At 35.0% G+C, this 72,089-nt stretch overlaps 3 protein-coding genes across 8 annotated transcripts; 1 reads left to right on the top strand and 2 right to left on the bottom strand.

Moving 5' to 3' along the window:
- Positions 1–3,569: 3,569 nt before the first annotated feature.
- LOC120091882 (alpha-dioxygenase PIOX-like) lies at positions 3,570–8,346 on the top strand. The gene is made up of 10 exons (XM_039050037.2): positions 3,570–3,735; positions 3,871–4,134; positions 4,231–4,380; positions 5,395–5,528; positions 5,816–6,029; positions 6,611–6,756; positions 6,836–7,063; positions 7,151–7,353; positions 7,487–7,730; positions 7,970–8,346. Exons 1-10 carry the CDS (start codon positions 3,637–3,639, stop codon positions 8,193–8,195), a joined length of 1,908 nt encoding a protein of 635 aa, XP_038905965.1. The 5' UTR covers positions 3,570–3,636; the 3' UTR covers positions 8,196–8,346.
- A 35,013-nt stretch (positions 8,347–43,359) lies between these two features.
- Positions 43,360–48,245, bottom strand: TBL22 (TRICHOME BIREFRINGENCE-LIKE 22). Its single transcript, XM_039047806.2, has 3 exons — positions 47,878–48,245; positions 47,475–47,761; positions 43,360–44,301 (listed from the first exon to the last, which is right to left on the bottom strand). The coding sequence occupies exons 1-3, from the start codon at positions 48,110–48,112 to the stop codon at positions 43,534–43,536; spliced, it is 1,290 nt and encodes a 429-aa protein (XP_038903734.2). The 5' UTR covers positions 48,113–48,245; the 3' UTR covers positions 43,360–43,533.
- Positions 48,246–49,574: 1,329 nt separating this feature from the next.
- Positions 49,575–59,799, bottom strand: LOC120090344 (uncharacterized). 6 transcript variants are annotated; one of them, XM_090307327.1, is made up of 6 exons: positions 59,128–59,726; positions 56,850–56,945; positions 56,495–56,681; positions 55,444–55,815; positions 50,932–55,324; positions 49,575–50,084 (listed from the first exon to the last, which is right to left on the bottom strand). In XM_090307327.1, the coding sequence occupies exon 5, from the start codon at positions 55,274–55,276 to the stop codon at positions 50,975–50,977; it is 4,302 nt and encodes a 1,433-aa protein (XP_090163453.1). In that variant the 5' UTR covers positions 55,277–55,324; positions 55,444–55,815; positions 56,495–56,681; positions 56,850–56,945; positions 59,128–59,726; the 3' UTR covers positions 49,575–50,084; positions 50,932–50,974. The 6 variants fall into 6 exon arrangements, with proteins under 6 accessions (XP_090163453.1, XP_038903867.2, XP_038903863.2 ...); XM_039047939.2 differs by lacking the exon at positions 59,128–59,726 and adding an exon at positions 57,023–57,067 and having other exon boundaries at positions 56,413–56,681; XM_039047935.2 differs by lacking the exons at positions 56,495–56,681; positions 56,850–56,945 and having other exon boundaries at positions 59,128–59,281; positions 59,422–59,726.
- Positions 59,800–72,089: the final 12,290 nt, after the last annotated feature.

The raw sequence follows: 72,089 nt of genomic DNA, 5'->3' as shown, positions 1-72,089 counted from the left end.
AATTTTAAATATGCAAGGGATCTATTAGACACACAAAATTGGAACCTTAGAGGTACTAAACATTTTTAAAGTTTAAGGACTTGTTATATTAAAAACATGAAAAGCTTAGGCCGATTTTGATACCCATTTGGTTATTAGTTTTTAGTTTTTTAAATTTAAACCTATAAACATTCCTTTCACATCTAAACTTCATGGTTTGTGAAATATTTTTTACCATTGTTTTAAAAAATTAAACCAATTTTTAAAACTAAAAAAAAAAGTAGTACTTTTTGGAAACTTGTAATCATTTTTGGAATTTGACTAAGAACTCATATTTTGTACTTAAGAATTGAAAATTTGGAATGTAGTTCCTCACATACTATACGTATGTCACATAAGACGTACTAGCAAAATTAAAGACAACAGTAAAGTAGCAGATAGTAAATCAAGCAAGAACACAGAAATCGGTAACCCAATCCGGTGACCAACCACTTGCGTCTGAGGGGTAGTGTCCTCAAGAAAGATAATCCACTAATATATAAAAGTTAAGAAATTACAACATTGTACTTATATGAAAATAATGAAGATTATATTGACGCATGTAGAGCGCAACTCAACTAATCACTCAGACTACCCCTAAATGTAAGACTCCATCTAACTCGAACTTAGGCTCCTCCTATGTATGTGAATATTAGTTGGTCCCCCAAGTGTGTGAGATTCATTCTCACTTGAAGATATCTTCCTTTCTTCTTGTGAACCCCCTTTACATGATAATTTAGGTTCCCCCTAAGTCTTCAGAACTCTCTTCTCACTGAATAATGGTTCAGGCTCCCCCTGAGTATAAAGAAATCCTTCTCGATCAACTTTGTCTTAGGCTCCTGCTAAAACTGAACAAACTTTCATGATATTCAAAAGTTCACTGTAAGAACAATGTGAAAAACACACCACTACAAGAAAAGAATAAATTCCTCTTCTTCAATTCAGTAGAATGCAGAAAGTATTCTGTTAAACACACCTATCAATCTCACAAAATAATACATTCGATAAGCCTATCATGGAAACTTCTTGAGCTAAATTAGCCTAGTGAAAAGATGAAAAATATCCCGACATATAATCAGCAAATCATCAAGAAGAAAAACATCTCGTAGAGAAAATATTCTGCAGAATAATTTAAATAAGGAAATAAATATTCTATATCATGAAGAAAAACCTCTGCAGACACTTTTTAAATATCATAGATTAAACAGGTCTTAAAGATTTATTAGACACTTTTTAAATTTCATAGATTAAACAGACATAAAACTTGAAAGTTTAAGAACTAAACCTAACCTTCTAATTTATATATTATTTTTATGTAAATAAATAAATTAATTAATTAAAAAAAAAAAAAAAAAAAAAAAAAGAAGGACAACCACCCTTCAAACACGTCCAAATAATGGATTAGTCGATGGTCATATGTAAATATATTTTGAGAACTTTAGTTGGGTTTGAAAGGAACATTCACATGTGAACCTACGTTACTGAGTGTTCCCACTATAGGTAGTCTTAAATGTTGTGATATCATGGTAGGTTATGGGTTTTTTTAAAGTTAAATTATAGATTTATTCCCAGATTTCTCTCAACTTTAAAATATATTTAACATGACATCCCATTTATTTTGGTGTTTAATATAAACCTCTAACATAGTCAACTTTAATTTTCTTAAATTAAGTAGTCAACTTTTTTTAAGTAGTCTTCTTTTTTTAAACAAAAAAATTAAGAAATATAGAACGAATATTGAATTTGTGTCTAACAATTCCCTAATTAAGCTTTCAATTTTTTGTTTGATATATTTGTAATTTTTCTTTTTTTTCTTTTTTTTTTTAAATGTCAAATAGCTCAAATACCTTTTCCCGTTTAGACAAATACAACAACCAAACTAATGTCTAACCTCCTTGTCCAGGATGTTGAGGAGAATACTATATAGATAAACATCTTTCCATAATTCCATATCAAAGAATATCCTTGTAAGGATGTCAAAACTGCTATACTAGAGGGACATAAAAGCAAACCCTTAAAAGAAGAAGAATAAGAAGAAAAAAAATTAACTCTAAGGTCCTATTTATGACTTGGGGAAATTTTTGCCTAAATAAAATTGAATATGTAATATCAAAATAATAGTACATTTATATATCTATAAAATCTATATATAGATTTTAATATAATTGAATCTCATTCAATTTATAAATTCTCCAAATATTTTTTTTATTGGAATCTCATTCAAATTAAATATATATATTATTTTATTTAATGTATCTTAATATATTAATAATTATATTTGATATTTAATGTATCAAATAGAAATAAAAAAATCCAAAAATATTTATACTTTATAGCAAAAAATTTCAAAAGTGTTTTGTACTTTTGGAACATTTTATTATAAAGTGTAAATATTTTTTAATATTTAAAAAGACCCTATTTAATGTATCAAATATAAATAAAAAAATTCAAAAAATATTTACACTTTATATAAAAAAATTTCAAATGTGTTTTGTACTTTTTGAAATTTTTACTATAAAATGTAAATATCTTTAAATATTTTTTTTTATATTTAAAAAAAACCCTACAGTAAATATGTTTTTCCTCATTTAATATATCAAATATTATTAAATATTAATTTGAACATTTTAGATTTTTTTTTCAATAAAGTTGATTTCTAATTGTGGACTTTATGGACCTACTAGATTATAACCTCGAATGATCCATAATTAATTAATTAAATTCTTTAATTAATCAATTTTCATTCATTAACTAAAGCTCACTTCACTATAGACTTATAGTTGAACTCTTATGCACCGTAAGACAAATTGTGTCCATGGATATAATCATTACAAATAAATTGATCCTTCACGAGTTGTTCGTAATTACAGTTGGGTAAAATGTTCGTTTAACAGTTATAATTACTTCTTGCACCTTAATTAGTACCACTGATCTTCTAATGAACATGTTTACAATCCAATCATAAACTAAGTCGGGTCAAAGAACAAGTGGAGCCCCATAGTTCAAGTCTCGAATCAGCACTTAGGAGGAGAACTACTCATCTATTTATTATATGTGAGAAAAAGTGAATTTCATCTTGTGAAATTACATTCTCAACTTCCTATTTAGTCAATTCCCCAAAATGGTAAGTTTCGTGAATCGATTACTTAAGTCATTCTAACCCATGCAAATCAAACAACGAGCCTTCACAGGCAGAAATTCATAATTCACTCAGAATTTAGATTAAGTTGCATATGATCATTATGTGAAATATTAATTTTTTAAGTAATAGATTTAGAAAAAGAGACTAAATATTTGGTGGTTAAGTCTTATACAAACCTTTTATATAAGATACTCTCACTCGTATATCTCCGCATGAACATGTTAAGAAGAATTTGAAAGAAAACAATAATGATATAAATTCCTAATTGTTTTTCTTCTTCCAAGTTGATTTAAAAACCAATTCAAGGTAGCATGCCTACCGCGTTTTAATAATTAAAATCCCGAATGACATTATTTTGCATTAAAAAAATGATTTTAAATCTCTCTCCCTTATCTCATCATAGCTATATATATTGGCATAGAGAGATTGGGATTTCATGTTCTAACAATTCAAGAGAAATAGAGAGAAAAAAAAAAATGTTGTCTCTGTTTAGAGGAGCGGCTAAAAAGTTCGTCCATAAGGATTTTCATGAACTTGTTCAAAGGATGACTGCTTTGGATATCTTTCGGTTCTTGGTAACGATTTTCGTCTATAATTTTCTGTCATGTATTTAAAGTTTTGTTTTGGTTAACAACCATCTCTTTGTTGTATAAAATATTTAAACCGTGCTAACTTGCAAAATCACATTTTTTTATAAAAAAAAATTGCAGATTATACATTCTATTGATAAATTGGGAGTTTGGCATAAACTTCCAGTGATTTTGGGGCTACTTTATCTAGCAGCTCGTCGACATCTTCATCAACGATACAACTTGTTCAATGTCGGAAAATCTCCAGTTGGAGTTCGGAGCAATCCAAAGGAATTCCCGTACCGAACTCCTGATGGAAAGTACACTGATCCCTTCGATGATGGCGCCGGTGCCCAAGGAACCTTCTTTGGCAGAAACGTCCATCCTGTTGACCAATCCAAAACGGTACCATATCTTATACATCATATGTTTGCTTACTTTATTTAAAAAAATAATTAAGTCTTGAGACTTTAAAGGATCAGTTTGATAACATTTTTGTAGTTGCTGACACCTGATCCTATGGTGGTTGCTACAAAGCTTTTGACAAGAAGAAAACTTAAAGACAATGAAAAGCAATTCAATGTGATTGCTGCTTCTTGGATTCAATTCATGGTTCATGACTGGATGGATCATATGGAGGATACAGAACAGGTCTACTAATCTTATATTCTTCTTATTTATTTATTTAATGATATAAATCTAAAGTTGACCAACACGAAATTAAACATTATTTTAACTTGTAAACCTATTTTATTTTGCCTTTTTTTATGTTTAAATGTTTTGGTTGCATCACATAAATTATTTATACAAAACTAGATAATTATCCCTTTAGATCTACAATATTAAATAGATATTTTTATTTTTATTTTTTTAAAAATTGTGTATGTATTTCCTCTCCATAGAACTTTGGGCTTTCAAATTTGGAGAGAGTAATTCAAGATATAAATTAATTTCATTTTTAAAAGTTATGCCATCTATGAAAACAATTAATATTTTGAAATATTAAAGAAGTAATTTCACCTTGAAAGTTTGTTACACAAGTGTATGTGTAACCAATGAAGTTAAGAAGTCAAACTTAGAATTGGCAATGAAGTTTTCCTTATATCTCTCAACTAGGTTACTGATCTATTAACATCCGTAAATCACATAAGCATATAGTACATAAATTCAAGTTCAAAAAATTCACCTTTTGTACAACACACACACCAATTGATCTTACCAAACCATGCATCAAAACAAGTTAATTTCAACATACAACTTAACTAGTTATAGACATTGTACTCTCAACTTAAAATTTAGTTTCGAATATCCTACTCTCGTACTGTTACTTGTTGAATCAAAATAACCAAGATCAATTCCTAAATCTAGATTTTTATAACAAATGAAATTTCTTTCTATATTTCAAATAGATATAATTCATTACGAAACCCAAATGTTTTAGTGTCATATATTTTCATAAAATATCGTGATTCGAATATCTTGTTAAACAAGAAAATATAGCGAGTTAAACGTGTAAGAACTTAGTTAATTTAGATACAACTCAATTGATTAAGTATGTATGTCTTCAATCATGAAGTCAAATATTTAAATCTTTCTGCACTTTAAAGTATAATAAAAAAAATATTTGAATAAAGTAAACATAATTATTTACTGTTAAAAGTACAGGTTGAATTGGTGGCTCCATCTAAAGTTGCAGACGGTTGTCCATTGAAATCCTTCAAATTCTTCAAAACAAAAGAGGCTTCCACCGACCTTTTTGAGAACAGAACTGGATCTATTAATACTCGAACACCTTGGTGGTAAGATTTTTTTTTTTTTACTCCACAAAATCTAAATACGAGTTAGTTCTTGAACTTTGAAACTTATATTTAGATAGTCTCTAAATTTTTTAAAATATATATTAGGCATTTAAATTGTTAATTTGTTTGTCTAATAGATCCAACTGTCTTAAGAGTTCAATATGTGTATTTTTTTAGTTTTATGTGATATTATTCATTTAACAATGGATCGAATTTGTAATTAAACCAAAAAAAAAAATCTATCTTTCAGCTCTTCGGATATTCATAAATCTATGGAATTTGTTTAGGGATGGAAGTGTTTTGTATGGAAGTAATGAAGAAATGTTGAAGAAGGTAAGAACTTATAAAGATGGGAAGCTAAAGATTGACGATGACGGCCTTCTTGCTCACGATAAAGATGGCATTGCCATCTCCGGCGATGTTAGAAATAGTTGGGCTGGTGTCTCTTCTTTGCAGGCTCTCTTTATTAAGGAACATAATGCCGTTTGTGACGTCTTAAAGGTTTGTATCTCTGACCTCTTATCAAGTGCATACTTCATACGGTTTCATATTTCTTTATTTTTTTTAAGAAAAATACAAAATATACACCGTTGTGTTTGTTTGATAATTACTTTTTTCTTATTCTTTATTCATTGCTTTTATTAAAATTAATATATTATTTTTTTATGGTTTTTTCCAAATTCAATTTCGGTAAAAATGAAAGTTTTGTATTGAAGATAAAATTGAAAATTGAGAAATGCAAATGGGAAAAGGTAGACTACACATTGGAAAAGCTTAATATTGGAAAAGGGAAAAAAAAAAAAAAACTGATATATCGGTGATATTTCCACCATAAATTGGTAGAATTTCCACCATTTTCTTGAGCTAGGAATGATATTTCCATCGATCAATATATCTTTAAATTTCAAGAAAAAAAACGATCGTACCTCCTTCCCGCATATCTCTATCAAATACTTGACTATATGAATATTTTGACGTTATATCGCGATATTTTCATTCTTGGATTCCTTTTTATGTATATAGTTTAGGAAAGAGAGAGACTTATCACTATTAAAATGAAATAATGTTAAAATTAAATGCAGAAGGAATATGAAGATATGGAGGATGAAGATTTATATCGACGTGCAAGACTTGTGACTTCTGCTGTGATTGCTAAAGTTCATACTATTGATTGGACTGTTGAGCTTCTCAAGACTGACACTTTGCTGGCTGGAATGAGAGGCAATTGGTATTTTACTCTTTTCTTTTTATTCTTTCAAAAGTTTCAAAAATCACACTATTTATGGTAGTTTCTTTAATTTTATAAGGTACGGATTATTGGGAAAGAAATTCAAAGACAAATTTGGACATGTTGGAGGATCCATTTTGGGAGGTTTAGTGGGTTTGAAAAAACCAAATAATCATGGTGTTACCTATTCCTTGACTGAAGAATTCACCAGCGTCTATCGTATGCATCAACTCCTACCCGATTCTTTCTACCTCAGAGATGTAGATGTTGATCCCGATGAGAACAAATCTCCACCATTGATTAAGAAGTAACTCGCCTTTCTCTCTCACTCTTTATAGTAATTATTGTGGTTTATTTCAACCAATTTAATGGATTTTCATTTTTGTTTAAATAGCGTGCCAATGAGTAACATGATAGGGCTTAAAGGAGAAGAGACCTCAAAGAAGATGGGCTTCACAGCCCTATTAGTTTCAATGGGCCACCAATCCAGTGGAGCCCTAGATCTGTGGAATTATCCAGTGTGGCTCAGGGATCTCATAGCCCATGACACGGACAACAAGGATAGGCCAGATCACGTTGACCTTGCAGCTCTTGAAGGTGTTGACCCAATCACAGCCCTTCAATTTCTCTTGTGATTTAATCTGAACCGTTGGTTTACATCAATTCATGATGGAGCTGATTTTGTGATGATAAATCCTTTTTTTTTTTTTTTTTTTTTTCCATTTCCCAGTTTACAGGGATAGAGAGAGGAAAGTTGCTAGGTATAATGACTTCCGCAGGGGATTATTTCTCATTCCAATCTCCAAGTGGGAAGATCTGACGGACAATCCAACGGCGATTACAGCGCTTCGTGACGTGTACGGTGATGATGTGGAGCAGCTTGATATTCTGGTGGGGTTGATGGCAGAGAAGAAAATCAAGGGCTTTGCTATTAGTGAGACTGCTTTTATCATTTTCTTGCTCATGGCTTCAAGGTAAACTAAACCAAACTTTGATCTTTTTAATTATTTATTTATTTTTTTAGAATTAAGTTTCTTTATGTACAAATTATCTACTTTTTTAAGTGTGTTTTTAAAATCGAAACCAAAACTATAAGAAAATAAGTTTGATGTTTTAATAAAACCATTTTGATTTTACTTTTGTAGTAATTAAAATAACATAATAGATGTCAAACTTGACCTAACCCAAGGAAATAAAAACCCTAATAATGCAGGAGGCTAGAGGCAGATAGCTTCTTCACGTGCTATTTCAATGAAGAAGTATACACAAAGAAGGGATTGGAATGGGTAAACACAACAGAGAGTTTGAAAGATGTTATAGAAAGGCATCATCCAGAGATTTCCAAGAAATGGATCAACTCATCAAGTGCTTTCTCTGTTTGGGATGCTCCTCCTAACAAGCCCAACCCTATTCCACTTTACCTTCGTATTCCTCATTGACTCTTTTTTCTCTTTTCACCCTTATGCATGGTCGTTTTACTGTCATGTTGATTTTCTTTTCTTTTTCTTCCACGTCTTAGTGTGAAATTTAGATTTTGATGATTCTCATATTTTCCGAATAAAAAAGGCGTATGCTTGTTCTTGTTTCTCATCATACAACTTGTTTTTACGTATAGACGACTTAGTGCATGTTACCACAATACACAACTTAACTAACCATAATTTGTTTATACATAAGACTAGCTTCTTTAATTAGATAGTTGATCTAACATAGTTTACTCAAGGAAATTAAGGTTTTTAAATGATACATTTATTAAAGTTTTTATTGTATTAAGAGTAAATCTTTTGATATAAATGACTCACATTTTATTAATAAGACCAATCAGCCGTCTATATACACGTGTGAGGAGGCAATGGTTGAAAATTAAACATGTTTTAATTAGATAAGTTATAGATGAAATCATTTATGAGAGTTGGCAAAATTAAAGGATGAGAGTTAATTAAGTATCTTAAAGTAAGAGTTAATTTAGTAGAGTTTCACATGAATTAAGCATACGACTTTAATTGTTCCATGTATGTTTAATTAGGGGTGTGAGTTATGTATATAAATTTTCCCAGGACAACCTATAAATAGGATTGACATTTACATTGTTGATGCAACCAAGTGTGTAGAGAACACACAAAGAGAGTTCAATTAGAAGTGCGAACCAAGTTTGAAGAGTCTTTCAATTAAAAGCGTTTTTGTTTCCTCTCAAATAATTAAAGAATGAGAATTAATTAAGTATGTTAATGGAAGAACACACATGCTTCCAACAATGTGGTATCAGAGCTTGAGTTTGAAAAATAAGATTTTTTTTTTTTTTTTTTTTTTGCAAATGAAAAATAACAATTTGGTTCCCTTCCAAGTGCCTCAATTTATGAAAGAAAATTATAGCAATTAGTTTATTCGTATGAAAACTCTACTTGGTTCACAAGATGTATGGGACATTGTCAATAATGGTTCTGAAGAATCAAAAAATTATGCGGGTTTAAATCAAGTTCAACGAGAAGCTTTGCAAAATACAAGAAAGAAAAGCCAAAAGGCTTTCACCATCATTCATCAAGCCACCAATAATCCAAATTTTGAGAAGAATTTTGGAGCAACCACTGCACATCAAGCATGGAAAATTTTGGAGAATACATACAAATTAGTAGATCGAGTCAAGAATGTTCGCCTCCAAAAATTGGGAGATGATTATGAATCATTAAATATGAAGGAGTCTGAATCGGTTCATATTATACTTCAAGATTGATAGCAGTAGTAAATGAAATGAAAAGATATGTTGAGACATTAAATGATGAGCAGGTAATAGAAAAGATACTTCGCTCATTAGATGAAAAATTCAATTTTATCATTGTAGCTATTGAAGAATCAAAAGACTTGAGTACAATGTCTGTTGATCAACTCATGGGTTCCTTACAAGCCCATAAAGAGAAGCTTCTCAAGAAGAACAAACAGATAACTAAACAACTTTTTCAGTCAAAGTTACAGTTGAGATATAAAGAAGATAGCCAAGAAAAAGGCAATCAAGGTCGTGGATGTGGTAACAATCGTGGATATGGTGATTTCAGAGGTCGAGGTCGAGTAAATTACGGTCAAAGAAAATTTGATTAGACTAATTCAATCTCTAATTCATCAAGAGGTCTTTGAAGACAAATGTGTGTGTGTCAACATGTCTTACGGTCTCCTTCATTGGTTTGCATCGTAAGACCTTCTTGCATGACCTCATGGCGCCTTGGGAGCGTCCCCCTTCGAATGGCTTGTGCATTAGATCAATATTAGGGTGAACTTCAGAAATGGTTTCTGGATAGGATCACTTTAGTTTTTGCCACAAAGGGTAGTTCTTCTATATGAAGCAGCTGCTCATCCGGAAACACAGCACTCACTTCAGATTCGTTGTGGTCAACCTCGGGATTTTCCAGTTTGGACAAGTGATCCGCAACTTGATTCTCTGTCCCCTTCCAATCAATTATCTCGATATCAAATTCTTGAAGGAGGAGAACCCATCTGATCAACCTCGGCTTTGCGTCCTTCTTTGTCATCAAATATTTGATTGTCGAGTGATCAGTGTGAATGAGTACCTTAGTTCCCAATAGATATGCCCGGAATTTTTCCAACACAAAAATCACAGCCAGGAGTTCTTTTTCAGTGGTGGTGTAATTGCTTTGAGAAGGGTTCAGGGTTTTACTCGCATATGCGATGGGGTACAAAATAGTTTTCTTCTTTTGCACTAATGCGGCTCCCATCGCATACCCGCTTGCGTCGCACATGATTTCGAATGGCAGTGTCCAATCTGATGCAATTAAGACGGGCGCGGTAATCAGCACGTCTTTTAAAATTTGGAATGCGTTGAAGCAATTGTTGTCAAATTCAAATTTTTTGTCCACCACTAACAACGCACTCAGTGGTCGTGCTATCTTAGAAAAATCTTTAACGAATCGTCTATAGAATCCAGCATGCCCCAAGAAGCTTCGCAAAACCTTCATGTTGGTTGGGGGTGGAAGCTTTTTAATTGCGTCAATCTTTGCTTTGTCCACCTCCAACCCTTCCCGAAAGACTTTGTGTCCCAACACTATACTCTCTTTCACCATGAAGTGACATTTTTCCCAATTGAGCAACAAATTTGTCTCTTCACATCTCTTCAGAATTTTCTCCAAATTAGCTAGGCAGACTTCATACGTGTTCCCATAAACGGAGAATTCATCCATAAATATTTCTATTGAGTCCTTGAGAAAATCTGAAAAGATCGCCATCATGCACCTTTGGAATGTGCTTGGCGCATTCCAGAGGCCAAACAGCATGCGACGAAAAGCACATGTCCCATATGGGCAAATGAATGTGGTCTTGTCTTGGTCTTCAGAAGCTATCATGATTTGATTGTACCCGGCATATCCATTCAAGAAGTAATAAAAATCATTCCCTGCTAGTCTGTCTAGCATTTGATCAATGAATGGCAAAGGGAAGTGATCTTTCTTTGTGGCCGCATTCAATTTGCGGTAGTCCATGCAGATGCGCCATCCAGTGATGGTCCTTTGTGGTATTAATTCATTGTTCTCATTTGGTACTACCATCATTCCTCCCTTCTTCGGCACACATTGCACGGGGCTGACCCACGTCCTATCTGCAATGGGATAGATAATGCCCACATACAACCACTTGATAATCTCCTTTTTGACGACCTATTTCATCGCAAGGTTAAGTCTGCGTTGATTTTCAATAGTTGCTTTGTGGACGTCCTCGAGACGAATGTGATGCATGCAGTACGCGTGGCTAATTCCTCTGATGTCAGCGAGCATCCAACCAATTGTTCGCACATGTTTCTTGAGAATGTTCATCAACGCATTCTCTTGATCCTCGTTGAGCGCAGAGGAAATTATCACTGGCAGCTTCTCATTCTGCCCCAAAAATGCGTACTTTAAATATGTTGGTAGGGTTTTCAGTTCAAGTGTTGGTGGTTCCATGAGAAAAAGTTGTGTTATTTTTCTTTCTTCCTTCGTCTCTTCTTCTTGCGTTGCGATCGATCCTTCTTCTTTGTTTGTTTTTGTTACGATCGCATTGCAGGTAGCTACAGATGCGTTGGCATCCTCTTCTTCACACTCTTTATCAGACTTTTCTTCTTCAATCAAATTCAGGTCATCGTCAGAATCTTGTAGGTCTTCCTCATCTGGGAATTTCATGGCACGAATCATATTAAACTTGATCTTCTGCTCGTTTATGCTCAAAGTGATTTCTCCCTTGTGCACATCAATTTGAGCTCGACCCGTTGATAGAAAAGGTCGCCCCAAAATGATGGGTACATCCTTGTTAGCCTCATAATCTAGGATGATGAAGTCAGCTGGCAATATAAATTTATCAATCGTGATCAGCACATCCTTCACCTTACCTTCTGGATGAACCAGAGATCTATCAGCCAATTGGAGAGTCACGAATGTGGGCACAAGTTGCCCCACATTTAATTGTCGAAAGATTGATAACGGCATCAAATTTATGTTGGCTCCTAAGTCACACAGGCTTGCTCAATATAGAGTCCTCCTATGGAGCAAGGAATAGTGAAGCTCCCAGCGCTCATCTTCGGTGGGATAATAGATTTGGAACTTGTGTTAGTGCCACCGTGGCAAATTTTCCATTGCCTCTCTTCTTAGTTACCATGTCCTTCAGAAACTTGGCATAGGCAGGCATTTCCTCAATCGCTTCACTGAAAGAAGTATTAACATGTAATTGTTTTAACATAGACAAGAAGCATTGGTACTGTACCTCTTCGTTTTTCTTCTTCCTTAGCCTCTGAGGGAAAGGTGGTAACTGAACTTTCACTGTTCCCGTTTCATTTGACTTTGAGGTTGACGCAACCTCAAGTTCTACTGCTTCATTTTCTTTTTCTTCTTCTTGTGTTGCCGCAATCTCAGGCTCAGTTGCGATGGAAATTGATTTGTTCTGCTCCTTCTTTTCTCCTTCCACAATCTTTCCACTGCGCAATGTCACAACCTGACATTGCTCCTTTCTTGATCCCCTTGGGTTGCGTGAAAGCTCGGTTGAACTTGGCAGCACCCCTTGCGGTCTATTTTAAGCTCATTCGTAATCTGGCCCATTTGCAATTCAAGGTTGTGGATGGACGTAGCCTGACTTTGAAGAACTGTCTCGTTTTTCTCTATATAATGCTTCAATAGGCTTTCTAGAGAAGAAGATTGCGGTGGTTGTATTGAGCTACTTGTTTGGTTGCTCTGTTGACCGTTGTTGCGTTGAAAGAATCCTGGTGGCCCTTCTTTTTGTGCCATAGATTGAAAATTTTGTTGTTGATTCTTCCAAGCAAAATTGGGGTCGTTTTTCCACCTGGGGTTGTAAGTGTTTGAAAAGGGGTTATTCTTCAAAAAATATACAGACTGTGGATTTTGCGGGCAATCCTCCATCGCATGCCCATCACCGCAAGTCTCACACCTTGCAGTGTTTTGACTTATTGCGTTGATTTGCCCACTTTGCGATGTTGGGCTGCTGATCGCCATTCCTTGAATCAAATTCATCATTGCGGTCATTTCATTTTGTAATGAAACAATGGCACTGTTATTTGCGACAGAATCTTTGAATCTTAATCTCTCATCACTCTCCCTCCAATCTTCATGGTTCTTGGAGATGCAGTCCAGGATATTCTTCGCCTCATTTAAGTTTTGTCAAACAGACCACCAGCTGCTACCGTATTGGCAACAATCTGCGAAGCAAGATTCAAACCGTGATAGAAAATTTTCATTTGCAGGCAATCTGGTAGCCTATTATGCAGACAGTCTCGGACCAACCTTTTAAACCTCACCCAAGCATCGCTGAGCAATTCGTCCATCTCTTGTTCAAAATTAGTAATAAGCTTTCTTCGTCTTGCGTTCTCGGTAGGTGGAAAATACTTCTTCATAAACTTCTCCACCACCTGCTCCCAATAAGTAATTTCTCCTGGTTCGAGTGAATAAGCCCATTTTCTAGCCTGATCATAGAGAGAAAATGGGAATAACGTCAGTCGAACTTCTTCAGTAGAGATGTTCGGCAACACAAAAGTATTGCAGATTTCAGTTAAACTTCAAAGATGGGCATGCGGATCCTCGATACGCCTTCCTCCAAATTGACCTATAGCCTGGATCATCTGCAGCATCACCGCTTTCATTTCAAATCTACTTCCGTCTAAGGCAGGCCTCATGATTCTCGGAGAGAAATCATAGAGGTTTGGTGATGCATAGTCTCTAATGGGCCTATTGCGATCGTTTGCCAACAGAATCGGATTTTCCATGACATTGTTGTTGTTTGGTGCTCTATTTCCAGGCTGCTCCCCCATCTCTTCTTTGTCAGATTGTGGTTGCTGTTGGTGGTCTCTTAATCTCCTTCGAAATTTTCTCTCAATCTCTAGGTCGTAGTTCGCCAGAGATTGAGAGTTCTACAAAGAATTCACAAAAATTACCGTTAACAACTATTTTGCCGAAGTCCCCAGCAACGACGCCAAAAAACTTGATGCGTTATTTTATTGAATGAAAAAATGGATGATATGCATTCATGGATTGCGTTGTGCACTCAAGTATCCCCAGCGGAATTCAAGTGTAAATTCCCCTGAGTTTTCTGGTAAGTCCAAGGTCGAACACAGGGACTTTTGAAAATAGTTGCATTGGTGATTTTTATGAAAACTTGCGGTAACCAGTTAAATAAATAAATTGTTGGATTATTGTTTGCGTTGATGAAAATATATAACGAATGCAGCAGAGTTTGAAAAGAGTTGGTAAACAGAAATACGATGAATATGCGGTAAACGGGTTGAGAAAAGTTTCGACTAATACTCCCTAGAATGTGTCCATGCTTTACAATCATACAACATGCATACAATAGTAAACCACCTTTCGGCGTGAATGCTACGGCTTCTAAGGCTAGAACGCATGCAATAAATATGCGATAAGTCTACATGGTTTACACATAAACCTCTATCTCTATATATGCGATGACAACATGACATTCACACAAATATGCGACCACATAATATCACTCCCATTACTAGGATGCATACGATGCAAGTTGACAAACAGAGCTTATCTTTAAGTCCCTATCTCTTGTTTATGGAAGCCTAATCTTGCTCTTTCGAATTCAAATTCTAACCTAGCTCTCTCGAGACATTAGGTTCTTTCTTTAGATTCTCTCTCGAGTAACTCTAAAGGGTATTTTGCACAATATACAACAAGACAATCGCAAGCGATGAACTTCCTAGGTCATGTTAGCTTAGTTCTTCTCAACCCATTAAACTAGTTTAGCTACTCATGCGTATTAAGAGAGTGAGCAGATGTAGAAATAGAACTTTCATTGAATAGATATGAGATGAAGTACAAATAACAATGCAAGTAAAGTAGAGAGCCTGGTAGTAATTTCTTGCTGCTAGGCGTTTACACTGTTTCTACTCGTGCTCTAAAGATATTCTCGCTCTCGCGAGAGTCGGCCCGCTCTCTGTTCTTACGCCCCAAGGTTCTCTCCTGAGCTACATTGAGCGATCTCCAGCGTCACCACTCTTCTCTTGCTCCGCCGTAAAATGGAAAAGAAAACTATGAACAGAAGCACTGATGAATTCGTTAACTGATCAACCCCTTTTCTGAAGATTACACTTGGTATTTTTAGGGCATCAAAGGTGAAAGGTGGCTTCTCTCTCCCGATTGTATAGATGGGACAGCTTTAATTCCTGACTGATGCGTCGGATAATTGTCACCAATAAAGTTGAATGTACTTTGTGACCATCATCGACTGTCAACTTAATTTGGATCCGACTGCCGTCAACTTTCTGTCCCATCGATCTTAATTATTCTTTCACCCGGATGCATCCACCATGTTGCGCTGACCATGTTAGTGGATTTTTCCTTAATTTTGAAATTCTTTTCAAAATTAAAACCAAATTTTAGTGTTAATTTTATTAGTTAAACTAAAATTTCATTAATTTTATCAAAATTAATTCAATAATTAATTTTTAAATAAAATTAATAATTAATTTAAACAATTTAATTAATTCTTATTAATTTAATATCACATAATAAACTAAGTAAACACCAATTCCACAATCACAAATATATATTCATGTAACTAATATTTAAATCATATTTAAATATTATCCGAGTCTCCAATTTCGTTTAATTCCATAATTAAACGTGTAATTATATCGCATATAATTGCCTAATTCTCTTAATTCGAATTTGAATGCTTCAAATTTACTCATCACGCTATTCTAAGGTTTATTCTGTTTGTGAGCTAGTAGGGGGACCTAATGGATCTACAGATCATGGACTCTAACGATCCGAGATTAATCGACTAAACTCTTTACCTAATTAACCAACATTCGTTAACTACCGAGTCACTCCACTAAAGCCTAGTAATTGCACTCCCTGTTGGGTTTTATGTCCTAAAACTCGTGGTTTATAAACAATTAACTTATTATGTTATCAATAAATTTGTTATTGAGGTTTTATTCAATAAAGTTTGTTAGGCCTTTAAAGGATGTATATTTTCTATGTTAATTTCTCCAAAATTGTGTTGATTATTTCCTTTAAATGCTAATTTGTAGGTAAACGGTCTTAGGGGCATTTAGAAGTCATTAAGAAAAAAATAGGCCAAAAGGATTCAAAAATGACCAAGAGAATCGAGTATAATCGAGTGCCATCGAGTATTTAGAAAAATACTATAGAGTAAAATCGAGTAAGGCTGAGTAATCAAGCATCGAGTAAAAAGGCCATCGAGTAAATACCCAAAATGTCATCGAGTAAGGCTATCGAGTCATCGAGTAATAACTGAAAAGGTCATCGAGTAAATGTTACCGAGTATTGACCATCAAGCATCGAGTATTGACCATCATGCATCAAGGATCGAGTATGAAACAGAAAACTCACTTTTTAAACTGCAGAAAACTCAATGCGTTCGTTCTTTTTTTTCAGATTTTGATGCAATTCATCCTCGCGCCTCACGATGGTTTGTTGCTGGTATAAATTTTAGTTTAGTTCTTCAGCAAAAAAGAGAGGATATCATTTTGAGAGATCATTTTTTAAGAGATACTTCGGAAAGGAAAACCTCATTTCTAGGGAGGAAGCACGATTTCGATGGAGCCATGAATTTCTCTCTGTATCAATTAGTCTCTATGGTAATTTTGTTACCTACCTAAGTTAGAGTTTGATTTCTTTTTTATTTGTAAACAATAATTTGTAATTCTTCATGAATTTGTCTATGGATTTATGAAGTAATTTAATCTTGTTTCTATTTCAAGAGTTTTTGCAAATTCTTTTGAGTTTTCTACTTTCCTTTATCATTAGCAATCTGAATTTGAGTATTCTTGAATCTGATTTTAATTCTTGAAGCATATTGAATGATCTATATCTTGAGCATGTTTAGCCTAGATGCTTGGTTTTGTCACATTCAATCATGATTGAATATGTTGCTTTTAACATGTTCAATAGAATGTCTAGCCAAGATCTCCAAGAGGCAATAATAATTGTGTGTTGAATGGCTAACTAACCTAGGACAAACTAATTACTAGGTTTGGAGAAATTTTGGTTAATTGAGTAAGCTATCTTAAAAATTAATTGACGCAATTGAATCCTAGAACTTAATGCGCGTGTATTCTCTTCTATTTGACCGCTAAGGAACCCAATAGAGGTAGAAACATGTAGATAGATTAGGGTTAGGGCTATCCTACCTTGATCGTTGATTAGGATGCTTTCTTGACTAGGTTATGCTAGTTGTCTACCTTTGTAGAGACTACTTTAATCTAGATTAAGTAAGTAATTGTGTGCTTAATCCGATTGTGAATTAAATTTGTAGAATTCAATGATAAGAATTGCAATGAACGTCTAACTTGGATTAGAATCAAGATTGTTCTAAACTTGGTTACAACTATCCTTTATCTTTTTATTTTTAGCATGTTTCTTGTCTTAATCAAAAACCTCGTTTTATAGCTTTCATAGTTAAGCTTGGTTAAAGAAAGGATTAAATAACATTTTCTTGTGGATCGACCTCTTACTTCTACTTTAACTACGAGTTAGTTAAGTTGTTGTTCGAGCTTTATAAATATTGTTTGTTTTGGATTAGGTAGAATTAACGACACCTACTTAGCTCCGGACAAAGTTGTTATTGAATGTATGAATTGTTCATTTTGTTTTAGAAAGAAGAATAAATCCAATAAACTAAGGATCGATGACTCTGTAGTTGTTACAATTTGTTGTAAAGTGCTACAAATGAAGTAATCCTGATTCGTTCATGTATTGACATGAAGAGCGGAGGCGTCCTATGCAATGAGTTTGAAAAAGATCGGACCAAGAAATAAGCCACTCTTACTTTATAACGTTGTTTACTGTTTAAGACTGACTATTTCAAAGCGATGACCTAGGTAACTTGACTTTAATCCTGAGCTAACTATGAACTCTTATTTATTTGAGATTATCCTTAGATTTTCATGGGTGAGGGTTGGCTCAACAGCACCGACTCAATAAGTCTCCTAGGGTGCAAGACGAAATTCACTCCTACCCGCTTTTAGGGATAGTAGAGAGGTTGTTCCCTTAAGTGCTGACTCCAAATCTTGAACAAAGGGCCCTACCCTTTCATTGGCCCGATAGGGATTTAGTTTAGTGATTAGATCACAAACCAATTGTTCATTAGAGGATCAATAGGACTTAAGGAGCAAGATGTAATCTTGGGGGGAAAAACAACTTTTGACCCAACCGTTATTACGAACAACCTATGAAGGGTTAGCTTACTAATCATGATTATATCGAGTAAATATAATATATCTACAGTGAGAGAAGTGCAATTATTGGGCTTTAGTGGAGTGACCCGGTATTTAACGAATGGTGGTTAATTAGGTTAAAGAGTTTAGTCGACTAATCTCGGATCGTTGGAGCTCATGATCTGTAGGTCCATGAGGTCCCCGTACTAGCTCATATCGGACTAAACCTTAGAACAAGTGACGAACAAATTTGAAGTGTTCAAATTTGGTTTTTGGAGAAAATCGTTAAATATATCATATATATTTAACCTAATATTTAATTGTGAATTAAACATAAAGAGAGATAAAATAGGAGATATTTAAATAAGATTTAAATATCAAGATTATGAATAGGGATTCATATTCATTGAGATTATTGTTGAATTTAACATTAAATTAAATTAATTAAATTATTTAATATTAATTTAATTTTAAAATTAATTATTAGAATTAATTTTGAAATTAAAAAGAATTGGTCAAAATTGCATTGAATGTCAAAATTGTTGACTAGGTAAAAAATGCAATGAAAGTCAATATGTTGACTTTTGACTTCGAAAGTCAAAAAGTCAAATTTTTTGACTTTGGACTTTGAGAGTCAAACTTTGACTTTGACCAAGTTAATGGAAAGATCCAACAATTGTGAGTGGGGGAATGTCAACTTTTGCATTGTTAAGTGTTGTCTTCATTTAAAGACACTTGAGAATAATCGAGAAGACTCTCATGGTAGATTTTTATAAGATTATTTTCTCTCAAAGACTTAACCATCCCATACTATGGCTGGAGAATAATCGAGAAGACTCTCATGGTGGTCTATGAACCATTCGTGAGGAGATTGGAACTAATTTGGAGAAGATTCAAGTCTACAAAGGTTGTATTTCTTCTATCCTTATGTACTTGTTTTAATTCGTTCGGAGCTAAGTAGGTGTCGTTAGTTCTTCTTAACCCAAAACAAACAATATTTGTAAAGATCAAACAACAACCTAAACTAACTAAAGTGGAAGTAACAGGTCGATCCACAGGGAAAGGTTATTTAATCTTTTCCTTAAATAAGCTTAATTAAAAATCAAAAGACAAAGGATAATTGTAAACAAGTTTAGAACAATCTTGCTTCTAATCCATGTTAGACGTTCAATGCAATTCCTATCATTGAATTCTACAAATTTAATTTACATTCAGATTAAGCTCACAACTACCCACTTAACTAGATTAAACTAATCTCTACAAAGGTGGACAACTAGCATTAACCTAGTCAAGAAAGCATCCTAATTATTAATTAAGGTAGGATAGCCCTAACCCTAATCAATCTACATGCTTCTACCTCTATTGGGTTTGATAGCGGCCATATAGAAGTGAATACACGCACATTAAGTTCTAGGATTCAATTGCACCGATTAATTGTCAAGATAACTTACTAAATTAATCGAATTTTCTTCAAATCTAGTAATTAGTGCATCCTAGGATAGCCATTAAACACACAATTACTATTACCTCTTGTAGATCTTGACTAGACATTCTATTGAACACATTAAAAGCACACATTCAATCATGAGTGTTACAAAACCAAGCATCTAGGCTAAATATGTTCAAGATATAGATCATTCAACATGCTTCAAGAATTAAAAACGGATTCAAGAATGCTCAAATCAAATTGCAAATAATTAAGACGAGTAGGAAACTCAAAAGAATTACAAGAACTCTTGAATTAGAAACAATGATTACTTCACAAATCCATGACAAATTCATGAAGAATTACAAGTTATTGATTACAATCCAAAAAGAAATTAAAATCTAAGCTAAGTAAGAAACAAGATTACCATAGAGACTAATTGATATAGAGAGAAATTTCAACCTCCATCGAAATCGTACTTCCTCCTTTTGCAAAAATGAAAGAAAAACTATTTATAATTGCAAGGTAACGTTGTGCTTAAGACGTGATGATGGCCGTGACACTGCGTTGCGCGAGGCGCACGTGGGATCAGTCGCGTCAAATTCCTAGAGCGTTGCAACGCTTCCCTATTTTGCAGCAAAAGTAGGCTTTCTGTCTTCAAGCATTGCTCAACGCTTCTCCTAGGGTCGTGACGCAGAAGCTCAATGGAATTTTGGTCAACTATTTTATTCTCTTCAATTTTGTTGACTTTCTTGGTCATATTTTTATCCTTTTTGGCTCAATTCTCTTGGAATGACTCCTAATCACCTCTGGGACTGTTTTACCTATAAAATAAGCATTAAAAACAAATAATCAACATGGTTTTGGGGGAATTAACATAGAAAATATATATCTTTTAAAGACCACCCCCAACCTAACTCTTGGTCGTCCCGAGCAAGTCTAAACTAGAAATATCCATACAGTCAATCAAAAACATGAATATTAATTATGCATTCATTCAGATAAGTCATTCAAAAATGTTAATATGTTCATGTTATTTACGCAAAAAATTGATTCATATCTCTCTTTTCAACAATCAAGCAAGCGAATGATACAAATGGGCATTTAAACCTTAATTTTTTTTAATTAAGATTTGAAGCCTATTTTTGAAAAGAAAACTTATTTTTCTTGTAAAGCCATAAAAGAAAAGACTACTCAGTTTTGGTTTATTTAAAGGCTAAAACTAGTAGAAAGGCTATATCCAACTCTCAATTCCTATCCGCCCTAAACTAGCTCAGTTATCGATCTAAAGTATACCTATCTTGCAAAAAAAGAGAGATAATTCTAGGACAAAGGTGCCTTTATTTTTTTATACTCACGCACACAAAATGTAGTTGCCATTTCTTTAACCTAGAGGAATAGCTTTCACACTTATACCGTAAGGAACCTATCGATCTTTTCTCAGGGCCCTAACTAACACGATGGAGGTAGCTCTTTTCACCTCTATCTATGCACACACACATGCATTAGTGAAGATTAAGATAAATAAGCAAGCTTGCTCCTTTTTTTTTCTAAACACTAGGCCCTTTTTTATCCTCTTTATCTAGAATTATCTCTAAAACAAGTGACTTTATCTTAGACCAAAATTTGTCCTATTGAGTGACAAAGAAAAATAAATCGGTATGAAGTTTCTAAGAGTTTTGAGATTCTAAATAAATCTAAAGACTAAGTATTCAATTTTTAATGAAGTTAAAAGGAAAAGAAAGTTTCTTTTGAAAAATGAGTTTCAAAATTTGTTAGAAAATATTTTGAAAAGCTTAAAATTTGATTTGTATCATTGCTTGTGTCACACCCCCTCCCAGACTACTCTCTGCGCCTAGAAAAGGACATGACTGCAGTCTGCAGTAGTTATCAACCCTTTTGCTGACACTTACTGCCTAATAAATTTTGTGGAAATGCTCTAATACCAAGCTTGTCACACCCTACCCCAAGCTCGCCTCCTGAGCCCGTGGAGAGGCGTGAGAGACTGTAGATACCACCCTTTTGTGATACCTACTGCCCATCTCTACCTTACTACACTCAGTAAACTTTAAGCCAAAGATGTAATCAATAATTACTTAACTAACTCATTTTATTACCAACAGCATGGCGTTTATACGACTCTCAGGCTTAACTACAAAGTTTACATCAACAACTCTAAATGCTAGAAGTGTGACTATGGCTTATGGTATATCTTAACCTTAACAGTACCCTGGAATTCCTCAACCTCCGCTACCTGGGGGGGGGGGGGGGGGGGGGGGGGGGGGGGGATAAAACATGGAAAACGTGAGCTACAAAGCTTAGTGAGTGGTGGTTTTATACAAACATAGGTTTGATTTCAAAAATTCATTTTTGGGAATACAATTCCACAATCAACAACAATCACATAAAAAAATGTAACCACCCCAGCCTGTCAGCTGGACAACCCTAGCATGATCATGTATCTTCCCCGGGATTCTCCGTGAATAACCCACGATGACCAACGTGAACACAATCCTATAGTCCGCTGAGTATATTGATAATTTCAACTAGACATTCTTGAGTACGTTGACAATTCCAGTCAGGTACCTTGACAGTCCCGGCCAAGTGTCCACAAGGCATGCTGACAGTATCCCGAGTTCAAATCTTGTTCCAATACAATGACACATACATTATGACCCCAACACAACAACAATCAACTCCAGACAAGACACATTTCCAGATCATGCCAATATATCAAATATAACCTATATATATAATCACATATATGCATAGAAATTAACCATACAGGCAATAGAATAACCACTCACCTTGGTTGGTAGGAACTTTCCTCTCCGAAGTCCCTTAGGTTTCCTCGGTTTCCCTTTTTAACCCTAAATTCCATATTCAATTACAAGCTTAGATTACTCATAGTCCCAGACCTTATTTTAAGATACTTCCTTCTATAAACATGTTCTAAATAGTCTCAGGAAGCGTACCTTAAAATATTAGCTCATAACTCCTCGTGGTTTGGCCGAAATCTTCAAATCATCAAGACTGGCTCAAGCTTACCCGAGAGCTCGACCATTCTGTCTTTTCCTGACTTTCCAGCCTGATTCCTTGGAGATTCTTCTCCAGAAGCCCTTGAAAAACTAGACTCTCTCAGCTTTCAAGTGGCTTTAGAATCACTCCAAATGCACAAGTAGTTTGGGAGAACTCCTCGTCCCAAATTGATGTTACTTCCAGATCTTAATGTCTGCCAGCACCTCCTCCTCTTGGAATAACTTTACCAACATATGGTCTTGCTAAACGCATTCATTCCTTCATCAACGCATAGTCTCCTTGCAATCATTTCTCATACACTTTTCCTAATGTCCTTTGAAGAGAATTCGAATTATGATCTGAAGAGAAGTCCTTGGCTCTATTTATAGGCGTCCAAAGTCCCTCCAAGGCCGACACCTCCTACTTGACTGCATGTCTAGGCGTCCTCTCTTCTTTTTTCCAACACAGCTCCTTGCCACAACCAGCTTGAAGTGTTAGCTTCTTCTTTATCCAGCTCAACCTAACCGGTTTGCAAGCTCCTTGGTGCATCCACCTCCTACTTTGAGTTGTCTTCCTCATGCAAACTTCCTTTGCACGAAGTCCACCTCCTACTAACTTAAACTTAACCCTTTCTCGATTAGCCAACATCAGCCCATGGCTTCCTTATCAACGTATCACTTATGCCATACTAACCTCATGAAATTGCAAGTCCTTGGTCGCATATCCTTCTTCTCTCGCATAGCTCACCTTTGGCTCATGCACTCAACTAGGATTATGACCAACACTCTTCCAACGCATATTATTTTCTCACATGCCCTTAGATGTCCTTAGCACATAGCACATCTCCAGCGCATAACAACCTTTGGGTCAAGCTAGGTCTCAACTCAATGCCTCATGGTATAGCTTACCATCGCCTAGCCTTTTGCCAATGCATCCCATATGACTAACGACAGCATGTCCTGATTGCTTGCCAACGTCCTTAGTCTCTTGCTCAAGACAAATGCAAACTAACCTCACTAGCCTTATGTACCGCCAGCCTTAGCAACACAAAGACATTTCACCATGCGCCCACCATGGCTTGTCCTATCGACTAGCTCATCGTATAGTTCTTCCGCTCATTGTCTAGCTCATCGTCTAGTAATATTGTCGCTCATCATCCAACGCACAGCCCATCGCATAGCACACAGCCTACCGCACAGCTCTTGCTCGTCGTGCAGATCTTATTGTTGCCCATCGTCTAGCACTGACGCCCATCGTCTAATGCATCACGACTATCGTCTAGCGCCCATGCCCATCGCGTAGCGCCATCACCCAGCGTCATCGTCTAGCGCTGATGTCGATCGTGCAGTGTCAATGCCCCATCACCTAGTGCTATAGTTTAGCGCGACTCTTCGCATCGTCTAGCGTCGTACCTTGCCGCACGATCGCCTACCGCATCGCTGAGCGCCGCTCAATTGCTACACGATCACCTACTACATCGCTTAGCTCTGCACATTTGCTACACGATCGTCCAGTGCCCGCTCATTGTTACACGATCGTCCAGCACGCAACTTCAATGCCCAGCGCCCATGCTCGCGCACACTTGACGCTGCCGCATGCTTTACTAACCTCTCAAGATTTTGGCTACCGCATGCTTATCCACGCATAGCCTTTCCTCTCGACCACACTTTGGCTTCCCTCAATGCCTAAATAACCTCTCAATTAAGCATGTCCAACGCATGGCACAACACCAACGCTTAACACAAGGCCAACGCATTGACAAATAATTAGCCATGAAATTCGGGTTTCACAGCTTGAGAGAACATGTCATCAAAGTTCATTGATAAGAATCAAAAGATTAAGAAAAACAAATGATCCATAATAAACAAAGTGAATGTTATTCTTGAATGAATAAACATGCTTAAGAATGAATCATGCATTAAAAGCAAAAATGAGTTATTAAAAGGAAAAAATATCAAGATCATGGTATTGTGTTTCATTAAAGAATAAAAAATATGCCATAGAAATGTAATAAAGCCTAATCAAGATATATTTAATCAAGATCATAAAATCCCCATAACTCGAGCTCACGTCCTGAAGGGTTCCAGACATGCAAGGATAATAGAGTAATTTTTTTTTACATTTTTACAACCCTAATAAAAAAAATGTAAGAACATGCGATGTACCCCCACCCCCAACTTAAAAATTAAACATTTTCCTCAATGTTTATAAAATTAAGATATGAGCGAGAAGACAAAAAGAAAAGGGAACAGAAAACTCCCCTTATTTTATGCATTGAGTGGTGGTAGAAATTTTTCTTCTTTTTTTTTTTTTTTTTTTGTTCTCTTCCTGCATTAATTCTTTTTCTTTCATTTTATTGTTCCTACAAAAAAGAGAAAAGAAAAAGAAAAAGAAAGGAAAAGAAAACCTACAAGAAAAAAATAAAGTTAGTCTTGTAATCCTAGAAAGCAAATAAAAGAAAGCAAGAAAATGAAAAATGAAAAATGAAAAATAGGGCAAAAAGATGAAGAAGATACCGGGAAAATATGTGTGGCCAATGTCAGTCTGAATCAGGTGAGTTAGGCTCTCGCTGGAGGTCGTATTGAAAACCTATGTTGGCATAGTAGAGACGGTCTTTTTCGCACATGAACTCGATAGTTCTCTACATATGCCTAACTCAGCGAGCGGTTTCGCGGCTCACCCTTAATGCTTCAATGGCGGTTCTAAAGGCTTGCTCACCTAATGTGTCACCACTATCAGGTTGCTCATGGGGATGACTAGGAAGTTCTACCCTAAGTGGTTCTTCTCTAAAATGTTCATCTTCCCCACCTAACTCTTCTTCTTCTTGTTCATGGAGTTCATCAACTCCATGACATCGGAAGACTAAGATGGACGTTTTAGAAATGAGAGCTTTACGCCTCACACGTTCATCATTTTCGGGCATTTCTACCCCAGACCTCTGACACGACAATGTTATTAAGCTAGGGTGTCCAAGGCTACCCGTTGCAGAACACTGTCCACATCGTTAGATGCAACCCCAAATTTAAACAATGCTTGTTCTCAAGCATAAGCTAAAAATTTCCTTTAGAAAGTCGACCACAATCTCTTTTCCTGGATTTCTCACGGATACTTCATTCAAATCCTATACACAAAAATTTCCTTAATTCTTATTCAAGTCTCTTCTTAAAATATTTCTAAGACCTAGGGACCGCAAGTTTAACCTTCAAAAAAAGACTTTACTAGCTTCCATGACATCGCATGATTTATTTCAAAAAAAAAAAAACTTTTTCACTAGGGTGTCAAATGATTTTTATCCTTGCATATTTTTTACATTATAATTTTTCTCTAACCTTGCGCTGATCTAAGTGTCTCGCCTTCGTTTTGGCTTGTCCCCACATGTGTCATGCGGACATCCAACTACGAGCAAAGCGCTCTTTCTCAGACTAAACTCATACCTACTCGGCAGCGGAGTTGCGATCATTTATTTATGCATTGATCATGATTCCTACCTTCGTTTTAGCTTGCCCCCACGTGTGTCATGCGGACATCCAACTACGAGTAGGATCCGATCGCAACGTTATGATGATTTTTTTTTCATTTTTTTTATAGAGCTAAAAATAGCAAGGTCGAAAATAAATACTTCACCCCCAAATTTAAAATGCAGCAATGTCCTCATTGCGAAAAGATTGAAAGAAGTCATGCGATGTTCTTAGGAAGTTTGGTAAAGGGTCAGTTTAAAAGAAAACTAGCAGACCACTAACTTTTAGAAATATTTCGTGAGGTGACCATCCTAAAATTAAGTTGACTCTAGTATACATGAAAAAAATGGAAGCATGTGTTTCATCGTTGAAATCATAATTGACAAAGAGAACGCATGCGGTGACTTACTAAATTTATCAATGTTAAATGATTGCGGTAACCAAAGAGGATGTGCTGATAAAATTTTCAAAATTAAAATGTGATGCGATAGGGCAGAATTTAGAATAAAGTCAAGGAAAAATAAAACTCCCAAATTTGCGTTATCGCCTGCATTATTTGTTGACGCATTCTGCTTTTCAGCGATCTTCTTTCTTTGCAATGCGGTGACGAAATAAAGTAGTTGCGTCTTCATATAGCGCCTCCGCAATCGTGTACCTTGATCGTTTGCAAAGAAAATATTGAGAGGGTCAATTAATAATAAAAAGAAGTTAACTAATTTTTTCTCATTCTTTTTTTTTCTTTTAAGCAAAGAAGTAAATATGCGATAATTTATAATAACAATGTGATGAAAGTTCATGAAGTATTGATGTAGAAAAAGGATATTCAAAAGGATTGCGTCCCTACTGAGTTTGCATCGCATAGTTACTCAGGGACCGTTTATTTTGTGGTACAAGCTGGACTTTCACGTCCACGGTGGCTTTTTCTTCTTTTCTCGATCTTCTGGAATCTTGACTGCCTTAATCCGGAGCTTTTCCCTATTGATGTTCATTATGATTTCCCCCTTGTGCACATAACTTTGAGTGCGACCGGTCGAAAGGAATGGTCGTCTCAATATGATGGGCACATCTTCGTCCGCTTTATAATCCAAAATGATGAAGTCTGCCGATAAGATGAATTTATCATTGAGATTGTGGCATCTTTCAACTCTCCCTCGGGATGTATTCGAGATCTGTCCGCAAGTAGAAGAGTCTCTGTCGTGGGTGTGAGTGTGCCAATATTCAATCGTTTGAAGATTGATAGTGGCATTATGTTTATACTCGCCCCAAGATCACATAGTGCTTGGTCACTGTAGACCCCTCCAATGGAGCATGGTATCGTGAAGATTCCTGGGTCGCACATTTTTTGTGGGATCATAGCATTTTACGTTACTGCCACTATTGTGATCTTGTCTTCATTATTTTGTTTCTCTTTCAATCTTTGTGGGACTGGTGGTAGCTTGACTTCTTCTGTCTCATGTTCTAAAGGCATAAGGGTGGACGCAACTTTGGGATTCATTTTCTCGGGCTTTTCCAAATTATAAGTCAACGGATCCTTGGTTGTTACCGCATTCAAGTTGGTCGTATTGGGTTCCTCCCCTACTTCTGCAATCATTTTGTCGCTTAGCAAAGAGACTGCTAAGCATATTCCTTCCCAGTACCCCCAGCATTGCGAGAAAGCTCGGTTGAGCTCGGCAAAGCTCCTTGTGGTCTACTTTTGAGCTCGCCCGCAATTTGTCCCAACTGAATTTCGAGATTTCGAATGGACGTTACTTGATTCTTAAGCACTGATTCATTCTTCTCAATGTACTGCTTCAACAAGCTCTCTAAGGACGAAAATTGCGGTGTCTGCGAGCTACTGGCTTAGTTATGCGTTGAAACGTTGGTTCGCGAGAAAAATTCGGGTGGCTCTTCTTTTACGCCACTAGTTGAAAGCTTTGTTGTTGATTTTTTCACGCGGAATTTAGGTGGTTTCTCCACCCGAGGTTGTATGTATCGGAGTAGGGATTATTCTTTATGAAGCATACTGACTATGGATTTCCTGGGCATTCTTCCATTGGATAAGCTTCTCCACAGATGGCACAACTTGTAGTCATTTGAGCAATTGCGTTGACCTGTCCTTTTTCGCTCCCGTGCTATTGATTGCGATGCCTTGTATCAAACTCATCATCGTAGTCATTTGATTCTGAAGGGATGTGATGGCCCCATTGTTCACATCACTATCTTTAATTCTTAATCTTTGATTGCTTTCTCTCCAGTCCTCGTGATTTTTGGAAATGCGATTGATAACTTGTAGAAATACAAGTTATTTATGCTGTTTTATTTAGATATTGCGGCAAAAAGAGAGGAAAGTTGCGTCGATAGTATAAGAATTGGCTAAGAAATAAGAAAATTATGAAATTTCGTAAATGCACCCACTAACACCATTGCAATGGCGAGATAGAATGTTTCAGTCTCTGTTTTGCAGGAAATAGGTCACCGTATGCATTAATGGCTCGAAGACAAAATGTACAACGCATCTACATCACATGCTAATAACTTGTAGAAATACCAGTTATTTATGCTGCTTTATTCAGATATTACGGCCAAAAGTGAAGAAATATACGTCGATTGTATGAAAATTAGCTCAGAAATACAATAAATATAAATTAACGCAATTACACCCACTAACATCATCAAGATGGTAGAAGTGGACATTTCTATTCTGTTTTGCAGAAAACCAAGTCACCGCTTGCGATCAAGGCTCAACGAGAAACTGAACAACGCATCTCTGTCACATTGCACCCGTCAATCAACAATGAAGAGACGATTAACGCAATGCGACAGTCGATCCTGAGCTGAATTTCAACCTCATGCGGTAATAAAAACAACACCACATGCGAGCAACCGATCGAAAGATGCAGCTGAGTAAAGAAAACGCGAAGGATTGTGACACGTGTACAACTAACCATTGTACATATTTGACGGTCTAATTGCATAATAGAAGGAATATTTATTCCTCCATCTTCAGAATTTTCACAACAAGAAATGGGGTCCACAAGCCAAGAGTCAAAGCTTTTCACCTATAAATACCCCCATAGAATTCAGAGAAGATATACTGGATACGGGATAATTGATACGAGGGCTAACTAATGTTAGATTATTGAGAGAGAGGCTAATCTGAGTAATAATCGGAAGAAATCCGGGAAGAGAAGAGATAAGGCCGAGAGGTGAGTCTCAGTACGATTCTGCCAAATCCCCGCCGTGAAGCTCTGTGCTTAGATCTCCACTACCGATTGAGCAAGCCTGAGAGGGAAGCTTATCCTTCCACACGATCCATCTACGCCGGTAAACAAATCTCCTTCCAGATCGGCGCCAAGACGTTGGCGTTTATTTGTATTTGTTTCTAACTCTATTTCATCAATTGTTTTTCATTCTCTTAATCTCTTCATTCACAAATCATGTATCAGAAGTTAAATAGTTTTATTGAATGTCTCGATCACTTTCATTTCCACTTCTCTGTCTATTTCCGTTCTTCCATTAATCATTTTCTCCATGAAGTTTTCTTAATACCTTGGTAATTAATATGGATTAAACGAGTAACTTAATCTATGCTAAGGAGATAAATGTGTTTGGCTAAGGCATGCTAGATGGTATCTTCACCTGTAAGAGCGGAAGTGAAGATGTCATTCTGATTTGTCGAGAGAAGATGCGTAACTAAAGTAAGTAGTACTTCCAAAGATGGAAGCAACCTTGCGTTCATTACGTTCGTCCCTGTTTCACCACAGAGATGCTAGAACGCAGCCGATCACCGAAAGGTGTATGCCAAGGGAAAAGCGGAACTATACTTATATCTTTAACGCAATTAAGGAACTTGCGATGTTTGTATTAATTATTTTCTCTTTCTGATTCATTGCATAAAATCTATATCATCAAGTTTATGGCATGGACTTGCATCGTACATATAAAAATACGCGTTACAAATTTATGGCGCCGTTACCGGAGATTGGTTAACGGTTATTGTTTGAATATGTTTGTGGTATTTTGCAGGACAGATCTCTTTGTACTGGTTGTTCAATGTGAAGAGCAGTCTGACGGCTTATGAGTGCTAGAGTAATTCAGAAATTCTAAGCAAACCCAGAGATCAAGTGTATTATTCGTGCACGAGCACATCAGGGCCAAATTAAGTGGTGAAGAAGCAAGGTTAATAATAACAAGACTCCCGCAAGGAATAAAAGGGAAAGTGGGCCAGCACAAGGCTCCATATTTCTTGCTGCTAATCATGATGTCCCAATAAGGGACTATGTGGCACCGGATTTCTATAACTTCTCACCAGGAATCGCAAGACAAATGGATAAGGAGAATGTAAGCTTTGAAATAAAACCAATTATGCTGCAGATAATTCAGAATATGGGCCAATTTGGAGGATTACAAGGAGAAGACTCACATGCGCATTTGACGAATTTTGTAGACATGTGCAGTGCATTCTCCATGCCTGATGTGAATCAAGAAAGACTTAGGTTATATCTTTTCCCATACACACTGCGGGATGAAGCAAAGAGGTGGACCCAGTCATTAGAGCCAAGTGAGATTAAAGCATGGGAACAGTTGGTTGATAAGTTCATGAACAGATTCTTCCCTCCAGCCGTCAACACAAAAAGACTGAGGGATGTGCTGAATTTTGAGCAAAAGGGTTATGAAACCTTGAGCGCCACATGGGTGCGATTCCGAAAGTTAGTGAAGAGTTATCCGCATATCGGGATTCTCGATAGTATTCTGATGGAAACCTTTTACAATGGCTTAGACCAATAAATCCAAGCAGTTGTCGATGCCTCCGCAGAAGGGGGGTTAATGAACAGATCATATACGAAAGCAAAGAATATCTTGGATCGCATCTCGCGACATTTTGATGAGTGGATTGATACTAGGCTTGAGGTAAGAGGTCTAGAGCAAGAAAGAGCAGAAAGTGTTGATGTGTCAATTGATGCGATGAGCGCACTGGTCGATCAAATGACCACAATGACCTCACTCCTCCAGACAGTGGCTAACCAACATAGAACTCTCTCTCAAGGATCAGCGCAAGTTAATGCGGTGACTCACGTGGCTGCAATGAATTGCGTCCAATGTGGAGAGGGACATCCAGTAGAAGTCTACCCATGGAATCAACAACCCGTATATTTTGTCTATGATGAATCGTTTGGCAACATCTATAACCCTAGTTGGTGGGATCACCCAGCTTCAAATTGGGATGGGAATCACAACCGGGGGAGCCATAGTTCCTATCAAAACAGTTATCAAGAGGATAGAGGCAATGCTCTAGTCTTCATTACTCCGGACTGTAACCTAAGTAATTCTCAAGGTATACCACCCTGTGACCAACCATTCTTATATGATACCTCTTGCAGCACCTCGTCTCTGAAGACATCGTTAAAACATTACATCGAAAAGAGTGAGGCAATGAGACAATCGCAAGCTGACTCCTTTAAAGAATTAGAAAAGCAAATAGATCAGCTTACGAGGGAATTAAAAAAGAAAGTGCCTGGTACGCGGAATAGCAGTTTAGGAGCATCGGGGCAGTGAGGTAAAGAACAATGTCACGCAGTGAAATTGAGAAGTGGCAAAACAATAACCCCTATGTCATCAGTACCAGATGCGACAACAACACCAGTAGATTTGACTGTTGAAGATGACCAGTCAACCAATAGTGGAAAAAGTACCAGTTCAGAAGAAAGTTCACCTACAAAAGATGAAGCTCCTCAAGACTTAGATTCTCAATCAATGCAACCTCCAGATAATGAAACACAGCAAGAACAGGACCTAAATAAACAGTCAACGCAACAAGAAGTAAGGCTGGATCCTCCACTTTTCCCGTCCAGGCTGAAGAAGAAAGACGATAGTAAGTAATTTCAGAGGTTCTTGGACATTCTCCGAAGCTACACATTAACATTCCCTTAATAGAAGCACTAGAGCAAATGTTGAGTTATGTAAAATTTCTCAAGGATATCCTTGTCAATAAAAGAAAGATCAGAGAAAATGAAACAGTTGCGCTAACATATATTTATCTAAGTAGTGTCATGCTCAATGCAAGGTTCATTTTCATTAGAAAAATATAACATTTATATTTGTCATCCATGCAAATTAAACATACATATTCATCATTCCACCATACATTATAATATTTATAATGTTGTATCATGCATGAACATGCTTAATTAATCATACATCAAAATAATATAACACTTATATTATGATGCACGGGCATGCTAATAATAAAATCATGCATCCATAAAATATAACACTTATATTTAATCATGATGCATGAATATGTTTATCCTAATATGGGATTTTGAATTTATATGACGTATATTATGTAATATAAATTCAAACATTAATTTAAACATACATCCAATATATAATAAATTAAAATAAATAGCAAAAATTGGACCAAATTTTGGCACCTTAAAAAAAGTAAGTAAATTATATAACTAATATATATTAATTTAATTAATAAAAATAAGTAAAGTTACACAAAATCAAGAAAATCTGCTGCAAATACCAGAGAGGAGGCTCGAACCCACGATCGCCAGACTCCTCATGTCCACCTATGAAGTTTGAAGTGTTGCAATGCTACAGATGTTTTCCGTCTCGCTAGGCCTCTCAGCGTCACAATGCTTCGATAGCAATGTTGCAACACTGCAGTCCAAAAAGCTCCCTTTTGTTGCGTTTTGTTTCAAAGTTGGACTAGAAACTTACGTTTTTCACTAATCTCTTCAGCAACTCTTGCTCCTCGATCGACACGGACTTACAGACTCAATAGCAAAACATAAATGCCTAAAAAACAATGGGCCTTTACATTTTAATCAAATTAAAACGTAAAGCTAAGTGCCAAAAAATGTAAATATCCAATATTACAAACTTCACATTCAAAGTGCAAATTAAAACCCACCTTTCTACACTGATTTTTGTTTCCAAAATGTGAAAAATAAAATGCAAGAAATTCTCTGACACCAATTGTAGGATGGAATCCTAAGCGGAAGCGTGAGAATGCCTTGCATTCGATTTTTCCATTTTAAAGAAACAAAAGACAACAAGCTTATACAGAACAGAATAGGATAAACATCATACTTAGCATGCATTATAAAAAGATAAACAAATGGGTGAATGATTCTTATCATTGTAGATTCCCAAACTTCTCAAAATTCCTTTTTTTCTTCACGTGAATATCTTCTCAATGATCACCAACACTACCACAAGAATAATCTTGTTATTCTCTAGGATTCCAAGAGTTGGATGAGTGGTCTCCACCCTTGGAAGAAGAAGATGTAGAGAGAGTGTAGAGAGGAATTATTTTGGAGGCTAGGGTTGATTTTACATAAAAATGAATTATTGCCTTAAATGGGCTAATAAGACTAATTTATATGGAGAAGGGTTTACTCCTTCTCCAAGTATTTCCCTGTTCACCCTTGATGTCAATTAATTAAATAACCCCTTATTTTTTTAATTGACACATTAATATGGATTTGAATCCCGAGTGGAAGCGTGTGAGCGCCTTGCATCCCGTAAATCAATTTTTACATAAATAAAATCAGTGTACTAAAACAGAATATGTGTAGAATAAACATGTAACATAGCATTTTTTAGCGAAAGGAAAGAACCATTCTCACCTTTGTAGATTCCCAAGCTCCTAGAGCGATCCTCTCGATATTCCAACGAAGGACTTCTCCAACGATCTTGAACCCAAACGTCTTCTCGAACAATCTTGAACAGGACCACGAGAATAACCTTTTTATTATTCTCAAGGATTCCAATAGAATGACCTTGCAGCTTGATTGTGTAGCAAATCTCCTGATCGTCGAGTATAAACGAACATGTAACAACGATCGCATATCTTTGGACTATGCGATGAGCATGAAATTCCACGCAATCGTGCAGCGTGCGTCAAGTAGTGCATACCATGTGATCATGTAGCTAAAGACTATGCGATAAGCATGATAGTCTACACGATCGAGTAGCGTGTGCTGAGTATCATATACTATGTGATCATGTAACTACTGACTATGCGATGAACATGATAGTTTACACGATCGTTTAGCATGCATGCCTTGCGTCGAGTATCACATATCACATGATCGTCTACTCCTCGAGCGTCAACGAAATCATGTAGCCAACACAACACGATCGTGTAGACAACTCTACATGATCGTGTAGAATTAGCTATACGATCATTTAGTAGAAGCTACACGATCGTGCAGAAAACTCTACATGAACGCATAGTAAAATCTAAACAATCATTTAGCTCTAGCTACATCATGCGACCACTGTTTCGTCTTCTCCATCAAAACACACTGCAACCTTCACTTCTGAAGCTTCACGAACGATTCAAAACCAAAATGAATACAGACTCGATTGCAAGATTAATGCCCAAAAACACAAGGGCCCTTACAACTTAACTTTTGTAATGTAAACAGAAAGCCAAAACAAAGACAACTACCCCAAAACATCCATCAACAAACATCCACATACATTTAACAGTTAAATGCAATGCAGAAATTAAAACCCACCAAAACTGTAAATGATTTCAATACAAAATTGGAATTTGGAATCAGAACATAACCTAGCTCTGATACCAATTGATGGAACTCGTTTACAAGGGGATCCATGAATGGAAGCGGATCGTCCAAATTCTATTTAGATTGAAAACATACATTTACAGTAAACACAAACAGATTATGATAAATTACAGCATGCTTTTGAACAAGAAATAGAGTTCAGAGATTATACCTTTGAAGAACGTTTCTACACTTAAATCCCTAGAACTTTCACAAACTCCTCAAACAGTCACGAACTCCTCGAACAACAACAAAAATGAACCAAAAGTGAAGGACACTACTACTTGGTATCCTCGGTATTCTCAAGGTGAGAACCCAGTAGTGGTGGGCTCTGACTATTTTGGTTAGGAGGGAGTTTGTGAGTTTGAAAGAGGAAGACGATTGAGGAAGAAGGACTATCGTATAGCAAGAAGCTTCAGTCGTGTACAGTAAAGAGTATATCATATATGCTCTGCAAAATCATGTAGATTCTCTCACTATTCGTGTAACTGTCTATTGGAAAAAAAAATAAAATCATATTCTATTTGTTTCATTTTGCCATAAAAACCAACTAACCTCCCACTAAGGTGGTTAAAGAGAAAAAGGGATTTATTATCCAAAATAATAAATAATATAAATAAATATGATAACCAACTTATCATATTATATTTATAACCTATGGTTTTAATATTGCATTACATACAATATAAACTATAATTCTTTTTCTCTATTTTATGGTATTTAATATAAATCATATTTTTATTAAATTTAACAATTATGAATCTCATTCATAGAAAATATATTTGAATCACATTCAATTATTTATTCCTCCAATTAAACTATAATGTATCAAATACATTATGTCAATTATATCATATATAATTAATCAATTTAATTATATCATATATAATTAAATTCCCTCTTATTAATTTGAACAATTCAAATTAACCCAAAAACTAATTCTCAACTAAATTCTTTTGAGCTACCAAGGGGAACTTATGGACCTGTAGCTTGAAGCTCAAATGGTACGTGAATAATTAATTAAACTTTTTAGTTACATTATCCACCATCCGTTAACTGTCGGGCACTCAACTAAAGACCGACAGCTGCACTATTCACACTACAGATATATTTCTATTTCCATTGGATATAACCAATCAACGGTACGATGACCCTTCACAAATTACTCGTAAGTACAGTTGGGCCAAATTACCATTTTACCCCTGTAGCTATCTCTAACTTCTTAAGTATCACTGATTCCTCAAATGAACAATAGATCATAGTCTCACTATGACTTAACCCCTCTCGGGCCAGGAGAGGGTGTGACGCCACATTGTTCAAGACTCGAAATTAGTCTTTAAATGAGCAATTTATCTACTTACCCCTGCTTTGGGGAAGAAGTGAATTCCATCTTGTGTAGCTAAGTTTCCAGCTCCCCAATCAGACAAATCCCCAAAATGGTAGGCTTGTTGAGTCGGCAATCTGGCCACTCTCACCCATACAAATCAAAGAACTGCCCTCATAGGAAGGAGTTCACAACTCACTCATGATTAAGGTCATGTTACTTATGGTCATCCTAGTGAAATGAAAGTCTCTATTATGAACGCCATTATATAATGAGATTAAATATTTCGTGGTCCGGTCTTATACGAACTCCTCTATATAGAATATCACTGCTCGCATGTCTAATACATGAATGATCAGGATCAGATCATTTGTAACATCTACAAAGTGGGTCATACTCGTAGTGTAACCAGGATAAGGTACCCAGCCTTATCCATATACTACAGACCATTTAGGTTATCACTTAAACGTGATCCACCTATATGTCTCCACATATATGTTTAAGCTACAACGATAATCTTGGACGTTAGTTTATTGGTTTGTGGTTAATGCAACTAAAATATCACATATTTCATAGACAAAGTGAATAAAATATCAAATATTATTAATCACATACAAGTTTGTTCATACAAGGTTTACAAACTATAGGACTCTACGAGATTTAAGGCATCAACCCCAACAGTCTCCACATACAGTTCAAGAATCATAAGGTATCTTGAATGTTAGTTTATTGAATTTATGATTATTAAGACAAAATAGAAAACAACACAATACATTTATTGTATTAACATCTATAACTCTTTATTGATGACGGTCAATTAAAAACACTTATGATCTACGAGTTTTATGGCATAAAACCCAACATTAATTAAATAATCATATTAAATCTAATTTAATATATAGTTAATTAATTAAAATATAAACATCACATGTTTATATGCTTCCACCTCTCTAACATTATAATTAATTAACTCTTCATGAATCTAATTCACATGAAATAAATATTTGAATCTCATTCAAATATCTCTCTAACATAACTTCAATCATAGATCAAATCCATAGTTAATTATATATTAATCACATTAATATATAATTTCCTTAATTGCTTTGAACAATTCAAATCATTGCTCATTAATATCCTTTAGTGAGCTAACAAGGGGACCTGGTGGATGTATAGATTAGAAGCTCCAACGATATGAGATTAATTGGCTAAACTCATTAACCAAATTAATCAATATTCATTAATTGTGAGTACACTCCACTAAAGACCCACAACTACACTCTTCTCATTGTAGATATATTTCTGTGTCCACAAATATAGAGCAATAACAGCTAGTTAGTCTCTCACGAGTGTTCGTAACACCAACTGGGTCAAATTATCATTCTACCCTTGGGTTACCTCTATATCCTTAAGTACCAATGCTCCTCTAATGAATAACCTATTTATGGTCCAACCATTAAATAGAAACCCCCCTCGGGCCAGTGAGAGGATAAGGCCCTTTGTTCAAGTCCTGGAGACACCACTTAAGGGAACACTCCCCATTTCCTAAAGTCGGGAATGAGTGAACTTCATCTTGTATTATTATGCTCCCAGCTCCCCATTCGATCTTGTCCCCAAAATGGTAGGCTTATTGAGTCAAAAAACTGGCCACTCTCACCCATAAAAATCAAAGGACAATCCTTTGTGACTAGGAGTTCATAATACGCTCAGGATTAAGACTAAGTTACCTAGGTCATCCTATTGAAATAGAAACCTAACTAGTCAATGGTGTTACATCTAGTGGTTACTATTTCACGGTTCGGTCTTATGCAAATCATTGCATAGGAAACCTCCACTCGTATGTCACCTACACAAACGCGTTGGATCATTACATTTGTATTAAATACAAAGTGGGTTGTATCCAAAGTGTCACTGGGATAAGGTACCCAACCTTATCCTTATATTATAGACTTTTTAGGCTGTATCTTGAACATTGATCCCTGTATGTCTCCACATATTGTTCAAGACTCATAAGAAGCTTAGGATGTTAGTTTATTGGATTTGAGATTATTAAGACAAAATAGAATACAACAAAATCAAATTGAAATAACATCGATAACTCTTTATTGATGAAGATCAATTGATTATATTTACTATTTACGAGTTTTAGGACATAAAACTCAATAATATCCACTTGTACTTTTTCGGTCATTAACATCTCCACCCTAGTCACTATCACAATAACCTTCAAGCTTGGATTCTTTAGATGAAGAATAAAATAATCCATAATTAAGCGTACCATTGAGGTAACAAAGAATTCTCTTTGCCACTTTCAAATGAGTGGTTGTAGGATTCCATAAATCGACTCACCAAACCAATGTTGAAAAGAATATATGGTCGTGTGCAAGTCAAATATCTCAAACTCACAATTAAGCTTGTGAAATATGAAGGATCAACAACATCTCATTCTTCATATTTGGACAGTTTTATCCCAATTTCAATTGGAGTTGTGACAGAATTAGAATTGGTCATCTTGAACTTCTCTGGAATTTCTCTAGTATATCGTTTTTAAAAGATAAAAATATCTTCCTCTGATCGCTTCATCTCAATGCTAAGATAATATGACATCAGCCCAATATCTTCCATTTCAAATTTGTGGGCCATTGCCTTCTTTAGATCTTCAAACATACTTGCACAATTTCCTATAAAAATTTAGTCATCCACACACAGAACAACAAAATATCTCCACGATCATTAGTTTTAATATAAAGAGAATATTCATAAGAACATCTCAAATACCCATTGTCAAAGAAATATTTATTGATTATGCTATTCCACATTCTAGGCGCTTGTTTCAATCTGTACAATGCCTTCTTTAATTTCAAGACTTTATCTTCTTGACCTTTCATAACATAGCCAAGAGGTTGCTCTAAGTAGACTTCTTCCAAATATCCATTCAAGAATGCTGATTTAACATCCATTTGAAAGATCTCCCATTTACTTTGAGCAACAAGTGTAATTAACAACCTTATGGTTTCCATGCGAGCAACGGGAGCAAATACTTCATCGTAGTCAAGATCAGTGGAACTTAAGGAGCAAGACGTAATTTCGAGAGTAAAACAGCATTTGACCCAACCATTATTACGAATAACTTGTGAATAGTCGACTTACTGATTGTGGTTAAATCAAGTTACGTAAATATATCTACAGTGAGGAGAGTGCAACTATCGAGCTATAGTGATGTGACTCAATAGTTAATGAATATTAATTCTATCAAAGAGTTTTAGCCAATTAATCTCAAATCGTTGGAGCTCATGATCTGTAGGTCTATAAGATCCCTCTACTAGCTCGTAAAACATGAACACCTTGAATTAGTAAATTGAGTGAATTTGGAATGATATCAATTTAAAGTGTTCAAATTGAATTTCAATTTGAAATGTTCAAATTGAATTTAGGGTTTGAATTTGAATAGTTAAAACTCAAGTTAGGGTTTGTATAATTATATTTGATATAATTCATTAACGTTTAATTTATCGAAATTAGACGAAATTGGAGAGTTTATAATATTTAAATATTAATTACATGAATAGGATTCATGTCTAAAATGAGATATGTGATTAATTGAATATTTGATATTAAATTACTATTTAATTAATTAGATTTGTTTAATTAATTAAAAATCAAAATTAATTTTCATTTTATTTCAATTTTAGAAATTGAAATATTGGTTTCGATTTTAATTAATTTTGAGTTAATTAAAATTAAAGATTGAAAATGAAAAATGAAATTTGGTAGTAGACTTTTCCATATTTTGATGAAGTAATGAGGTATTTCCCCTAAATTCACATATTGCCTATTAATTCCATGCATTTGAAGTGGCATCAGCTGGTCTCTTGAGTGTCTGCATGAAAGGGAATGATAAAACTCTTCAATTTTGAGATTGAAAGATATTCAAGGTTAAGAATAGTAGAGAAGATCTCTTGGTGGTCCACGACTTCAATTGAAGAAGATTACAGCTCAAATTCGTGTTTGAAGAGGATCTTCAAAGGTATGTATTGAATCTTCTTAATACCCTATGAACATGCTTATTTTGATGTCAAAATTAAGGAATTAGAATATTTAATGATCCTGTTTTCTTCCGCTGCATGTTTCTGTAATCCAACAGTAGCATCAAGTAAGGATGCATTGCAGACTCCACGATGGAGGCTGAATATATAGCTGTTTGTAAAGTAGTAAAGGAAACAGTTTGGCTCAAGAAGTTCCTGAGTGATTTGGAAATGATTCCAAACATGGACTTGTCTATCACCTTACACTGTGACAGCAATGGGGCAATAGGCAACTCTAAAAACCTCGTAGCCACAAACGAGGAAAACATATTGAAAGGAAGTATCATCTGATACGGGAGATTGTGCAACAAGGAGATGTGATCGTCACAAAGATCACTTCGGAGCCCAATATTACTGATCCATTTATGAAGGCTTTTTCGGCTAAAGTGTTCGAGAATCATCTAGAGAATCTAGGTCTGTGAGACATGTATTGTATAATCTAGGGCATGTGGAAAATGTATAATAAGTATATGGATGCCCTAGTTTATTATATTTATTGACCATTCCCGTTGTTTTGGATAGTGATATTATGTACATTCCACTGACTTGAATTTTAGTTAAAGTGAGAGTTTGTTGGGTTTTATGCCCTAAAACTCATAGATAATAAATGTAATTAGTTGACTGTTATCATTAAAGTGTTATTAATGTTATTTCAATAAACGTTATTGATTGTGTTGTATTCTATTCTGTCTTAATAACCCTAAATCTAATAAACTAACATCCTAGGTTGTCTTACGAGTCTTGAACAGTATGTGGAGATATATTGGGATAAATGTTCAAGATATACCTAAAGGGTCTATAGTATAGGGATAAGGTTGGGTACCTTATCCTTGTGACAATATGGATACGGTCCACTTTGTATTTGATACAAACGCAATGATCCAATGTGTTCGTGTAGGTGACATGCGAGGGTGGATATCCTATGTAATGAGTTTTCATAAGACGGGACCACGAAATAGTAACCACTGGATGTAACACCGTTGACTAGTTAAAATTCTATTTTAATAGGATGACCTAGGCAACTTAGTCTTAATCCTGAGTGTATTATGAACTTCTGTTCACGAGAGATTGTCCTTTGATTATATGGGTGCGAGTGGTCAATTTTTCAACTCAATAAGCTAACCATTTTGGGGACAAGACCGAGTGGGAAGCTGGGAACATAATAATACAAGATGAAATTCACTTTTTCCCAACTTTAGGGTAAGTAGATGAGTGTTCCCTTAAGTGGTCTCCGGGATTTGAACAAAGAGCCCTACCCTCTCACTAGCCTGAGAGGGTTTCTGTTTAATGATTGGATCATAAACAGGTTGTTCATTAAAGGAGCACTGGTACTTAAAGATACAGAGGTAACCCAAGGGTAAAATGGTAATTTGACCCAATTGGTGTTACGAACACTCGTGAATGACTAAGTTGCTATTATTGGTCTATATCCATGGACACAGAAATATATCTGTAATGAGAAAAGTGCAGTCCCCTTGTTAACTCTCTAAAGGATATTGATGAGGAATTATTTGAATTGTTCAAATCAATTTGAGAAAAATGTATATTAATGTGATTAATATATAATTAACTATAGATGTGATATATATTTCAAATTATGTTAGAGAGAAATATATGAATGAGATTCAAATATTTATTTCATGTGAATTAGATTCATGAGGATTTAATTAATTATAAAGTTAGAGAGGTAGAAGTATATAAATATGTGATATTTATATTTTAATTAATTAACTATATATTAAATTAGATTTAATATATGTTTATTTAATTAATGTGCCAATTAATTAAATAGGGGATTATTTAATTAATTGTCATCAAGGGTGAAAGGGGAAATACTTGGAGAAGGGATGAACCTTTCTCCATATAAATTCATCTTATTAGCCCATTTAGGGTAAGAATTAATTTTTGTACAAAATCAACCCTAGCCTCCAAAATAATTCCTCTCAAAACTCTCTCTATAATCTCTCTACCTCTTCCTCTTCCAAGAGTTGGAGACCACTCATCCAACTCTTGGAATCCTAGATAATAATAAGGTTATTATTGTGGTAGTGTTGGTGATCGTTGAGAAGACGTTCGTATGAAGAACAAGAGAAATATCGAGAAGTTTAGGAATCTACAAAGGTGAAAATTGTTCAGACCTTTGTTTCTCCCTTTATAATGTATGCTAAGTATGATGTTTATCCTATTCCGTTATGTTTGAAAAATTGAATGCAAGGCGTCCTCTACTTCCGCTCGAGATTCGATCCCTACAGATATGTGTTCTTTGTTAGTAATAATGCATTTACTTGGAGTTATAAGAAACAATCTATTGTGATATTATCCACTTGTGAGGTAGAATATGTTGTTGCAGCCTCATGTATTTGTCATTCAGTTTGGTTAAGGAATTTACTGAAGACAGTTGTGATCTATGTATACAATAAGTCAACAATTGCTCTAGCAAAGAATCCGGTGTTCCATGATCATAGCAAGCACATTGATACAAGATGTCACTTTATCATAGATTGTATTTCAAGGAAGGAAGTTCAAGTTGAATATGTGAAGATTGGAGATCAAATTGCATATATTTTCACGAAGTCGCTCAAAGTTGATGTGTTTGACAAGTTAAGAACTTTGCTTGGAGTTTTCAAAAAACATGTTTAAGAGGGGATCTTGAAAATTAAACATGTTTTAATTAGATAAGGTATAGATGAATTGATTTATGAGAGTTGGTAAAATTAAAGGATGACAGTTAATTAAGTATCTTAATGTAAGAGTTAATTTAGTAGAGTTTCGCACTTTTAATTGAAAGACTCTTCAAACTTGGTTCACACTTCTAATTGAATTCTCTTTGTGTGTTTTTCTCTATATACTTGGTTGCATCAACAATGTAATTGTTAGTCCTATTTATAGGATTGTCATGGGCAAATTTAAACAAAGGTGGGACAAAACATATTTAAAGTTGGATAAAATCATTAGTGCCAAAATATTGAACATTATCACCCTTGAAGTTGCTAAATTAGTTGACACGATAAATAGACATATTTTGTTGGTTATTAGATTATATTTAAAAATCAATGAAAATATTATTATATTTGTATAATTTCTGAGCTACATATTTGCAATCACATTCCCAAAATTCATATATATCAAAATTGGGAAAACATTATTACAGTAATTAGGCCATGAAATGATTGTGTATTGTGTTATCTAATTAATGAAAACCTGCATCTCTATGTGTTAAGAATCTAAAGCGTCCTCCTTTGTGATAAGGGCCATCAAGAGATCATTCCAAGCATCAATGGGGCCTGGCAAGCACCAATGCACACAGTCATTGTACCCTTTCATCCATTTGTTTCCCCAAAATTCCCCCGGGTGCCCGTCCGCTCTCATCATCATAGCCATCGTCACGTCGATTACCTGAAATCTCCTCGTCTCCCCTTCTCTTTTTGCCTTTTCAATCTCTTCTATTTGAACCTCCCTCATCTTCCAATCGAAGCTCTCTAAATTGATGTTCTCAAACCTCGAGGGTCGGGTTCTATTGCAATACCCACCCGTGTTCCAAACCCCATTCTCGAAATGGGCAGGCGAGAATGTCCTTACAAATGTCACCAACTTACCACAGCTTTTGCAATCGTTGATGTACTTAAAAGCTGCTCGAAAAGCCATTTTCAAGGCAAAGTCGGGATCGTGATTTGTGATGTTTGGATCACTGCAATAGACGCAATTGGCAAGGTTGGTACCTTCATGCAAGTACATCACTCGGAAAAACCAATGGCCATTGGAGATGATGGCGTAGTCAATATCGGGTAGGTGTCGCGTCCAGCCATCGTCGAGCTTGTCGAATTGTAGGTCGAAAATGCCGGTTCCCGTTCCATTTACAACTCTCTCCTCCCCAGCCACAAGGAATTTTGTCCAAAGCATCATTAGGGTTACCTCACTTTTTGGAAAATACCATCTTCTAAACCTATCTTCCGAGTCTTTGTACACATCTTCTGGACTTTCTACCTACAAAACACTTCAACTAGTTAAGTGAAGTGAAGTAAAAATATTACAAAAAATGTTTTTAACTTTCTATAACATTCATGAAAGCTTTATTAATTAAACCTGTAAATTTCATTATTCACACTGGAAGTTTAAAAATTAAAATTGACTTCAAAATAAAAATAGATCCATGAAATATAAAAAAAGTAAACAACAAAATAAAATAATAAACATTTTATTATTAATTTGAAAAGCACAAAATGTTTATTTCTTAATTTGAATAATTTTTTTAATTTTTTGTTTGTAGAACTTTTAGTAATTTTCATGAACAATTTTTTTAAAATTAAGACTTGGACAATGACATTATAAATCTTGGTTGTAACTTGTCAATTCAGTCCTTCACTAATAGACAACATTTTAAAGTTAGTGGGAGACAAAAATCTAGCATACTAATTATGAAATGCTTTTTTTTTATTTGGAATAATTATTTCTTAATCACTTGGAATTAGACCCAATTATTCTTTTACACCTCGCTTTCTTTTTGACTACTTCAAAAGAATTCCCTTCATAATATTGTTACTAGGATTCTTTCTTTTCTTTCTTTCCTTTTTTCTTTTTTATTCTTTATTTGATTAAATTTTTAGAAAACAAAATTTATTGATTGTATATGGTTGGCATTAATGGCCCAAATCCTTGACTGAGGAGTGGGGATACCTCGGTCAATTCCCTGAAATTAAGGAAACCGTTCATGTTTTTATTTATTGAATTTTTTGTTTTCTTCAATTTGTTGCTCTAATTTTATTTTTCCCGTAAATAAACATATTTTACAAAACTTTTTTAGAAATTTAATTAAGTTTTTACTCAAATTTAATGCTATAACTTCTGTATTCTTGTTTGGAAAAATGGGAATATAGCATATCCTTTAAAGATATTTAATGCTACAATATTACATGGAGCAACTTTTTTTTTTAGTTCATATAGCAACTATTTATGAATAAAACGCCTCAAACCTTGTTTTGTTCTTTTTTTTTTTTTAAGGTATTTATTTGTAATAAAGAAAAATATCTGGTACAAATAAACCACAAGTAAAAGTAAAATAAAGACAATGGCAAAAGAAAACGAACAAAAAAATTTCATCGAAGAATATTATTACTTCATAGTGTTGTAATAATTTTATCGAATCTTTTCCATAAAACAATGAATCATATTAAATTTGGGGGAAAAAGAAAAAAAAAACCCATATATTTGTTGTCTTGGCTTTTTTAAGAAAAAGAATAGAAGAGCCTCTTTTTTTCTTTTTTTCTTTTTTTTTTTTTCTGAAGTAAATAGAAGCATTTAGTTAGAAGGTTTTGACAAATAGTTCGATTTCATTAATGAATTGGGTTACATCAGTCATCAATTATAAAAAAAAATTAATGTTAAGAATAAAAAGCCATATTGTTTAGTAAATATAAAATGATTATTGCAGTTAAAGGTCGAATCTCCAGTCATTCATTATATAATTTAAAAAAACTCACAAAAAAATGTCAAAATAGGAATAGTAAAGATGATGATTTCTATTAAAAATAATAGCAATTTATTACCAAATTTGTACGTAGGAGTATTCAAATAACTCGAGAACCCGAACACCCAATCCAAAATGTAAGGATTTGGTTGGGTTAATTTTGTTATTAGGTTGGATTTTGTTAAATATTTTTTATTTTTGTTGGATTGAGTAGGGTCATGGGTTGACCCAACTCAACTCGAATTTTATATATATATAAATTTGATTACTTTGTGTTGATTAATGTGTGAACTTTTAATTATTTTTTTTAATTGTTATTATATTTGTCTTTGACTCAAGTTTGCAATAAATATCATAAATATTTAGTATTTAACATTTGAATTTTATTATATTTTAGTTATTAGTCATTTGTTATATATAAATTTACATATTTTTAATTAAAAAAATAATAAACTATAACCCGACAACCCAACCCGAATTTTAAGGGTTGGGTTAAGTTGGAGATTTTTCTTGGGTCTTTGTTGCTACCTCAACCAACCCAAAAATTTGAATTTGTACAAAAAATACCCTCAACCCAATCCGATCCAACCCATATATACCACCAAATTTCTAATGGGTATTGGCTTAAATTCAAACCCAAAGTTTGGAAAGTATTAACAAATGCCAGCCAAATATTGACCTTGCTACCATTTTTGACAATTTCTTTTTTATAGAATCTTTCTTGACAATTCAGGGTTGTGCTTGGTACAATTCTTTCTTCCTTTTTTTGGTGACTAGTTTCTTGAAAACTTTTTTTTCTCTCGACATCATAGTCTCTTCCTCGTTTCTTCTTTCTTTTTTTTTCTTTTTTTCTCACCATATGGTCCAAAAATGTATAAAATTTTGAAAATAATAAGAAAAAAAAAATCTCCTCTCTCTTTTGTTTTATCTTTATTAATTTCCAATTCTCAAAAACACACTTATAAGATGACTAAGAAATATAAAAAATCAGAATAACATAGCAATTGAAATATATCGTCATTTCACTTCAATTCTTTTCCAAGTAGTTATTCAAATTTTTCAAAAGAAAAAAGAGAAAAAAAATATATAGTCAATGCGAATTTAGCTAACGATAATTGACATGAACTTACCTACTATTGATAAGGTTGTTTGACTTAAAAAAAATAAAATAAAATAGGAACACAAATATATCATTAAAAAAATTATAGTATAAATTCTCTTCATTTAAAAAAAATAATCATCATCCAACACATGTTTCTCTAAAACTTCAAAAAGTAGCAATAAGAAGAATCCAAATACAAGAAACACCAGCTCCCCACAACCATCCTTTCTTTTTCTTTTTTTTAACCCCTTTAAAAAACAAATGAAAAAACATTTTTTTGAAGGGAAAAAAAGGTTGAAGAAAGGTAAAAGGTTGAGCCCATGAATTCATCCATGGAGGAATTAAGAGCATTTCCCAAATAATGGCAATTCCCCAAAACCACAAAATCAAATCCCACCATCATTATTCCATCCCTTATGCTTTTTTATTTTATTGCACCCAGAAAAACAAAAAAGTAACACAATTCACTCGATTATTTTCATTCCAAAATCTAATGCATGCAAAGCAAGCAAAGAATCAGAATAATCAAAAGTTAACCAAAAGAAAACAGAGAGAGATTGAGAAAGAACAAAAGAAAGAGATGGAATGAACCTGTGATATGATGCAGAGAAGAGATTCCATGTGATTTCTAGCAACAGAATCACCGATAAATGCGAGTTTCTTCCCACGAAGAAGATGAAGAAACGCCGTAGGATCAAAACGAGGAAGCTCACATTCATCTGGCTTCCATCTCCAATTCACAAAATCCATATCCTTTCTCCCGTGTTTAAAGCAATTTTTCGATTCTGGAATCGTCGGGCAGCTCCAATTTGTGTACATCACTGCCCCTTTTACGCCTTTCACCCAATTCCCTTTGAACAAATTGCACCTCTGTTTCTCTGCAAAAAAAAATAAATAAATAAATAAAACAGAGCAACCCCTCAATTTAAGAATCTGACGCAAGAATCAATGAAAATGGAGAAGTGGGCTATGGGAAATGGAGTTTGCTTGTTACCTTTTGGAGGGCTGGCGATGGGATCATGGACGGATTGAAGGCCAAGAAGCTTTGGACGAAGAACTAGAAATGGGTTTGGAGGCGTAAGGGAGGAGAAGAAGAAGAAGAAGAAGGAAACAATGGCAGTCATTCCTAAGAATGACCATAACAGAGGGCTCAACGAACTCCATCTCTCCCTCTGCAGATGGCGATTATGATGGGGTTTCTCTGCCAATTGAGAGTTTGAGAATCTCATGGCGTTTCAGAATGAAGAGAGAGAAAGAGAGAGGCTTTTGAGGACGAGTTGTTTGGGTTTTGAGAAATTCTATTTATTTTCCTTCAATCAGGAAATTACGTCAAAATAGGAAAATTTTATTCAATCAGCCCTCACAACTACCATGTGGATGCTTTCTAATAATTACTTAATATAAATTTAGGTAATTATTTTAAAGGGTAAAACTCCTCTAAATATTTTAGACTTATATTATTGACTTTTATTTCAAAACACTTCTATAAATTTGAGATAGCTTACCATTTTTTTTTCATACATTAAACCATTTATTACCATCCAGCAAAGTTCCCAATATTGTGTTAAAACAAAGTTTAGCATGACATAACTAAACTTGAGCATAAGTTAAACTCGAACATAAGTCAACTGGCATTAACTTATACCATTATATCACAACCTCAAGGTTTGAAGTTTGATCCTTGTTCTAGCTATCATTAGTACTTATCATATATAATTTTGAGATAACTTTTCAAGTTTTCTTATATACGTTGAATAGTATTGTCAAAGTCTAGTTTAGCATGCATTTCAGAGATTTGATCTCTCATACATGTAACTATTACAGGTTTTTTTCTTAAAGAAAAAAAAAAATTATACTCTTACGGGTTAATTGGAGAAGTGGAGTGGTTTTAGAAGTTAGGGTGATTTTCAAAAATCTCATCTTTATTGGAATGCGTCTGCCAATTTTTTTTTAACCAGTACAAACTGAATGCACCTCTTATTAAATTTAAAAATAAAAATAAATAAATAAATATATATATATATATATTGACATCCATGCAATCTGTTGGAATAATTTCCCTAAAATGACACCCTTGTGCCCAAGATGTGATTTCGATCATGCAGCATGTGATTCCAACACGTGTCGTGCCATAAAGATCTTAACGACTTCCATGTGATTTGTGGGCCATACACCAAAAAAAAAGAAAGAAAAGAAAGAAAAAAAACAGTCTAATTTCTCGGCAACATTAGAACTAAAATTCTGAAGTAGAAATTCTAAAGACGGAAATGTCATTTGGAAATGGGAATTCCAATGGGGAAATCTGGCCCTTTCAAATGTAAAGTCAGATGGTCAACCAGCTTAAACCTTTTCTTTCTTACATTAAACAAATGGAATTTTGTCATAGAAAGTGGTAGAGTTCTGTACCGTTTCACATCATCTACAGAGTGATTCACAAGCTGACAGCATCATGGACAAATAAAATATCAAGATTAGCAATGTACAAAATTCAAACAGTGAAGAACTTTTGTATTGTATCTGAAGCTGTCTTCTCCTAGTAGGGCATTCTTCACAGAAGACAAAACTAGTTATACTGATGAATTCATGACCCCACAAGTCAAAATAAAATGAAGGCTCAAAGTTGGGAAGGGGGATTCTGCTTTCGTTTTCAATTTCGATTTGTAAAGGAAAAAAATTATGTGAGAAAAACAGTTCATGACCAAGAGAGAAAAGGGGCCTGTGTATTACTATCAATAAAAAGGAGTGTAAAAAGAACCTAACAGTAAGAATGAAGTAATAACTACATATGTAAGGGAAGAACACAGCTTGAGTATCATTTGACAATTGCCGGCCACAACCTCAAAAAAGTCCTTACATCCAGTTCTGTTCCGAAGGTGAAGGGGAGGATTGAGAAAGGATTTGGCTCGAGAGTGTATCAAATGAATGGGAAATCATCCGATGGACGCACCATTCATCAGCTTTCTAGACAGCAACTTCCTTATGCTTCTATTAAAGTTAGATATTTACAAACGAAACCTTGCCTGCTTGAATCGGTCGAGATGTGTCCGCCAGAGAGAAAAATACAGCTGCCTGAAAGTGAACCATTGATGTTGCTGCAACATTTGAGAGGGAACAGTACGAGCCCTAAAACAGTCTTTGATTATTTGTTCCACTATTGCATGTAAATACTGTCTCTTTTTTCTCGGTCTGTAATTTTTTGGCCTATCAAAAGAGCCATAAAAAGGTTTAATATTTGGAAAGAGAAAGAAAGCAGGGAGAGAACAAGAATAATTACCAAAGAAAACGAAAATGAAAAGAAAAGGCTGAGACAGGCACAGAAAATGAACCTTTGTAGCATCACATAAATGACAAAACACACACTATCCTTTTCTCAAGTGGCAGATAGTTGAAGATAAAATAAAAGTATGCACGTTTTTGTGCTTTTAGGGGTTGGTATTCGAAAGAGGCAGAGCTGATGCAATAAAAGAGGTTCTAAATTGACTTTTCCATAACAAAAGCAAAAATTGGAGGTCTTCAAATGAGGATAGACTAGGACAAGTACTTACCTCATAAACTTGCTGGATGTTTTAAAAAAGGGCTAAGTTGATGGAAATGCACACTAAAACCCCTAAATATTTTTCTAATATCTAATCATGGTCATTAGAATGCCTCATAAAGCCCAACTAGCAGACTGATCTCACTCAGTTGTTTCTAATTTTCTATTTTCAAAATAAGTTCAAGTCTCAAAAACTAGGAAAAAGGGAAAATGATGTCATACGGGTAGGAAGCAAGGTTCGACAGTAAGTGCACGGTCCCTACATAAATGTGAGACTGAGAGGGAACATTTCAAACACAGACAAAAAATATGGAATTAACAATTCCACATTAGAGCTCTAAATGGAGCGAGAAAAGGAAAACAAATGTAACTGGAGATAAAGTCATGTTCAATAAAGACCCAAAACAATGTGCCAAAAATATCCAGTGTTATAACATCCAGCGTAATAACTTCAGTATAATTAGCATCTTTTGACAATAGTAAGGAAGAAAGGAATGGGAATAGTAAGCTCACCAGGACTTGGTTGGTGACCACAAGGAAATGCTACTGCCCTCACTCATTGTTGTTTGTAGTTAAACCTATCGGCACCATCTAAGCCACTGTCAGGTTCTTTTCTCTTGTGTGTACCACCCATCTGAAACATCATGAGCTGCTCATCAGCAAAAGGTTTTGAGCTGGGAACTGAAAGTTGTCTCAATGCTATAGGCAATTTTTCATCAATTCTTTCTTTATCTATAATCCCATGACCTGCATTAAGATCCAAACCCTGGCTTCCCCATTTTCCAATCTCAGGACCAACATTACCACTGCCACTTGGATAGCTCATGATGAAGGGCCTTGAATAAGGGGTAGGGGCTACCCCAGCCGGTCCTAATAAATGAGAAGTAATGGTAGGGAATCCAGGCGAACAGCCAGAGGATGAATCCATGTACGATGTTGAACAACCTGAATATGCGTTCGATTGTATAGGAAAACTAGTTTCAAAAGGGAACCCAGAATAAGTAAAGGAGTTAGCAGGTGGAAATGCCAAAGCAGGAGAGGAAGAAAGCACTGGTGCACGATAAATTTCAGCAGCAAAGCCAGTGCCTGTCGGGGGAGCAAATACTCTCTGAGAAACGGCAGCAGGAACATAACTTTGTTCTCCTCGACCTGGCAAGACTGATGGGATCGCTGTTAATGCTGAATACGAGTTCCCCTGAGGAAACCAAGAGTAGAAGTTCCCAATTTCTCCAGAGTTCACCTTCATTCCAGGGAGAAGTGATGAAAATGGCATGTAGCTTTTATTCTGCTGACTGAGAGGTACTGTTTCTGCCCCCATTTCATCAAGGGAAGGACCATTGTTCAAATCAAAGTTTCTGGAGACACTGAATCCACAATTCCCTAATCCACCAGAAACAAATGGCCTACTTGACATGGGGAGCTCCAACCTACTCTTGCTCACAGAACATGGGCCTACTACATCATGACTTTCATCAACTTTATTCAAATCAAGATCAAGTCCACCACCTCGATCACTAGGCCCAGATTCAACACTTGCTTTCTGTGGTATATTCGACAAAGTAACTTCTTCTAGGAGTCTCTGGTCTGGCACATTCAGGTCAAAGTCCAAAGGCGGGCGCCCCTCCTTGCTAGTGGTGGTAACAGGAGGTACATCACTCAAACTGAGTGGCATTTCGAGATTCTTCCGTGGTTCTGCCCGGCGAAAAGCACTTGTAGCAGCTGAACCCTTCCATCCAAGTTCAACTCTGTTTGCTAGGGAGTTCGCTGGTGGGACAACTGATCCTTTTGCAGCAGAAGCCACAGTAATTGAAACAGGGAAGCTTTCTGATGCTGAAGGGATTGAGAAAGGTGATATTATGGGCAGCTGAACAGCAGAGGAACTTCCAATAATCTCATCTTGTGTCCCATCATCAGCAGAACAACCTTCATTTAGATCGAAGTCTAGCCTTACCACAGCATCTGACCTTGGAGCAGAAAATGAAGGATTTGCACTAGTGACATGGTCTTTGGTTCCAGCCAACTCGGGAACATTTAAACTTAATTTCTCACCCTGATCATTTTCTGGTAAGGGTATGGCGGGAGATTCCACGTGCATAGGAACCCTACCACAACAATTATTAATGTCATCTGTTCTTCCCAAGTCCTGCACTGCACAATCATCTTTTCGATCTGATAGATGACCCTGAATCAGTGTTTGTTTCCCAATCTGATTAACATGAATTTCTGAATTCACAATATTAGATTTCTTATCCTTCAATTCTGCATCAAAAGGATTGGCATCAGGAAACATCACAGCGGTCTCAATCTTTCCCTCCTGAGAGTCACGAATCTCAGGTGTAGATGACAGTTTCTCTTCAAATCCACTGCCACTATTTAAGTTGCCATGAGTCTGAACATCACTGCCACTCAACTGAGAAGATAAACAAGATGTCTTTTCATCCACTTGCTTTTCCACTTCAAGAGCTGCTGCAGTTACTTCTGATTTCAAAACTACTCCATTATCTGTCATTCTGTCATCAGTTTGATCCACTTTTTCATTTTCAAGGAGTTGGGCACCCTCTTCCGATAATGAGTCAGGTAAACTACTACCTTCCACTTCAAGGGGCCTTGATTGTCCTAGTTCATTTTGCTCAGAAAGCTGATTTGTTTCATCAGTCTCTGTATTACCTTCTTCTGCACTATGTGAAGAACCAACAGCTATGGAGGTATTGCATACTTCAGCATCGGGTTTTAAATCACACTTTGAAGGTGTCCTCTCCATGTTTGGCTGACCATTAGATGGCATAATACCGTCCCTTGAACAGCCAAATGCAACAGTTCTTCCATCTCTAGAAGAGTCAGCTGAGGTCGAGACAGGATGAGATCCATTTCTATCATGCAACATGTTATTGCTGCCAATAGGCTCAGAAGATGAGTGACCGCCAGCCCCACCATTAGCATCAACTTCATCACATTTATTCTCTTCAGGCAAAAATTTCAATTGTCCGTCATTGCCAGCAGAAGATTCTTCTGCCATAGGTGATCGTTCCTGAGGAGAATCCAATGGAGACGCATTATTAGATTTAGATATTTCCCCAGTAGCCACACTAGCAAGAAGATTCATCCCTACAACATCCCCTGGTGATGGTGATGTATTAGATTCGGAAAATTTAACACAGCTTTCAATCAAGGCATTTATGGAGCTTAGAGAAGTATCATAAGTTTTTCCCGGTCTAGATATAATTCCAGTCAAAGAAGCAGTGGTTTCTGATTGCCCTTCATTGGCTTCAGCAAGCCTGCATCTTTCATTGCTAGCAGCTACCTCTTTACCCTCCTCTGAGCTGAGAAATTGATCCTTCTTATGGCACTGATCTGAGTGCACTTCAGTTGCAAAACCAGCTCCAAGCAAATCACTTCTGCCTTTAGCTTTCTTATCGCGATTATCACCTACCTCATCGTGAAGAGATCCTTTGTGACATGAAACAACTTGATCTTCAGTGACAAGCCTAGTAGTTCCAACTGGACTTTTGCAGGCGTTTGGCAACTTTACAACAAGTCGACTATATCCATGTTCAACAAGTGACACATCTGGAGACTTCTCATGTGATGCAGTAGAGGCCTTTTCGGTAGTCAAACTCTTATTTACGGCATTAAGTTTTCCAGACCCCGATACCTTCTGTGTTCCTGTGAGACTATTCAAGTGAATACCATTGCTAGATTTCCGATGGCGAGAAGCACCACTAGAAACTTTGCTAACACTTCCTGAACCAGAATTTGAGCTCCTAGTGTCTTCTTTGCATGAAGATGCCACAGTTTTTGCATGATCACTAGACTGACTGTTATTTTGGGACTGACTTGAACCGCTGCTCCTTTCCTCCTTTATAGGAGTCAAGGGAAGATCTGAGTTTCCAGCAATTAGTGTTTTAAAGTTATAATCCTTTGATAAAGCACTCATGGTTGAAGAAGACTTCGTGCTGATTGGTGATGCAGATGATTTGCCAACCATTTCAGTGGGAGCAAATTTAGCTTGGGAATGTTTAAACGTGTTAGGATGTGTAGAGCTCTTTAGGCCATCATCACCAGATCCCCCAGCTTTTCTGCTCCCTACTTGAGAAACTTCTAAAGGCCCAGATTTAGAAGGCCATGAGACACCCCGACTGGATTCAGACTTTGCATCATTAACATCCATCTCAGCTTCCACACGTTTCTTCCACGTATCTACCAAACTTCTTGCTTTCTTCTGAATTTCAGAGTTCTTATGAGTACGTAAATGATTCACAGACTTGCCTACATTGCAAGTCTGAAGAGCATTGAGATTCACAGGAAGTTTGTCCAGGGCACGAAGTAGAGCCAAAAGAAAATCCTCGACAGTTTTATCACTTCCTTTCATGCCATTACCATCACAAATTTTTCCCTTGTGAACTTCTTGAAGCCATTCATCTAATACAGGCAAACCCCTGAGCTGCAAAAACCATCCTAAACAATCAAACCTATCAGTGACTGCTATAACATCAGCAATCATCACTCGATCAGCCAAGTCTATTTTCTTACCAGAACTGTCAGGTTGTATAAGTTTGACAAATTTTTCAACCCCCTCAAAGTCAGTAAGTCCTCCTTTATCAGTAATTTTTGCAATCTCATTCTTTAGCGTACTTTCTAATCTAAATTGACCGAATTCCCCCTCTTCTGCTTTAAATAATCGCTCTCTCTTAGTGGGTTCAGACCCCTGATCACCCCGTTCCCTTTTCTTGCTTTTAACGTGAGAAGTGAGAAAGGAACTATTTGGTATATTTTCTGAACCAGATTTTGGCTGCACGGCTGGAATTGAACCATTCAAGGGCTTTGGTGAACGGCCTCCAGACTGCACCACCCCATGCATTTCTAGCCTTGTCTTTTCTAATAGTTGATCTACTTCTTCTTGACGCTCCTGAAATTAAAATTTGATTGAGTTGGTGTTTGTGTTAATGTCATAAGAATAATCAACAAAAGAATGGAAATAAACTTCTCAATAGCTGTGAGATGAAAGAGGAGACCCTAGATACTCACATTAATATAATCTCTATCAGTTAACCACCATAAACACTTGTTATCAGTATCATACACTCTTCTGCACACAAATGAGGAAATGCTTGATGGAAGTTCAACGCCTTTGCGGAGGAATGCAACTTTACATGGATGAAGCAATGATGCGGCAGGTATCTCATCTTTATGAAATGAGTAAAAGATCTCATTTGGCGCAGCATCTAATGATAATCCTTTTGGGAGCTTCACATCAGCAGGTCGGTAAAGCCAATTCACATCTAACCTTAAATTAGTCTCCTTGTCTGACTTCAGTGAACGTATAATTCCAATAAAAGGAGGAGAATCTAGAGGTGGCTTGAAAAGAGCACAATCACCAACATGGATTTTCCGTCCATCCTACAACAGTCAAAACCTTCTTTAGTATAAGTACAATAAATAAATTATGCAGACCAAGAAAATGTAAATGAATGCAGTTCACATGAGCCCCTCCAACATACAGAAAGAGGTAACCAAATTAAGCTTAACGTAAAGAAAATTCCAACCAAGTTGAACTCAATAGTCAAAAAACATTGGCACATATACAAGTCCAACTGTGTCCATAATATACACAAACACACACAACCATTAGGTGGAACCAAAAATGATAGTTCTACACTGAAAGTAAAAGGTTTTAGTGGGTTATTTAATCACAATGTAAAAATTGTAAATTTCATGAGCATGAACATCAGCATCGAACTGACATAAAACTGCATTTGAATTATTGCAGCATTATATTAAAGCAAATGGATTCGAGATATTAGCAAGATATTCAACCTCTACAAGAAAGTTGAGTGACCACAACCAATACAAGAATTCAACTTTTATGGAATACAATAGGATTTTTTTCCTTTTTGAACAACATGATAAAAGGAGACAAAACAAAGCTCAGATAATATCTCCTGAAAGCAACTCCATGAACCAAAGTAGGGCTTCTTTCAACCCACTTTAACTCACATCACTACTAGCAGCACTTAGCAAGCTCATAGGTAGACCCATTCCCTTTTATGTGCATCAAAGAGAAGGTAACAACTCTGACCCTGTTGTTGATTTCTTTGATTTCTCAGATGATCAGTTGCAACTCCTGTTCCAGTTCATCCTCTCCTTGCAACTTCAAATAGTGGAAATAGGAATCCCATTCAAGCACCACAGAAACAATTCGATCCCAGGGCTAAAGTAATTCCTTTCTTTAATGCTCTACGTTCAGCAATTTCTACACCTGTCACCTGCAGGATTTTGCATGCATGTTGATGTTGCATCAAATTCCTTTTGATGTTTTCAATTGTCATGCCAACACCAGCTCAATTTAGGTCTTTTCTAATTGAGGCATTAGTATTAAATCTGAGAGGAACCAAACTCAACAGATAACTGAACACCAGCACAATCTTACGCACTTTGATAGCTCGTCTCTCCATCATATACTGTACTTTGTGATCCATTCAAGTAGATATCTTGAATCTTGCACTGCCTGTTCATGGATCCATCACTTCCTGCTATTCCAAAAACCCATTATATGAAAAGTATGTCACCATCTCTAAGAGTGTTCAGGGCTCAAGTTAAGAGTCACCTTGAACTCAACCCAATACCTTCGATTGTAACTTTGTCCTATTCAAATGACTCAGCGAGGTAATGGACCCGATCCAATCAAAGAATATTTAGGTCGGGTTAGCTCAAATAATTGAAGTTGATCATTTCCAGTATTGTTTAATGAAAATAGTGAATGAAAAGACAGTTTTTTACGAAAAGTTCAGCTCATGGGTTGGGTATGAATTGCCCAAGATTAAGAGACTGCACCAACATGTATGTTTGGTAAACGTGTTTACTTATCCCAACTCCCAAGTTAGAAGTTTGCAAATCCCATGAACTACAAAAACCCATGTTACAAAGACATAAACTCTTCCTTTCATAGTACAAACTAATTTTTTTCAAATAAAAAACACATTAACCGAACACGTGCTACACAAACTTCCTTTTCCATAATTCATTATAATGTACAATCAAAACATTTAGTATATAAACCTAGGCTTCTTATCCCCAGACACTACAAACTAGTGTTTTTGTAACCACGAGTCAAACAAACAACCCCTTAAGAATTTATTTATTTAGTTTCATCCACAAAATTACAAATAGTAGTCTCAATGTCAAATTTAACAAAATCTAATCCATCCTACTACATTATTCAATATTAGGCAACTCTTAAGATAATTGATATCCCAAGTAAATGGCAATCATGATCAAAACCCAAGAAACTAGTCGAGATGCACTTACAGTTAGAACGCTCCAATCAATTATAAATAGATAAAACAGTCTTCGATATTTTTTGAAAAAATTGTTTAGAGTTATAAAGTTTAAAATAGCCACTACGTAAAATGATAGAGATGCATAAATAATTTTATCAGAAGTAGAAAAATAATATCCTGTAATTAACAATTGGGGTTTATTCAAGTACATTCAAATTATTCTTGTAGAATCATAGACCAACTCACAAGTCCACTTATTTTAGCCAAATCAATCTAGACTAGACAAAAGCCTAATTAAACTAGCTGGGCTAGGTTATCTAATTCCCTATAAATTTGGAGATGAAAACACGATCACATTGATAAAAATGACCATTTTTATTTTGGTGGAGCTTGGGGGTGAGACAATTTAAACATTTGTTCCCTTAGCATTCACCTATCCTTATAAACTATGACCATTTCCCATTCAAATTCCTCCCATACACCATCTTTTCCAGTAACAGGCTTCTCAGAGAAAATGAAGGTCTACTGTCTAGCTTGGTCTCCATAAAGGAGCTTTCAGTAGAAGAATTTCCCCTTCAGAACAATTTTTTGCAAAATTCCAGGGTGGTTCAACAATCCCTAATTTGGTCAAGCCGACACCATCATAACTTACCTGAAAAGAGCTATACTTCTAAATCCCATAACACCCTCCTCTTATAGATCTACACTCTACACAGACAGCGCTCCAACAAATTTTCTCAGCCCCTTTGTTAAATTCCCACCAATAATTAGCCACGTTATGATTTATTTCAATCATACTTTGTTAGGGATCGTATGGCAATTCAATTAGACTTATAAACAGCAGAAAATGTAAACTCCCCCTCATTTTAGATTCTTCCATGCTAAATGGGACTGAACCCTTCTCAATCGCCAAGAAGCAACACATCCATACCAAACCAAACAACTAACCAGTGAGAGAAAGAACAACACTCCGCAATTTGTTTTACGCACTGAATCAATAAGTAGCTGCATGGTACTGGCAAATTCTCACTAAAACTAAACTCAACTTTCAAGAGATTAGATCAAGAAATTAAACTAAAATGATGGAGGGCAAACGGGAAACCAGCGAAAAAATGAAAATAAACAAACAAAAAAAAAAAAAAAAGAAAGAAGGCGGATAGAGCAACCAAAAGATAAACGATTAAGTAATCATCTAAAACCTTAAAGAGGATAGCATTAACAAAATCATATCAGATTCACATGCCAACGAAATCCCCGGAAGGCGATAGAACAATCCTGCAGTGAGTCGGATGCCTAACAAACAAGATCAAATTCTTCATGGGGAGAAGAAACAAGAAACACAACACAAGACAGCAGAAGATACAGAATTAAGAAGTAAATGCAGAAAAGTAAAAGGAAAATCAAGGTAAAACAAACGTAAAACTCGCAATACTTTGAGAAAGAAATCTGGGGCGGATAATTCGCAAGCTACAGCTGTCGAATTAGAATGGACCGGCCACATGTGCCGCCTCTGTTTCCACCTCTCACCTCCAGACCCATGCATATCCCTCCATTTTCCTTGAATCTTGAATAAAGACCACTTTCCTCTTCGAAAAGAATCATCAATTCAGATCAAATCCCACCCCCCGACACAGGCAAAAAAAAATAATAAAAAAAACACAAAAAGCAAAAAGGGGCAGCAAAAATTCGGAAAATTGGGGGATTTACAAAGAGGGTATGAAGAAACCTGAAATCAGAGGTGGGTCTTGTTGAAGTAAGCAGAGAAAGAAGAGGAAGACATGAATAAAGGAAAAAAGGGGAAGGAGATGGCGATTAGAAACTAGGGATTTGTGTAATTGAACTGGGAATTGGGTTGCAGTAAAGGGGAAAGAAATCGAAATGAAGGGATTGAAATTATGATGGAAAGAAGTAAAAAGGAGAAATGGGTTCCGAAGATTTTGAGCGAAGAACTCGCCGTGAGAGATTTGGAGAGAGAGATGGGATTTGAGAGACGAAAATGGCGAATGAGAGCGAATACGTGGGCTTGGGGCCAAATTTTTTGCAGAGAGTCGAGGGAGTGGTTGAAAAAGACAATACCAATGCCAACGACGACGTTTTGGCCTTTCCCCTATTACCCCGCTAAAAATATGAAATAAATAAGTGTGGGAGTGGGTCAATGGGAATCATGTCGTTTGCAGGTACCGATATGTCGTAGCCTGTACGCAAGTAATGTGTATAGTATATATGCCCAAATAATATTTTTTTCCCTTTATCTTTTCTCTTTTTCCTTTTCTAGAATTAATATTTCGGAAATTTTTCTTCTTCTTTTTTTTCCTCCCCTGCTAAACTTGGTAGGGTGAATCAATTTTTGTCAAATTAAAATTTAGCCTTAGAGGGTGTTTACAATATTAACTTTATTACTGAATAAGTGTAGTTGATTTTCGATGAGATTGAATTACTTACTATGAAAGCAAAAATACATTATTTATGTGAATTGAATTAGATTCATTTTATGGAAAAAAATTTATCAGTATGAATATTTAAATTTGATTTTTACTAAAATTAGTGTTTTTTTCTCTTTCTGAAATTAGTGATGCTTTCATTTTGTGATGGCTTAAACTTTTGTTTGAAACTTCAAATTTAAAAAATAAATTTGTGTTTGAATCTTGGTATTAAATTTTCGTATACATGTTAACATGTTTATTGTCATTTTATATTTTATGGGTTCGACCTTCACATTAATAATGATTTATATTTGCATTAAATTATAACAAAATCCATAAAAAAAAATAATAAAAACCACATAATGTCATTAATTTGAATATGTTATAAATAATAAATACTTTAACTTGTTTTAAAAAGTAAAATTGTTTATTTGTATTCATTTAAATAATATCATTGAATTTTTGTTTTTATAACTTTTCATAAATGTTCCACGTCGATATTTTATAGATATTTATATTTTTCGTAAAATTAGGAGCTCAATATTTTCTTTGTTGACAATTAAAACTATGGTTTCGATGCGCAAAAAACAGTACGGGATTTGAAATTTTGTTTTCTTGGGAAACAAAATTCTTTACAAATAGAGTTGAATTTGACATAATTTCATTAAAAAAATGTTTTCAGTCTTTCATTTTTGTTCTTAATCTCTTTTTACCAACTAGCTTCTTCCAAATTGAAACTCTTATTTAGAGATGTCCAATTTTCCCACGGAGACAGGTCCCACAAATGGGATGGAGATTTCCCAATTAGGCGGGGAATGGGGAGCGAGTGGAGGAAAAAATTCTCCGTGAACTAAACGGGGACAGGGAATGCATTCCCCGACCCCAACCCCACCATCGCCACTACTTCGTTCCCCGTCCTCGCCTTGATTAGCTTTTTACATATTTATTTATTTAGTATAGTTATCTAATGTTATGCTATTATTATTATTATATAAATATTAAATTTAAATTTCAAATTTGATTATTTATTGGGGAAATATAATGAATATGTTTAAATTGAATATTTAAATTTATATTATATATGTGAATTATTTGATTTATATTTATTTCCTTCTACTAAAACAATAATGAGTTTTTTAAGGCCAAAATTTGAGTAATTTATCTTTAAATTCATATTGTCATCTAAATAAAGTTAATTATTTAGTTAAATTTTACAATTTAAATTAATTGGTTTTTTACAAAAAAAAAATAAAATAAATAACGGAGAAAAATTCTCCACGGAGAACCCGATCCCGTGGGGAATGAAATGGAGAGCAGGAATGAGGATGGAGAATGGTCTCCCCGACTCCGCTCCGCGACATCTCTACTTGCTTGTTTGGTGGCCGAAATGTAATCAGTTGTATCTCAAGCTCACATCTGGATTGAGCCAATCAAGACCATCTTTCCTATCATTTTCTCCCTTTACGATCCAATTCCAATACTGGTTTTAACATTTGATCGTAAACTTGGTTTTTACTAATCTTGATCATATTCCAATTTCTCAAACCAATAGGTTAATAATGATTTTTTTTTCTCTTTTTGCCCAATTCATCTTCTTAAACTTTTAATTCTCTTTATATATGTTGATTCGAATAAGAAGTTATTCCTCCTCTTATTTATTTTTTCAATTTGTTTCCTTGATGCATTTTTATTATATGTTTTTACTTTTTATTTGGATTGGTTGAACATTAGTTAGAGAAGAAATCCGCAAGGAAAAGAAAAGGTTTGTTTTGATTATATTGTCGAATAAATGAAGTAGACAAATTAAAATTAAACCATCAAACAATAACAAAAACAACTGCACATGGAGGATAAGTTGGATAACAATTTGTTTTCATTTTATTTATTATTATTTTGAAATGGTGAGGAAACGGATAGATAAATAGAGGTTAGAAAATATAATATGTAATTCACAAATTATAAAGGCACATAACAGTCGAATACTATCTCTCTTTGAAAAAAAAAACAAAAAAACTGCTTTCTATTATAAATATTATGATAATAGATAGTCTATATTATGGTTTAGTATCCATTGACCATGTATCATGCCTAATTCATCTTCTACTTATCAAATTGCCTAGTGATATTTTGTGGGTTTTGGAAGACACACATTGGACAAATTCCATGAAAATGGGAGAAATTGAAGAATTTAGAAAAATTTTTTATTTTATATTTTGCTAGTTTATTTTATTTTGTTTATTTATACATTATGTTTAATTTATTTTAATATTTATTTATTTTATTTTAATATTATTTTATTTTATTTTAATATTATATTTTATTGGTATTCGTATTCTCATTGTACTCCTCAAGTTCACAACACGTTATTAGCACGAGTTTCTTCCATTTTTCCCGCTGAAGGTAGGTACTAAAAGTATATAGGTTTTTCTCTTTTCGTTCTAATTAATAATTTAAATGTTGTTTTACATATTTGATGTATATTAAATTTTTAATATAAACATAATATTTTATAATAGTGTTACTATGAAAAAATATTATAAAATTAGAATTTGTAGCATTAGATATTAATGGTAATAATTATTTGTGATTAATGTTTGATGCCAAAATACACCTGGATGCCATAAAAATGTGATCATCATAAAACAATTTTTATTCCTAAAGCTTGTCGTAAATGGATGCACTTAAGGCTCCAAAATTTAAATCAATATGTTAGATAAAACATTTTTCTACATTTCGGATATGCTCATGCAGTAGCAATATCGAGAGAAATATTTTAAAAGTATTATGCATTCACTTGATGTCTTCTCGTAGTTGAATGAAATAACAAGTTATTGATTAAAAAAAAAGATGAACCTCAACCAACTAGAGCAATAACATTCCCTGAAGCGAATGTTGTAAATTTTAATAATTGTGGATGAAAAATCATGAATCTCAACTAACTGGAACAACAACATTCCCATAAGTGAGTATTGTGAATTTTCATAATCGTGGTTGAGATTGTGGTCATGGTCGAGGTCATGACTATGACAGAGGAAGAAATAATTATTATTTTTGTAGTGGTCGTTCTAATCATTCAAAAAAAAAAAAAAAAAAAAAAAAAAAAAAAAAAAAAACCACACAAAATGATGATCACAAAGGAAAAGATCCACGAGATAGGAGTTCAAAAAGTGTTGAAAATAAATGCTTCTTATGTGGAATACCTAGGCATTGGTCACGTACCTGTCGTAGATCAAAATACTTAATTGATCTCTATCAAGCATCTCTAAAGAAAAAAAAAATGTGGAAGCAAATTTTGCATACTAAGATAACAACATATATGAATCATCCCATATGAAAAATTTGGATGTGATGGACTTATTTGAATCTCCTAGAGAGAAAATCGGCAGAATTGATGGAACATCAAGTATTTCCATTGATCTTGATAATATCTTGATTTAATGTTGTTTTTTCTCATCTCCATATTTTTTTCCTCTTGGTAGATATTAACCTTTGTATATTCCAAGTGATGTTTTTCTTATTGTAATTATTTTCTTTTAATGAAGAAATCTGGATCATTTTCATATGTTGGGTGACTAAAAAATGAGTAAATAAGATTTATGTTTGGCAGATAGTGCAACTACACGTACAATACTTACAAGTATAAAATAATTTTCCAAACTGACAATGCTGAAAACAAAAGTTATTACAATATCAGGTTCTGCAAACCTGATTGAAGGATTTAGAAAAGCAAATATTATTTTATCTAGAGGAACAAAATTTACAATTTACAATGCATTTTTCTCTAGTCAATCAAAGAGAAATCTACTTAGTTTTAAATATATATGTTGCAATGGTTATTATATTGAGACTGATAGAAAAAATAATATGGACTATCTTTATATCATATATGAAAAATGTATACAAGAAGCGTTGTGTGCTTTATCTTCTTGATTATATTATACTCATATACAAATAATTGAAACATGTGCAATAATTACCCTGAAGTTTATGAATCTAGACATATTTACAATTTGGCATGACCGATTGGATCATCTAGGATCTTTAATGATGAAAAGAATTATTGAGAATTCAAATGGACATTCATTGAAGAATCGGAAGATTTTTCAATATAATGAATTATCATGTGATAAGTGTTGAACATCCTGTAGCTCATGTTCATACACAAAATGGTTTAGCAGATTTATTTATAAAATGTCTGCAATTAATGGCAAGACCATTACTTATGAGAGCTAAGCTTCCTTCATCTGTATGGGGACATGCTATTTTGCATGTAGCGTCACTTGTACGCATTAGGCCAGTAGCTTATCATAAGTACTCGCGATTACAATTAACTTATGGTCATGTACCAAATATTTTCTATCTGAGAATTTTTTTATTGCAATATATGTTCAAATTGCTCTACCATAACGTATGAAGGGTCCTCAAAGGAAGTTAGAAATATATGTTGGATAGGATTCCCCATCAATTATTAAATATCTTGAACCCCTGACGGGTGACGTATTTACTGTACGATTTGTTCATTGTCATTTCAATGTGGCAAATTTTCCAACATTAGAGGGAGGAATTAATAAGTTGGAAAAATAGATTACATAGAATGAATCATTATTGTCTCATTTAAATCCCCGTACAAATCAATGTAAACTTGAAGTTCAAAAGATACTTCATTTGCAAAATATAGCAAATCAATTATCAGATACATTTATAGATGTAAAGAAAGTAACTAAGTCACATATACCAACTACAAATGTTTCATCGAAAATTGATATCCTAACATAGCAAGTTGTCACTAATGAGTCTAGAACATGCTAGAAGCGTGGTAGACTAGTGAGTTCCAAAGATAAAAATCATTGAAAAATAAAAATAATTTATAGTAAAAAAAGACTTGGTTGAAAATGTAAACACCATGAAAAAAATCTTTGACACGACTAGTAAGGAAGGTGAAATACCTAAAGATAATAATGATATTTTAATAAACTATGTCATGATAGGAAAAAGATGGAACCGAACCTGGAACCGAACCCATATAATTATTGACAACATTTTTGCATATAATATTCATAATACTCCCCCTTAGATGCCCACATATATATATATAAAATATGTCTCGTTAAAACCTTACTAGGAAAAACCCAATGAAGAAAAAATAGTGCATATTTCATATAATACATACTCCTAAAAGAATACAATATATATACTCCTCCTCACGAAAACATCACTTAAGATCTTTGAGTCGCCGTATTCCAATGTTGTGCACCAATTTTTCAAAAGTTTCGGTTGATAATGCCTTTTTAAATAAGTCTGCCAGGTTATCCTTTGAACAAATTTGTTGTAGAGTGATGTCACCATTTTCTTCAAGAACGTGAGTGTAGAAAAGCTTCGGTGAAATATACTTTGTTTTATCTCCTTTAATATATCATCCTTTGATTTGGGCTATGCAAGCTGTGTTTATTGTATTGGGCGTGTTATGCCCTCGTTCGTTATTTGTGTACTTATATTTTTATTATATTGTACACCCCACTAGCTTTAGGTCAAATGGGAGATTGTTGGGGTTGATGTCCTAAATCTCGTAGGGTCCTATAGTTTGTAAATATTGTATAAACAAACTCTTTATGTGATTAATAAAATATTTGATATTTTATTCACTTTGTCTATAAAATATGTGATATTTTAGTTGCATTAACCACAAACCAATAAACTAACATCTAAGGTTATCTTTGTAACTTAAGCATGTATGTGGAGACATACAGGTGGATCATGTTTAAGTGATAACCTAAATGGTCTGTAGTAGATGGATAAGGTTGGGTACCTTATCCTGCGACACTACGAGTATGACCTGCTTTGTAGGTGTTACAATTGTTGTAAAGTGTTACAAATGATCTAATCCTGATCATTCATGTATTAGATATGCAAGCGGGGATATTCTATACAAAGGAGTTTGTATAAGACCGGACCACGAAATGTTTAGTCTCATTATATAACACAATTCATTATAGAGACTTACGTTTCACCAGGATGACCATAGGTAACATGATCTGAATCATGAATGAGTTGTAAACTCTTGCCTATGAGGGCGATCCTTTGATTTGTATGGGTGAGAGTTGTCAGATCGCTGACTCAATAAGCCTACCATTTTGGGGATTCATCTGATTGGAGAGCTGGTAACATAACTACACAAGATGGAATTCAATCCTTCCCAAAAGCATGGGTAAATAGATAAATTGCTCCCTTAAGGGCTGATTCCAAGTCTTGAACAATGTGGCGTCATATCCTCTCTTGGCTTGAGAGGGGTTTAGTCATAGTAGGTCTATGATCTATTGTTCGTTAGAGGGATCAATGGTACTTAAGGAATTAGATGTAACTACAAGGGCAAAACGATAATCTGGCCCAACTGTACTTGCGAGCAATTTGTGAAGGGCCATCGTACTGTACTGTTGATTGGTTATATCCAATGGACATAAAAATATATTTGTAGTGCGAAACGTGCAGCTGTCAGTCTTTAGTGGAGTGTTCAACAGTTAATGGATCGTAAGTAATATAATTAAAGTGTTTAATTAATTATTCATGTACCATTGGAATTTCAAGTTACAGGTCCATGAGGTCCCCTTGGTAGTTTAAAAGGATTTAGTCGAGAATCAGTTTTTTGATTAATTTGAATTGTTCAAATTAATAGAGGGATTCAATTATATGTGATATAATTAAATTGTTTCAATATATATAATATAATTGTCATAATGTATTTGATATGTTATAGCTTAATGGGAAGAAATAAATATTTGAATGAGATTCAAATATATTTTCTATTAATGAGATTCATGGTCGATAAATTTAATATAAATATGATTTATATTAAATGCCATAAAATAGAGAAAAGAAACTATAGTTTATATTGTATATGATATGATATTAAAATTATAGGTTATATATTATATTTGATATAACATATAATTTAATATAAATATAATATGATAAGTTAGTTATCATATTTATTTATATTATATTATTATTTTGAATAATAAGGAAGGGAGTTACAACTTCCTTCCTCATCATTTTCTCTCCACCCACATTAGTGGTTGGTAGTTATGTTTTTTATGGCAAGAGGAATAAAAAGAAAAATAGTTTTTCTTTCTCTTCTACTGGACAATTTGCGATTGAACGATTTAGAGAGACTTTTACAGAAGAGTTCTGTATCTTTGAGTTGTGTGTGAAAAACTTCTTAATCTTCTTCTTCCTCCACCAATAAACTTTCCCTCCTAACCAAAATAGTCAGAGCCCACCACTCCTAGGTTCTTATCCTGAGAATACCGAGGACTCCATTGTGGTTGTGTCCGAGTTTCTATTCGAGGTTTTCTTGAAGAAGGTCTTTAAGTTGATCGTGACTGTTCGAGGGAAAACAAGAAGAAAAGATCTACAAAGGTGATATTCCTTAGCATGATGTAATTTAATTTAAATGCATATATATTTGTATATTTATTGTAAACTTAGTATTCGATAAATTATGAAATTTGGTCGATCCGCTTTCGCTCAAGGTTCTCTTCACCAAAGTTCCTTCAATTGGTATCAGGGCCAGGTTGTGGTTTCTGATTCCAAATTCCATTATTGTATTGAATTCGTTTACAATACTAGTGAGTTTTATAATCTGCATTGCGTTTATGTGATAAATGTTTGTGGATGTATTCTTGATGGATGTTTTTGGATAGAAATCTCTGTTTAAGGCTTTCTTTAAATTTTAAAAGTTAGTTTGTAAAGGGCTCCTGCATTTTTGGGCATTAAACATGCAATCAAATCTGTAAATTTGTTAGTTTTAAATCGCTCGTGGTGTTCCGGAGGCTTCAAAGAAGGGTTGCAGATCAGTGTTTTGATGGAGAAGACGAAACAGAGATTACCACATCATGTAGCTAGAGCTAAACGATTGGATAACTTTTGTTATGCGATCGTGTAGAGTTTGCTACACGATCGTGTAGCATTTGTTAAACGATCGCATAGCTAATGCTACGCGATCGTGTAGAGTTTGCTACGCGATCGTGTTGCGTTGGCTAATGATTGCATAGGCGCTCGCTTGCTGAACGATCGCACGGTATTGGATACTGGACGCTTGCTTGCGTGCTACATTATTGCGTAGACTATCATGCTCATCGCATAGTCAATCACATTCATTGCATAGCTGCTCAACTGCAAGGTGTTCTTTATGGAGCAGTTTGAGGTGAGCGATTCAAGACCCGGTTCACTTATTCCAAACCAATTGATTCTTTTTTTTGTAATAGTTAGCCTTTTAATTTCTAGTTTAGAGAGTTTCTATCCCGATCCATCAACTTTTCATATAAATATACATGTAATGTATGTTTTTTATTATGTCATAATGTATGCCATATAGTTTTAAAAACCACCATAGGTTACACATTTATTTTCATACATCATTTTGTATTATAAGTGTTATAATATACTAGTATGCATGATTTAAATTACATAAAGCATGCCCATGCATCATATAATATAAGAGTTATAGTATATGTATGCATACATTATAGCATATTCATGCATCATTTATATTATAAGTGATATAATATAAGGTTGAATGACTGTATGGAATGTATGCTATAGCATGGTTCATTACTTAGTTATATAAAAGTTTTATATTAGTAATGAATGAACAATGCATGAAACATGACATTACCTTAGGTTAGCTTATAAATGTTATAAATAACGTATGTATGTCTATCATGTAATGATTGGTTTCAATTGTTTCATATATTTATAATTCTTATAATTAAATGAAGTTAGAATTAAAATCAATAATAAAGAGTTGCATGCAAACCTTAGGCTATAATCCATTTTTAAAATTGTTTTAAAATGTGTTGAGGATAGACCTAAGATCACATTTCTAATGAGATTAGAAATCCAAGTTTAATCTTTTAAATCGGTTTAATAGGATTAAATTGATTCCTAATAAAAGAATAAATATGTAACAAATGTATCTATAAGGGATCTTTTGTATAAGGCTGGTTCTGGCTAGGCTGGGTACTTAAGTCGATGGAAACGTTGCACCCCTATCTGGGAACCTATCTGGAAAGATGAATTAGATAGATTTGTTACATGCATGCAAGTTTGATGAAAGTCCATGAAAAATTTTAATGAGACTTGAATCAAAATTGTTTAATCATCAAAGACAAAAGTTGTTTTTGAGCAAATTAAACACACTTAGATAAGATCAGTAGCCGAATTTTCCTAAGTTAATTAACCCTAGGTAGAACACTAAGTGGGAGGAAAATGGGGTATATGATACTCAAGTTTTACCTCTACCATTTCTCTCTAAAAGTTCACACTGTGAGATCTACTCTCGGCTTCGAGGCACCATGGGTGTCTCCCTAGGGGTGGCATTTGGGTATGTCAATACCAAGGAGAATGGAGAGAGTGTTTATAGTAAATGGGAGTGGGACGTGTGATAACACATCCCTCGGTCTCTCTCATTAAGTTGAATAAAGTTTCATGCATCGCCTCGTGGCATCGTTGGTGTCCCCTTAAAGGATGGTTGTATTGCATGACACTTTATTTGATCTCCAGAAATGGATAGAGTTGCTTTAGTCTCTTGTTCCAATCAGCTTTTCCTTACGGTTGGCTCATTGGGCAAGACTCTAGAACCTAAAATGAGGGGTTACACTTACATAGAATTGTTAAGGATGTTAACAAATTCTGGACCGAACAATGGCGACTATTAGTTATAGGGACAAAGAGTTGTTTTTGTCTAATGGTTGAGAATGTCTCATTTTAGTGAAAGGACATTTGATCACCCTACAGTGACTTTTGTCCTGCCTCACTGAAGCATCATTGCAAAATAGATGTCACTTAGGGTACACTAGACTATTTTGCTAAAACTTGATTGGTTTTCTTAAAAATGGTTTAATGCAAATAGACTAAATTAAGTTTGTTCTTTTTCAACAAAGTTTTAAAATGACTACCGCTACACTTAGTTTACTTACCACCAAAAATTTAACTGGCAAGAACTACGCTAGTTGGAAAAACACGATCAACACTATTTTAATCATCGATGACATGTGTTTTGTCCTGATCGAGGAGTGTTCTCCCATTCCACCTTCTAATGCTCCTCGAAATATTTGGAAAGCATACAAGCCCTAGACAAGGGCAAACGAGAAGGCACGAGCATATATCTTGGAAAGTCTTAACGAAGTCTTGGCCAAGAAGCATGAGCCCATACTCACCGCCCGTGAGATCATGAAGTCCCTAAGGGGAATGTTTGGACAACCATCTGCGCAGCTCAAACACGACGCTCTTAAGTATATCTTCAATGCCCATATGCAATAGGTGGCATTTGTTCGAGAACACGTTCTCAACATGATGATCCACTTCAACATGGCAGAAATGAATGGGTCAAGCATCGATGAGGCCAGCCAGGTTAGCATAATATTAGAATCTTTACCTGAAAGTTTCCTGCACTTCTGTAGCAATGTTGTTCTGAACAGGATTGACTATAACCTGACTACCATACTCAACGAGCTGTAGACTTTCCAATCCTTGTTGAAAAGCAAGGAAAAGAAGGGTGAAGAAAATGTTGCTACATCTTCTAAAAAGTTCCACAAAGGTTGACCTCTGGAACTAAGTCTGTACCTTCTCGACACCAAAAAGTGGAAGAAGAAGTAGGGTGGAAAAGGAAGGCTGCTGCTAACCCGGGAGTTGTTGCACCAAGGGGTAGACAACCTGTCAGAGTTAACAAGGGAAAATGTTTCCATTGCAACTAGGATGGGTACTAGAAGAGGAATTGCCTAGATATTTGGCAGAAAAGAAGAAGGCCAAACAAGGTAAATGTGATTTACTTGTCTTGGAAACTTGTTTAGTGAAGAATGATGATTCTGCCTAAATTATTGACTCTGGGGCAACTAACCATGTTTAATCTTCATTTCAGAGAATTAGTTCCTGGCAGCAACTTGATGCTGGTGAGATGACGATGCAAGTTGGAACTGGGCTTGTCGTCTCAATTATGGCAGTGGGAGGTCTCCGGTTAACTTTACATAACAAATTTCTCATTTTGAATGATGTATATGTTGTTCCTGATTTAAAAATGAACTTAGTTCCTGTAAAGTATTTTTTGGAACAATATTATCAAATCAACTTTTCTTTCAATAAAGTGTTGATTACAAAGAATGGTGTTAATATATATTCTGCAAAACCGGAAAACAATTTATATATGCTAAGGCCATTAGCAACAAATGTCCTCCATAACATAGAGATGTTTAAAACTGTTGTAACTCAACATAAAAGAATTATAATCTCTCCTAAGGAAAATGCCCAACTTTGGCACCTAAGACTAGGACACATTAATCTCAATAGGATTAAGAGGTTAGTGAAAAATTGACTTCTAAGCGAGTTAGAAGAAATTTTTTTTACCTGTGTATGAGTCATGCCTTGAAGGTAAGATGACTAAAGGGCCTTTTACTGGAAAAGATCATAGGGTCAAAGAACCTCTAGAGCTAGTACATTCAGAACTTTGTGGTCCAATGAATGTAAAAGCTAAGGGAGGTTATGAATATTTCATCACTTTTACTGATGATTATTCAAGATACGAGTATGTTTATTTAATGCAACATAAGTCTGAATCTTTTGAAAAGTTCAAAGAATTCAAGGCTGAAGTTGAAAATGCATTAGATAGAACAATTAAAACATTTTGATATGATCAAGGTGGAGAGTTTATAGATTTGACATTCCAAAACTATATGATAGAACATGGAATTGTATCCCAACCCTCAGCACCTAGCACACCTCAACAAAATGGTGTATCAGAAAGGAGAAATCGAACTCTGTTGAACATGGTTTGGTCTATGATGAGTTACGCTTCGTTACCTGACTCGTTTTAGGGTTATGCAGTGGAGACTGCAACATACATTTTGAACTACGTTCCCTTCAAGAGTGTTACCAGAACACCTTTGGAGTTATGAAATGGTCGTTTAGCTAGTTTACGTCA

This window comes from Benincasa hispida, chromosome 11, assembly GCF_027475165.1.
Source record: "Benincasa hispida cultivar pf3 chromosome 11, pf3_genome.v1.1, whole genome shotgun sequence".
In the NCBI taxonomy this organism is placed as follows: domain Eukaryota; kingdom Viridiplantae; phylum Streptophyta; class Magnoliopsida; order Cucurbitales; family Cucurbitaceae; genus Benincasa; species Benincasa hispida.
This window is presented reverse-complemented; position numbering and strand designations above follow the sequence as displayed.

Coding starts and splice junctions, on each gene's coding strand:
- LOC120091882 (XM_039050037.2), top strand. CDS start 3,637: ATGTTGTCTCTGTTTAGAGGAGCGGCTAAAAAGTTCGTCCATAAGGAT. Junction 4,135..4,230: donor CTGTTGACCAATCCAAAACG/GTACCATATCTT, acceptor ACATTTTTGTAG/TTGCTGACACCTGATCCTAT. Junction 7,064..7,150: donor TCTCCACCATTGATTAAGAA/GTAACTCGCCTT, acceptor TTGTTTAAATAG/CGTGCCAATGAGTAACATGA.
- TBL22 (XM_039047806.2), bottom strand. CDS start 48,112: ATGAGATTCTCAAACTCTCAATTGGCAGAGAAACCCCATCATAATCGC. Junction 47,762..47,877: donor CATCGCCAGCCCTCCAAAAG/GTAACAAGCAAA, acceptor TTTTTTTTGCAG/AGAAACAGAGGTGCAATTTG. Junction 44,302..47,474: donor TTCTCTGCATCATATCACAG/GTTCATTCCATC, acceptor AGTGTTTTGTAG/GTAGAAAGTCCAGAAGATGT.
- LOC120090344 (XM_039047934.2), bottom strand. CDS start 59,238: ATGCATGGGTCTGGAGGTGAGAGGTGGAAACAGAGGCGGCACATGTGG. Junction 55,816..59,127: donor CCCCAGATTTCTTTCTCAAA/GTATTGCGAGTT, acceptor TGACTGTTGTAG/GATGGACGGAAAATCCATGT. Junction 55,325..55,443: donor CTGATAGAGATTATATTAAT/GTGAGTATCTAG, acceptor TTTTAATTTCAG/GAGCGTCAAGAAGAAGTAGA.